This window comes from Somniosus microcephalus, chromosome 28 (genome assembly GCF_052327205.1).
Source record: "Somniosus microcephalus isolate GS21.2 chromosome 28, FLI_Smic_1.0, whole genome shotgun sequence".
Classification (NCBI taxonomy): domain Eukaryota; kingdom Metazoa; phylum Chordata; class Chondrichthyes; order Squaliformes; family Somniosidae; genus Somniosus; species Somniosus microcephalus.
Window position 1 is genome coordinate 24,849,064 of NC_141014.1, and position 72,089 is coordinate 24,921,152.

The 72,089-nt window shown below is 46.8% G+C and overlaps 1 protein-coding gene across 1 annotated transcript; it reads right to left on the reverse strand.

The window, feature by feature from the left end:
* Positions 1-9,587: 9,587 nt before the first annotated feature.
* LOC147099454 (cytochrome P450 2J2-like) lies at positions 9,588-43,073 on the reverse strand. The gene is made up of 9 exons (XM_085969624.1): positions 42,621-43,073; positions 35,386-35,548; positions 33,934-34,086; positions 28,157-28,317; positions 24,338-24,511; positions 21,685-21,826; positions 13,249-13,436; positions 10,934-11,075; positions 9,588-9,884 (listed from the first exon to the last, which is right to left on the reverse strand). The coding sequence occupies exons 1-9, from the start codon at positions 42,837-42,839 to the stop codon at positions 9,685-9,687; spliced, it is 1,542 nt and encodes a 513-aa protein (XP_085825750.1). The 5' UTR covers positions 42,840-43,073; the 3' UTR covers positions 9,588-9,684.
* Between the last annotated feature and the right edge of the window lie 29,016 nt (positions 43,074-72,089).

Sequence of the window (72,089 nt, forward strand, 5' to 3'; positions counted from 1 at the left end):
TGGTCCAGGAAACCATCCCGTATACACTCTAGGAATTCCTACTCCACAGTATTGTTACTAATTTGGTTAGCCCAATCTATATGTAGATTAAAGTCACCCATGATAACTGCAGTGCCCTTATTGCACGCATCTTTAATTTCCCATTTAATGCCATCCCCAACCTCAGCATTACTGATGGGGGTCTGTATACAACTCCCACTAACGTTTTCTGCCCCTTGGTATTTCTCAGCTCTGCCCATACAGATTCCACATCATCAGAGCTAATATCCTTCCTTACTATTGTGTTAATCTCCTCTTTAACCAGCAATGCTACCCCACCTCCTTTTCCTTTTTTCCTGTCCTTCCTGAATATTGAATACCCCTGGATGTTGATTTCCCAGACTTGGTCATCCTGGAGCCATGTCTCCGTAATCCCAATTATATCATATCCATTTACATCTATTTGCTCAGCTAATTCATCCACCTTATTGCAAATGCTCCTTGCATTAAGACACAAAGCTTCCAGGCTTGATTTTTTAACACTCATAGTCCTTTTAGAATTATTATTTACTGTGGCCCTGTTTGATTTACACCCTTGATTTCTCTGCCTTCCACTTTTGCTTTTCTCCTTCCTGTCTTTTGTTTCTATTCTTGCTTCCCTTTCCTCTGTCTCCCTGCACAGGTTCCCAACCCCTGCCATTTTAGTTTAAACCCTCCCCAACAGCACTAGCAAACACTCCCCCTAGGGCATCGGTTCCAGTCCCGCTCAGGTGCAAACCGTCCAGTTTCTACTGGTCCCACCTCCCCTAGAACCGGTTCCAATGTCCCAGGAATTTGAATCCCTCCCCCTTGCACCATTCCTCTAGCCACGTATTCATCTGAAATATCCTTCTATTTCTACTCTGACTAGCGCATGGCACTGGTAGCAATCCTGAGATTACTACCTTTGAGGTCCTATTTTTTAATTTACCTTGTATCTCCCTATATTCAGCTTTTAGGACCTCACCCCATTTTTTACCTATATCTTTGGTACCTATATACACCACGACAGCTGGCTGTTCACCCTCCCCTCCAGAATGCCCTGCAGCCGCTTCGAGACATCCTTGACCCTTGCACCAGGGAGGCAACATACCATCCTGGAGTCTCGTTTGCGGCCGCAGAAACGCCTATCTATTCCCCTTACAATAGAATCCCCTATCACTATAGCTCTTCTGCTTTTTTTCCTTCCGTCCTGTGCAGCAGGACCACCCATGGTGCCAGGAAGTTGGCCACTGCTGCCTCCCCCCGATAAGCCATCCCCCTCAACAATATCCAAAGTGGTATATCTGTTTGAAAGGGGGATGGCCACAGGGGACCCCTGCACTACCTGCCTGCGCCTACTACTCTGCCTGGTGGTCACCCATTCCCTTCTTGCCTGTGCAGCCTTTACCTGCGGTGTGACCAACTCCCTAAACTTGTTATCCACGATGTGCTCAGCATCGTGAATGAACATAAGAACATAAGAAATAGGAGCAGGAGTAGGCCAATCGGCCCCTCGAGCCTGCTCCACCATTCAATAAGATCATGGCTGATCTGATCCTAACCTCAAATCTTCTATCACTCTGCATCCACCCGAACCCATGTGATCTCCCGGGAGAGGCGAAAAACCAGATAAAGACCCAATGGCCAATTTGGGAGAAAAAAATCTGGGAAATTCCTCTCCGACCCATCTAGGCGATCGAAATTCTTCCAGGAGATCACTCTGTCCCTATATTATCTACAGTACTTACCTTCTGTAAAGGCGATCTCCACCCCAGCCAGGAACAGGAATAAAACCATCTCCTGAAATCTAACACAGAATTAGAACACAGTAGGAGCAGAACCAGGCTACACGGCCCCTGGGCCCACTCCACTACCCACAGGGCCATGACCATTCCGAACCTAGACTCATGTCCAATTTCCTGCCCGCTCCCCGTAACCCTTAATTCCCTTTACTTCTAGGAAACTATCTATTTCTGTTTTAAATTTATTTAATGATGTAGCTTCCACAGCTTTCTGGGGCAGCAAATTCCACAAACCTACCACCCTCTGAGTGAAGAAGTTTCTCCTCATCTCAGTTTTGAATGAGCAGCCCCTTATTTTAAGATTATGCCCCCTAGTTCTAGTTTCACCCATCATTGGGAACATCCTCACCGCATCCACCCGATCAAGCCCCTTCACAATCTTATATGTTTCAATAAGATCGCCTCTCATTCTTCTGAACTCCAATGAGTAGAGTCCCAATCTACTCAACCTCTCCTCATATGACCACCCCCTCATCCCCGGGATTAACCGAGTGAACCTTCTTTGTACTGACTCGAGAGCAAGTATGTCTTTTCTCAAGTATGGACACCAAAACTGTATGCAGTATTCCAGGTGTGGTCTCACCAATACCTTGTACAACTGCAGCAATACCTCCCTGTTTTTATATTCCATCCCCCTAGCAATAAAGCCAACATTCCATTGGCCTTCTTAATCACTTGCTGCACCTGCATACTAACTTTTTGAGTTTCGTGCACCAGGACCCCCAGATCCCTTTGTACTACAGTACTTTCCAGTTTCTTGCCATTAAGATAATAACTTGCTCTATGATTTTTCCTGCCAAAGTGCATAACCTCACACTTTCCAGTATTGTATTCCATCTGCCAAATCTCTGCCCACTTACTTAGCCTGTCTATGTCCCTTTGCAGGTTTTTTATGTCCTCCTCACTCACTACTTTCCGTCCCATCTTTGTATCATCTGCAAACTTTGATATGTTACACTCGGTCCCCTCCTCCAAATCATTAATATAGATTGTAAAGAGTTGGGGACCCAGCACTGACCCCTGCGGAACACCACTAGTTACTGGTTGCCAATCTGAGAACGAACCATTTATCCCAACTCTCTGCTTTCTGTTAGAGAGCCAATCCTCCACCCATGCCAGAATATTACCCCCAATCCCGTGATTTTTTATCTTGAGCAATAATCTTTTGTGTGGCACCTTGTCAAATGCCTTTTGGAAGTCTAAATACACTACGTCCACTGGTTCCCCTTTATCCACCCTGTATGTTACTTCCTCAAAAAACTCAAGCAAATTTGTCAAACATGACTTCCCCTTCATGAAACCATGCTGAGTTTGTCCTATTAAATTATGTTTATCCAAATGTCCCGTTACTGTCTCCTTAATAATGGACTCTAACATTTTACCAACCACAGATGTTAGGCTAACAGGTCTATAGTTTCCAGCCTTCTGCCTACTACCCTTTTTAAATCCTGTATGTATCCATTCGCAGCTCCAGTGCCGCAATGCGGTCTGTCAGTAGCTGCAGCTGGATACACTTCCCGCACACATGGTCGTCAGGGACACAGGAAGTGTCCCTGATTTCCCACATAGTGCAGGAGGAGCATGCCACGGGGCCGAGCTGTGCTGCCATGACTTCCGCCACCTGGTGGATGCCTCTGAACCGCGATAAATCTACGAACCTACATGATAGTCCTGGATCTATGGAGACTCGCGTTCCCGGGCCTCTAGGCGCAGGACAGCGAAGCGGCCCACGTATCCCAGGAGCGCATGCGGCTTGCAAGCGGCCCTGGGATCACGTGGGTCGGCCCAACCAATCAGAAAGGGGATTCCCATTGACGTACGGAATCCCCACAAGCATTAATAAGAATCACCTAAAAAATACATGTATACAACTTTGAAATGCACGTTTAAGATGAATGAAAATACAACTTCATTTAACATTTAAAACAAAAATTAAATTTTTTGAAAAATAAATTTGAACATTTGTTTAAGGGCAAAAAAATAACACAAACTAATTTCGAATGTTTAAAAAAAGTTATTTTAATATTTACTTTCACCCTTACACTGGTAAAAGAAGGCCCTTAAGCCTGCTTTTATCAGGAGCAAGAGTTTCATGGGCATTCGCTGGGCAAATAGCCCGACACTTCGCCAGCGGATGTCCATCTCCCGGGGATGCGGTGGTTCTGTCAAGGAGATTCTTGACAGATCGCAAGTTCCGGGTTTTCGTGCTTGCGCAACCCATGTGTAAACCCGGATCTCGCGGGGCACCTGCGGCCGCGCACGCACTGCGTATGTGGTCAGAGACCCCAGAAAATCCGGGCCATTGTGTGCACATCCACTGCAGAAAGTAGTAAATCACTATTCCCCCGCCCACCGCCCTCCCACCCAGACTGAGCAACCAGGGAATAGAGGCAACAAACAAAGTGAGAGATGTGCAACATTTACCCTTGCAGGCCACATGCTTGGGAATAAATGTTATTTCCTCAAAGCAGAAATCAAACAAAACAATCACAAATCGAGACTTAGGCTTCGTTCAAATAGCAGACGGAGAAAGATTGGGAGCGGGAGCAGCCATTACCTCAGTGAGACCAATATGGGGCGCCTGTCCCCTGCTGAAGAAGCTTCTAACAATGCATAACACGGCGGGTGGTCCTGGGGGTAGTCCGCTTGATCTCCTCACTTTCATCACAGACATCAGCGTTAAAAACACCGCCAGGAAGATCAGGAGGGTTTGTAGATCGAGATATCGCAGCCAACAAAGAGGTGCCCCCTCCAACAACTGCTGCACGATTGCCATTCTCAGCTTTTCAGAAGCGCCCAGCACCTAACGCTTTCACTTCAGTTTATGGTTTATAAATGAATGAAAGGTTTACAACTTTATAAACAACTGGTCCTTCGAAAGGCCGGAGCAGACTTGTTTTATTTCCAGATGCAGTTCCTGTCATCAGGAGAGTCTAGAGTCCAGTTTTTCAGCTTTTCTTGCTGACGGAGTTTTGCAGTTTTTCTTGTTGACGAAGTCCTCAGCGAGGAGTGGCTGATAAAGTCATTTCGCTGGCATTGTATTGATTGGTAGTCGGGTTGCTATAGTTTGCCAACAGCCTCTGGCAGAGTTCCCAGGCCGCAGCCTCTCTTTCATACCTCCTCTATATTTCGGAAAGTGCACCATTGCAGCCTTGGTCCAATCATGGACAAAAGAGTTGAATTCCCGAGGTGAGGCGAGACTATCCTTATTTTGTCTTAAAATACTCCTGTGCAGCGCCTTGGGACGTTTTACTATGTTAAAGGCGCTATATAAATACAAGTTGATGTTGGTGTAATGGAGTTGTTTGGAGTATACAGAGTTCATGGTGGAGCTAAAAGTTGATGTTCTTGGTCCTCCATGTTTATCTGGCGGAACTTGTGGCTTATCCCAGAATAAGGGAATAATCTTTACTCCTGGGTGGGAGTCTACCACAAACAGTTGCACCATCAACCGAATTCAAGACCACAACTTGTATGTCAAGCCTTTCATGTGCTCCGTCGAGAGAATTGTTGCCGTTTTTTACAGGTGTTCAGCTCTGAACTAAAAGCTCCTTCCACAAGGTTTCGATGACCCACAAACACAGCAGGCCTCCCATGACGCCTTGTTTGTTTGAAAGTTTAAAGGGGCCACGTCCTCTTTGCCCAATGTCATTGGGATAGCTTGGGGCTTTATTATCGGTCTGGCCGATAATGTGACTCCAGACCCACAGCAATGTGGTTGACTCTTAACTGTAAGAAGTCACACAACACCAGGTTATAGTCCAACAGCTTTATTTGAAATCACAAGCTTTCGGACCGCTGCTCCTTCGTCAGGTGAACATAAGAACATAAGAAATAGGAGCAGGAGTAGGCCAATCGGCCCCTCGAGCCTGCTCCGCCATTCAATAAGATCATGGCTGATCTGATCCTAACCGCCAATCCACTATCACAGAACCATCTCCTGAATCTAACAGAATTAGACACACGAAATAGGAGCAGGATCATGCTACACGGCCCCTCGGCCCGCTCCGCTACCCACAGGGCCATGACCGATCCGAACCTAGACTCATGTCCAAATTCCTGCCCGCTCCCCGTAACCCTTAATTCCCTTTACTTCTAGGAAACTGTCTATTTCTGTTTTAAATTTATGTAATGATGTAGCTTCTACAGCTTTTTGGGGCAGCATATTCCATGGACCTACCACCCTCTGAGTGAAGTAGTTCCTCCTCATCTCAGTTTTGAAAGAGCAGCCCCTTATTCTAAGACTATGCCCCCTAGTTCTAGTTTCACCCATCATCGGGAACATCTTCCCCACATCCACCCGATCCGACCCCTTCACAATCTTATATGTTTCAATAAGATCGCCTCTCATTCTTCTGAACTCCAATGAGTAGAGTCCCAATCTACTCAACCTCTCCTCATATGTCCATCCCCTCATCCCCGGGATTAACCGAGTGAATCTTCTTTGTACTGACTCGAGAGCAAGTATGTCCTTTCTTAAGTATGGACACCAAAACTGTACGCAGTATTCCAGGTGCGGCCTCACCAATACCTTGTACAACTGAAGCAATACCTCCCTATTTTTATATTCTATCCCCCTAGCAATGAAAGCCAACATTCCATTGGCCTTCTTAATCACTTGCTGCACCTGCATACTAACCTTATGAGTTTCGTGCACCAGGACCCCCAGATCCCTTTGTACTTCAGTACTTTCCAGTTTCTTGCCATTAAGATAATAACTTGCTCTACGATTTTTCCTGCCAAAGTGCATAACCTCACACTTTCCAGTATTGTATTCCATCTGCCAAATCTCTGCCCACTTACTTAGCCTGTCGATGTCCCCTTGCAGGTTTTTTATGTCCTCCTCACTCACTACTTTCCCTCCCATCTTAGTATCATCTGCAAACTTTGATATGTTACACTCGGTCCCCTCCTCCAAATCGTTAATATAGATTGTAAAGAGTTGGGGACCCAGCACTGACCCCTGCGGAACACCACTAGCTACTGATTGCCAGTCTGAGAATGAACCATTTATCCCAACTCTCTGCCTTCTGTTAGATAGCCAATCCTCTATCCATGCCAGAATATTACCCCCAATCCCGTGATTTTTTATCTTAAGCAATAATCTTTTGTGTGGCACTTTGTCAAATGCCTTTTGGAAGTCTAAATACACTACGTCCACTGGTTCCCCTTTATCCACCCTATATGTTACTTCCTCAAAGAACTCCAGCAAATTTGTCAAACATGACTTCCCCTTCATAAAACCATGCTGACTTTGTCCTATTAAATTATGGTTACCCAAATGTCCTGTTACTGTCTCCTTAATAATGGACTCCAAAATTTTACCTACCACAGATGTTAGGCTAACCGGTCTATAGTTTCCAGCCTTCTGTCTACTGCCCTTTTTAAATAAGGGTGTTACATTAGCAGTTTTCCAGTCTGCCGGGACCTTTGCCGAGTCCAGGGAGTTTTGGAAAGTGGAGAAATGCATAAAGACACAGCTTATATAGTCAGAGAATAATGTCAGATGTTTACAGGTAATCTTTCTAACTGCCATTTATCACACCTCGGCAGAGAGATAATCACAGCAATCAAAGGTGTGAATGGTGTCCAAACAGGCCAGTCAGGAATACATTACATCAAAGAACAATGAGGTGGGGTCACAAGGGGTCAAATATTGCAGATGCTGGGGTCTGTATGAAAAACAAAAAAAAAGACAAAAAACATTGTGATTTCAAATAAAGCTGTTGGACTATAACCTGGTGTTGTGTGACTTCTTACATTTGTCCACCCCAGTCCAACTCCGGCATCTCCACACCATGACTCTTAACTGCCCTCTGAGGTTCAAGAAGGTGGCTCACCACCACCACATTCTCGAGGGCACTTAGGGATGGGCAATAAATGCCGGCCTTGCCAGTGACGCCCACATCCCGTGAACAAATTTAAAAAAAATTATCTTGAAAGGGGAGTTGACAGCGTCTGTTCTGAGCAATATTTAATGAATGATATTGCTGGTCATATAATTCCAGAAAGAGCTTCATGATTTTTTGATATATGACTTTATTATCTGACTATGAAATGAAAAAGATGCCAGATGTGTTCCAATCATTTGCTTCGTAATATTAATGCTTTTTTCTCTGAAAGGTGCTGGGAGCTGCAGGAATGGGAGCCCCCAAAAACTAAGGCTGCACCCAGGTTCAATGAGGTCTTTCTCCATGCTCTTGCTGAGGGAGTTAGAGGACGTCAGGAGGTCCTCTTCTCTGGAAACGGAGGGAGGAGGGTCTCCTCAGCAAACCAAGGCAGCTTGGCTGCAAATGGCTGAGGAGGTGAGTTTGACGTCTGTGTGCAGACGCACATGGGTTTAGTGTCGAAAATGGTTTAATGATCTGCTGAGGTCACCTAAAGTGTGGCCTCTGAGTTCAGGGAAATGGAAGTTCAAGAGTGAGGGCTCGGGGCGATTTCCATGTAGAATGTTGGTGGTGACACTGAGCACAAACCACCGTTTATTGGAGAGATGATGCCTGGGGTTTGAGACTGTCGGACTTATATTCATCTCCATGTGCCGGCCACCTGTGGTTGAAGCGTAAGCTTACGTGAATTTACCATGGCTGAGTGCATCCCTTGCCTGACGGCCAGCAATGTGGTCGCCTGCTGCTGGATTGGCTACATCCGGCCCCGCAAGACATCATTCCCCGTCCTCCTCCTCATCCTCCTCCTCGTCCTCTTCACCTACCTCCAAGGAGGCTGTGTGCTGAGCCACCTGTTCATCCGGCAGCACTAAGCCGCGCTGCTCTTCCTCCGAATCAGACGACCAGGGTGGGAGGATATAAATGGTAGCACCCTCGCCTCTGAGTCAGAAGTTAGTGGGTTCAAGTCCCACTCCAGAGACTTGAGCACAAAAATCTAGGCTGACACTCCCAGTGCAGTACTGAGGGAGTGCTGCACTGTCTGAGGTGCTGTCTTTCAGATGAGATGTTAAACTGAGGCTCTGTCTGCCCCCTCAGCTGGATGTAAACGATCCCATGGCCACTATTTCAATAGAAGAGCAGGGGAGTTATCCCCGGTGTCCTGCCTGATATTTATTCCTCAATCAACATCACTGAAACAGATTATCTGGCCATTATCACATTGCTGCTCTGGGAGCTTGCTGTGTGTAAATTGGCTGCTGTGTTTCCCACATTACAACAGAGCGCTGCACTGCTGGTCGGTGCTGTCTTTCAGATGAGACGTTTAACTGAGGCCTTGTCTGCCCTCTCAGGTGGACATAAAAGATCTCACGGCAACTATCTCGAAGAAGAGCAGGGGAGTTATCCCCGGTGTCCTGGGGCCAATATTTATCCCTCAATCAACATCACTAAAACAGATTATCTGGTCATTATCCCATTGCTCTTTGTGGGAGCTTGCTGTGCGCAAATTGGCTGCCGCGTTTCCTACATTACAACAGTGACTACACTTCAAAAAGTACTTCATTGGCTGTGGGAGGTCGTGAAAGGCACTATACAAACGCAAGTCTTTCTTGACATAGCTGTCTCTGGGGCAGATGTTTCTCTTCTGCTCAGCACCAGGGGGCGCTCCAACAAGGGAGCTCTCATTCCCCGTGACCTTATAGGCACAATATCTGGGAAAGTGGGCTGCGGCCTGCCTCTGTCCGTGGGCTCACTCCCAGAGCAGCTCGCAGTCCAGGAGCTCAGTCAACTGGAGTCGGGGGGCCCGTCCACTCCAGCTTAGACACATTTAATTTGAAAAGGCCAAGACTGAGACAAGGATCTGCAACAGACCACCGAGTCACGTAAGACAGAAGACAGATTACTGTGTGAAGCGACAAGTATTTAATCAAGCAAATTCCATATTTCTCTGAAGCTAACTCTACCATCCACCACCATCACGTGGATTGACTCTGAGATCACAGTTCATCATCTGGAGCCTTTCTGCATCTTAACCCCATCTTGTATGGCTTCGGGGCTAGCAACGAATTGTATTCACCTTGCAGGCTTGGTGAAGAGGTCTTGTCGGGCCAGTAGAACTCAAATTTCTGGAGGAGAGAAGTGAAGAACAGAAAGAGCTCCATTCTGGCCAGTTTTTCTCCCGGGCACGCTCGCAGACCTAGAACATTCAACGCAACATTCAACGTGTTAATGAGTGGAGATGAAAAATAAACCTCGCTTGAAGCAATTCAGAGTGGTTCAAGTGTTCAGACTACATTGCAAATCATGTTGCCAGCAGATAGTAAAACACCATATGGTAGACGTTAGGCGTTACTCTATTGATGGTCCCAATCTTGGCATCCTACTTGATCCTGAGCTGAGCTTCATATCCCTTATCCTCTCCATCACCAAGTCCACCTTCTTCCAGCTCCGCAACATCGCCTTTCTCCGTCCCGTCTCAGCTCACCTGCGGCTGAAACCCTCATCTGTACCTCTGGACTCAACTCACCCAATGCTCTCCTGGTTATCCTCTAACAACAACAATGAATTGCATTTATATATTGCCTTTAACGAAGTCAAACATCCCCAAGGCGCTTCACAGGAGCGTTATCAGACAGAATTTGACACCGCGCTGCATAAGCAGATATTAGGACAGGTGACCAAAAGCAAGGTCAATGAGGCAGGTTTTAAGGAGCGTCTTAAAGGAGGAGAGAGAGGCGGAGATGTTTAGGGAGGGAATTCCAGAGCTTAGGGCCTAGACAGCTGAAGGCACGGCCACTAATGGTGGGGTGAAGGAAGTGAGGATGCGCTAGAGTTCAGAATTGGAGGAACGCGGAGATCTCGGAGGGTTATAGGGCTGGAGGAGGTCACAGAGATAGGGAGGGGTGAGGCTACGGAAGGATGAGAATTTTAAAATCGGGACGTTGCCGGACCGGGAGCCAGTGTAGGTCAGCGAGCACAGGGGTGATGGGCGAACGGGACTTGGTGCGAGTTAGGTCACGAGCAGCAGAGGTTTGGATGATTACAGAGATTTCCACAAAGAAAGGAGAAATAACGTCAGAGACTTGCAGTTAGCAGAGGTCTCCTCCCCACCCCCACCTCTATCTTCAGGAAGAATAAAGCATGAGTTGTGTTGGAAGGCGCTCCTGCTTGTTGTTAGGGTGAAGATTAAATTAATCTAGAACTGATTGTAAACAAGAATCTTGGCAGCCTGAAGTGCCGACTCACCCATTGAAAATGGAATGAATGCCTCTGGTTTAAAGAATTCCCCATTTTCATTCAGGAAGTTCTCTGGATTAAATTGTTTTGGGTCCTTCCATTGTGTCTCATCAGACAAAGCTGACAGCATGTTTATTAAGATAAACGTTCCCTGGAAATACAGAACAAAATACCTGCATTAAGTCACACAACGCAAAGGGTTACATCTCACCGTCTCTTACACATCATCATCGGTATTTAAGGAAAGGCAGAAAAGCTGGAATGGTAATTTGTTCCACTCCCGGCCTGGAGGAACAAGCACTTCTTAAGATAAAAATAAAAAAGTTGATGCATCTCGTGTTATCAAATGGAGCACAGGAGGGGGTCATGACGATGGTTTTGAAAGGGAGGGTACCTGAGGGGAAGAAACAATTACAGTATCAATAGCATGGGGACCAGAAAGGGAAATTGGGTGGTCAGCAGTTTAGTAGGAATGGGGGGGTCAAGGAATCCTAGGTTGCTCAGGGACGTACGGTTGGACATAGATCAAAAGCTTGTGGCTCTGGCCAGAATCTTTCAATCCTCCATCGTTATGGCCATAGTGCCAGAGGACTGGAAGATTGAAAATGTTGCAACCCTGTTCAAAAAAGGCGAGAGGGATAAAACCTGTAACTCTAGGCCAGTTGGCGCTGGGGAAACGTCCAGAGGCCATAATCCAGGACCAAAATGAACCGTCACTTAGAAGAACAAGGGTTAATAAATGACAGCGAACATGTTGTGTCTTTGAACTCGGGGTCCGTGCCGCGATCATGCCGCCTGGCGCTCCTCTTGTGTGCCGGGCTGCTGGCACGGCACCCCGCTCCCCGGTGGCCCAGGCAGGGCCCCGCTGCGTTGTGGGCTTGGGCCCTCCCCTTTAATGAGGGGAAGGGCCCTTCCGTGCGGCAGCGCTACGTGGCCCAGTGCGCAGCGCTGCAGAACGCACAGCCCCGATATTCAGGGTTAGCGCTCTAAGAAGGAAGTGGAGCGTTTGAATTAGCGCTCCACCTCCCTCTTGGGGCGCTAACACTGAAGTTAGCGATCGGCAGCACTATTTTTCGCAGGGCGTTAAATTTAGCACCCAGGCGATGATAGCGACCCATTATGCTCGCTGACGAAATTTTCCCTGCTGAGGTTTACATGCACAAAACTTTAAAGGTGGCAGGACAATTTGAAATGGCTGTTAAGGCTTTCTAAATATAGGCACAGAATGCAAATGCAACAAGCGTTATTCCAAACATTTTATAAATCATTGGTTAGGCCTCAGCTGGAGTGTTGTGTCCAATTCTGGGCACCACACTTTAGGAAGGATGTTAACGCTTTGGGAAGGGTGCAGAGGAGATTTACCAGAATGGTATCAGGGATGTGGGACTTCAGTTATGTGGAGAGACTAGAGAAGCTGGAATTGTTCTCCTTAGAGAAGAGAAGGTTAAGGGAAGATTTCATGGAGGTGTTGAAATTATGAGGGGCTTTGATAGAGCAGATAGGGAGAAAGTGTTTCCACTGGCAGGAGGGTCAGGAACCAGAGGACGCAGATTTAAGGTAATTAGGCGACGAACCAGAGGGAGATGAGAATTTTTTTTCCGCAGTGAGTTTTTGTGATCAGGAACGCACTGCCTGAAAGGGCGGTGGAAGCAGATTCAATAGTAACTTTCCAAAGGGAATTGGATAAATACTTGAAAAGGAAAAATGTGCAGGGCTATGGGGAAAGAGCGGGGAAGTGGGACTAATTGGATAGTCTGTCTTCTCAGTTAATGTTTGACCTGAGGAATGGAAGGAGCTGTTACCTAATGCGGTCCCCTGGCTGGGGAATCTTTTCCCCTGGCTGGAGAATCTAGAACACAGGGTCACAGTCACAGAATAATGGGTCGGCCATTTAGGACTGAGATGTGGAGAAATTTCTTCTCTCAAAGGGTTGTGAATCTTTGGAATTCTCCACCCGAGAGAGCTGTGGTTGCTCAGTCGTTGAGTATATTCAAGACAGAGATCGATAGATTTTGCGGAACGAAGGGAATTAAGGGATATGGGGAGTGTGCAGGAAGGTGGAATTGAGGTAAAAGATCAGCCATGATCTTATTGAATGGCGGAGCAGGCTTGAAGGGCCAAATGGCCTACTCCAGCTCCTATTTCTTATGTTCTTATGTTCTGTCTTTGTGTACTTTGGCCATTCACTGATTGCACTGGCAGATCCAAGAAGTCTATCAGTGTCAGTTTGCTCAGCTGAGGAATGGCTGAGGCTCTGAGAGGGACAGAGACAAATTGCAATTAGGAAAAATAGAAAAGCACTCCGATAACAAAGAATGAGTCACCTTTTTGATTGTGTATCCCCTAAAGCTTGTGTCTTGTATTGTTGCGTGGACTACTCCAAGAGGTGCTATGTTCCCAAATCTTTGAATTTCATGAACAACAGCTTTGACATACGGCATGTTGGTTCCATCCTCCATGGATGGGGCACGGGACCAGCCGATCACCTTGCCTATCTCCTTCTGACACTTTTCTGTAAAGCAAAACAGAAAAGAATAACAGTTGACGTCAGGTGCACAACCTGTCCCTCAAATTGATAATTACGTGTTCTCTGTGTCCATTGATGAATTTGTCAAGGCCAAATCCTTGGGAAAGTTGGGATTGTTAGAGCAGAGAAGGCCATGGGGAGATTTAATAGAGGTGTTCAAAATTGCGAGGGGTTTTGATAGGGTAGATAGGGAGAAACTGTTTCCACTGGCGGAGAGGTCGGTAACCAGCGGACACAGATTGAAGATAATTGACCAGAGAACCAGAGGAGATGAGGAGGATTCTTTTTACGCAATGAGTGGTGAGGATTTGGAATGCGCTGCCTGATAGGGCGGTGGAAGCAGATTCAACAGGAACCGTCAAAAGGGAATTGGAGAAATACTTGAAAAGTATAAATTTGTAGGGCCAAGGGGAAAGAGCAGGGAAGTGGGACTGATTGGATAGCTCTTTCAAAGAGCCGGCACAGACACGATGGGCCGAATGGTCTCCTTCAATCACTGCGTCTAAAAACATTCTGCTCATCTCCCCCTTATGTAGTCATTGTGTGCTCTGATATCGTCAATGGGAAATTGTACCCATAACTCATTATTTATGGGATGTCTGTGGCTGGAAAGATCTAATGTTGCTGCAGGGGATATTGTACAGGAAATGACTGCTCCCAAAGTATCTCCAAACAGCAGTTCCAAAGCATAAAACAGAGCAACTTGAGATGAGTGAGGCTCACTGAAAAGTGGAGAAATGCCTTCTTTTATTGCACTTATTGTTGTGGCTCCTTGTGTTGTTATTATACAATATATATTACAGACACTTTTAGTTCATTTTAGTTAGTGCTTTTACTTAGCTGTATTCTTGCTTTTGTTACAGTGCTGCCGCATGGTGCGGAGTGATACAAGATGTCCAAAGCTGCACTGTGCACTGCCTGTGCACAGTGTGCCACATAGCAATATAACAACACCATACCAAAGTAGTTCCATACCAAAGTAGTTCCATTTAACGATGTGATACTGTAACAATGTAACATCCCTCTTTCTCAAAAAAACTAAAACATGAAATTTAACAATTTAAATTAACAAATATTATATCTAAACTATTATTATCAACTACAAAGAATCGGGATTTTTTTTTTTATTCGCGATATCGCTCAGGTGGTTGGATGTTGTCCCTCCATCTTGTGGATTTGGTGGTGACCATTCCTCTCTGCGTTGTTTTGGTGTGTTCTGCTCTCGTTGTTGTTGTTGCTGTCGCCTTTGGAGTTGGAGTGTGCATGCTCGTGGTTGTTTGATTTGTAGCGCTTGTTTCTGGTGTTGTACTGCTTGTGGTAGCTGGTGTTGTCAATGTTGTTGATGTTGTCTGCTGCTTATCCAGTTCAGGTGAAGGTCTGATGTGGAGTCTGTTCCGCCTGTATTGGTTACCAGGTTCAATCTCTACGAAGTAGGATCTTGGAGTATCAGCTTTTCCAATGACCTTGGCTAAATTCCAGGTTTTCAACACCGGGTCTTGCACATGCACTGATTGTCCATTCAGCAATTCTGGTAGCGTCTTTGCATGATTATCGTAATGTTTGCTTCCTACGATTTGTGCTTCTGCCAGCTTTTGTCTGAAGTCCTCCTGGTCCTGGGGAGGATGTATTTTTGCTGGTAGTGTAGTCTTAAACTTCCTCCCATTCAGCAATTCCGCAGGTGATTTCATGTCTGCTTTCAGTGGTGTTGATCTGAGTGATAGGAGGGCAAGGTCTTGGTCTTCCCCCATCTCACTACTTTTGATGAGAGTTCTCTTGACAGTCTGGATCTGTCTTTCGATGAACCCGTGTCCCCTTGGGAAATGTGGGGATGAGGTTACTATTTTGAACCCATACTTTTCTGCCAGAGCTCTGAATTCACTCGATGTGAACTGGGTTCCATTGTCACAGATTACCTTTTCCGGGATTCCTTGTTCAGCAAACAAGCTCTTTGCAATCCTGGTGGTAGTTGTGGCTCTCAAGTCTTTCATCCTTCTCACAAAAGGAAACTTGGAATAGTAATCTGCCACTATGAGATACCATTCTTGATTGCACATGAAGAGATCTGCCCCAACAGTGTGCCATGGTCTTGACGGTATTTCACTAGGTATCATCTCCTCTTTCTGTTGTGCATTTCTGTATTTCTGGCATATACCACATGCAGAAACCATCTGTTCGATATTTTTGTACATGCCTATCCAGTATACAGCTGATCTGGCTCTCAGCTTGCATTTCTCCATTCCCATGTGGCCTTCATGTATGAGATGGAGAAGTTGTGTCTGCATCGTCTTTGGCACGATGATCCTCGCTCCAGCAAGGAGAATACCGTCTTCTACTGCAATATCATCTTTAATCGACCAGTATTGACGAATTGTCGCCTGTACCTGCTGGATTCTCTCCAGCCACCCCTGTATTACTTGTATTATGAGTAGTTGCAACTCCTCATCTTTGCTAGTCTCATCTCTGATTTGACTGAGCTTTGTAGGAGTAACATTCACTAGGTGGTGGATTTTTACTGTTAGGCCCTCCACCTCGTGTTTCTCATATGGTGACAATCGAGACAATGCATCTGCTAGCACCATTTCCTTTCCTGGCTTATATTTAAGCGTGAAGTCATAGCTTTGGATCCTTAGAAGTAGTCTTTGCAGTCTTGCAGGCGCTTTGCACAGATTCTTCTTATAGATCTGTTCTAGTGGACGATGGTCACTCTCTATTGTAAATCGCCTGCCATATAGGTATGTATGGAATTTCTCGCATCCGTACACTACTGCTAATAGTTCTCGTTCTATGTTGGCGTATCTCGTCTCGGCTGACGTCAAGGCCTTTGATGCGAAAGCTATCGGCTTTCCTTCCTGCACCAGAGCTGCCCCTAGTCCTCTGGTAGAAGTGTCTACTTGCAGAGTGACGCTTTCCTTCTGTCATAATATGACAGACTTGTTTCTTTGCACAACAGTTCTTTAAGTTGTTTGAAATTCCTTTCGTGTGATTCAGACCATTGGTATTTGGCGTCTTCTTTCAATAGCTCTCTGAGATTTGTTGTATGTTCCGACATGTGTGGGATGAAAGAACTCATGTATTGGACCAAGCCAAGGTAACTCCTCAGCGCTTTCTTATCTTTGGGTGGTTTCATTTCAGCAATCGCCGCAATCTTCTCTGGACTTGGCTTGACTCCCTCTGGTGTATAAATCATACCGAAGAATTGGCATTCCTTGACTTTAACTATGCACTTATCTGCATTTAACTTGATGCCAGCCTTCCTGGTACGCTCCATGGCCTCATGTAGGTGCATGTCATGGTCTCTTTCATCTGCTCCATAGATCTGAATATCATCAGCTATTCCTATAGTTCCTTCACAGCCTCTGTATGCCTCGTCTACTTTCTGTTGAAAGATATCTTGACTGACCTTTAGCCCGAATGGTAGCCTCAGGAATTTGTAATGCCCAAATGGTGTGTTGAATGTTGTCAGTGTTGTTGATTCCTCATCCAACTTCACGTTCCAAATCTATTTCTGGCATCTAGTTTTGAGAAAACCTTGGCTCCTGCCAGTGATGGCGTAATCTCCTCTAGCATTGGGGTGGGATAGTGGTCCCTCTTTATCGCCTGGTTTAGATCTTTGGGGTCCAAACATATTCTGAGACGCCCGTTTGGCTTTTCTCGTACCACAATTGAGTTTACCCAGTCTGTGGGTTCAGTGACCTTTACGATCACTCCCTTTTCTTCCATCTCCTTTAGCTCTCTTTCAAGCTTTGTCTTCAGCTCGATGGGTACTTTTCATGGAGCATGGATAACGGGCTTTACCTCTGGATCGATGGTGATGTGGTATTGGAAATCTCCGAAACATCCCACTGTATCATCGAAACATTCCGGATACATGTCTATCAAGTCTTTTTTACTCTTGATTTGTGGGCGGTTCTCCAGTGGGGTGTTGCTGTCTATCTTCGGTGACGTTTCCGTCAGCTCGTGATGCACTGAGATCAATCTCAACTTCTCGCAGCTGTTTAATCCCAGGATCGCTGGCCCCTCAGTGTCGGTGACATAGAACATGCAGTTGATGTTCTTTTATGTGTCCCTTTGATAAAGGTTATTCCGAGTTGTTTAATCTCACTCCCCCCGTATGCTGTCAGCGTGACATTACTTGCCTTTAAACAACCATTTTTTGGGTAGCCATCTTCTCTCAGGTTTTCGGGAAAGATCTGTTGGTACAGTCTCAATGGGAGAATGTTGCTCTGAGCCCCTGTGTCCAGCTTCAACTTTTAAGTTGATGGTTGTGGGCCGACCTTTGACCTTTTTTTTGATTTGGATGATGGTGTGCAATTCTCTCCTCGGAGTATTTTCCGCTCTGGACATCTCGTGTAGCTGTATCTTTATTGGTTTCGATGTTTAGTGCATTGTCGTAATCATCATCATCATCCTACTCATCCATGGCATGGATATTGTGTTTCTTTCTCTGGTTCTGCTGTCCGCCTTTGTTTTTGATGTATGTTCCTTCTTTCTTCGTTCTACACCTCTTTTCCCAGTGGTTTAGTTTGCCACATGCATTGCAGCTTGTTCCATATGCTGGACATTTCCTCTTGTCTGTGTAATCGTGCGGTCTTCCACAATTTCTGCACATGTTTCCCCCGTTGTCATGTGCATGTCTTTGTGTGTTGTACTTTTCTCTCACTGCATCCACTCTGTTGTCCGTCTCAGAAGCCGTCCGCATGTCAGCCGTTTGAGAAATCAGCGTTTTCATTTGCTGCTTCATGGCTTCATGAGCTCTCGCAGTATCTATAGCCTCTGTTATTCCGAGCTTTTCTTTTCCTATCAGGGCTTTTTGTACCTCTACATGCACTGACCCCCATATTAGCTGGTCCACAAGCTTTTCCTCCATTTCCTTAAATTTACACTTGCTGGATTCATTTCTCAGCCTTGTCAGGAAATTGTCAGCTGTTTCACTGGGTTCCTGTCTTAGACTCTGGAATTTGTATCTGTGTATACAGTGATTGGAATTAGGCTCTAGATGGTTGCTGAATTTATCAAAAATTGTCGCTGGGTTTTCCTTTTCCTCTTCAGTCAAACTCCAGCTATTATACAAATCTAGGCCTTTTTCTCCTGTCCACAACAGAATGTAACTAACCTTTTCCTCGTTGGTAGTACCCTTCAGGAAGCTTTTGAATGTAAGCTCACATTTCTGTTTGAACTTGCGGAATGCTTCTACTATATGTAAGAGGGTTTTCCTTGAGAGATTTCCCTGAGGTTTCTCTCTCTAGAGGCCTCTCTCTCTTGCACAGTAAAACCTTGAGTGGTTCGACCCACTCACCCCTTAGATTCTATACTCTGGACTTAGGCGCAGGAAATACAATGTAGAGAAGACTCTTGTAGACCAAGTTTGATGAATCAAAATGAAATTTTATTGCAAATGGAAAAATACCAAATCAAATGCAATACAGATAAGAGAGTACATGGGAGGGAAAAACAAACACAAACAAATCATAACGACATTATACTAACTAAGGCAAATACAGGCATATTATACTCTACAAAGATCATCGTGAAATAAGGAAACACACGGAACATCGAGGGACAACAACTCATGTTAATTGTACCCTTAAATCCACCCCCTTATTAAACCTATCTAGATCTGATTGTGAAGGGCCAGAAACATGCTCACCAATCCCACTAGGAAGTGCAAGGTTTTGAAATCGAGTCTGTGTTTGGTCCTTTCAGGCGTTTCGCCTCCACGTGGATCGTGGAGCCCCTGCGAGCTGCGCCACACCTCTCTCCTGAGGTGGGGGTCGGGGCGGCTGGACACCGGCGGGCCTGGATGTTGGCGGGGTCGAGGATCGTCGGCTCGACCCTGGCCAGGGGAGCCTTGGGCTGGTATGGCCCCCTTGCTTTCGGTTACGGCCCGGGGATGGTCGATGATTTCCCAATGGTTTTCCCCGGGGCGGGACGCTGGTTTCGAATGACTTTTTATACAGTCATAATTATCTTTCTCCTCCGACGGTGGAGAGGAGTCCGCTGATCTTTCCCCAAGCCAGCTCCTCTTTGCCCAGCTCAAAAGCTGGACCGGCTGCTGGGGCTGCAACGACTGTCCGACTGTAAACTGTCTTTTAGCTCGACTCTCCTTGTGACTGTTCAAGCTTGCATTGCCTGAAGCTCACCTCGTGTCTTCTCGTCCCTTCGTGTCCAGAAGCTACTGCCGTCTCCTCTAAGCTCGTCGAGTGCCTGCGTGTTGCTCCAATCTACTGCCGTATCAACTGCCGAAAGGTCTCGCCAGATATACCTTTCTTCCCGAGGCCTCCACTTCCCGCCCAAAATCAGGTTAGTCTTTGTTTTAACTTTGGCGGGCTGGGAGCACAGCGGGGCAGTTATATTTAAAATCATTTTAAGCGGCTGGTAACAGGCCCATCTCTGGTTTGAAATGGCTCTCATTGTTTTTAATGTCCTGCTGATCTTGTTACCGAGCCCTTGGTGTTGTTCTCATGAATATGAGATTGTCCCCTTTCGTCTGGGTCAACATTTAGATGGCCTCTGTTTCCAGGCCGATCTTAAGTGGATCTGCATCTAATCCATATGCATGCCTGTGGGTCTGGTTTCGTTCTCTCAGAAACGGCTTCCAGAACTTACTATGGGTTGAATCCACATAGCTGTCTGAGGTTGCGCAGGAACCATTTTAAAGTGTCCCAATAAGCTGGTCACATGGTACGGTGGCCATTTTGTATGCCTCTTTTCCTGGGCTTCTTTTAAAACAGTCTTTAAAATCATGGCCTCTTCTGCCTATTGACCCTTATTAATAAAAAATCCAATTTTGCGAATCCTACATATATCGTCGGCTTCCCAGTTCATGAGGGGTTGCATTTGCACAGTCAGTGCGGCGGCAGCCGTCATTTGAGTTTCCCGTACGATTCACTTTCAATCACCGCAGACACCGGCACTCACAATCAGCTCATAAAATCACTTTTTGTCTTATTCGTAGTTCGTATCGCAGAATTTGTACTCACTTATACCGCTGCCACCATGTTGTGTCTCCTTGTGTTGTTATACTATATATATTACAGACACTTTTAGTTCATTTTAGTTAGTGCTTTTACTTAGCTGTATTCTTGCTTTTGTTACAGTGCTGCCGCATGGTGCGGAGTGATACAAGATGTCCAACGCTGCACTGTGCACTGCCTGTGCACAGTGTGCCACATAGCAATATAACTACACCATACCAAAGTAGTTCCATACATAGAAACATAGAAGATAGGAGCAGGAGTAGGCCATTCGGCCCTTCGAGCCTGCTCCGCCATTCAATGAGATCATGGCTGATCATCCAAATTCAGTACCCTGTCCCTGCTTTCTCCCCATATCCCTTGATCCCTTTAGCCTCAAGAAATATATCCAACTCTTTCTTGAATATATTTAATGAACTGGCCTCCACCGCCCTCTGTGGCAGAGAATTCCACAGGTTCACCACTCTCTGGGTGAAGAAATTCCTCCTCATTTCAGTCCTAAATGGCTTACCCCTTATCCTTAGACTATGACCCCTGGTTCTGGACTCCCTGGCCATCAGAAACATCCTTCCTGCATCTAGTCTGTCCAGACCTGACAGAATTTTATAGGTTTCAATGAGATCCCCTCTCAGTCTTCTAAACTCCAGTGAGTATAAGCCCAATCGACACAATCTCTCCTCATACGTCATTCCTGCCATCCCAGGTATCAGCCTGGTGAATCTTCGCTGCACTTCCTCCATGGCAAGAGCGTCCTTCCTCAGGTAAGGTGACCAAAACTGCACACAATACTCAAGGTGCGGTCTCACGAAGGCCCTGTACAACTGTAGCAAGACATCCTTGTTCCTGTACTCGAACCCTCTTGCTACGAAGGCCAAAATACCATTTGCCTTCTTAACCGCCTGCTGCACCTGCATGCTTACCTTCAGCGACTGGCGCACAATAACACCCAGGTCTCTTTGCACTTCCCCTTCTCCCAATCTATTGCCATTCAAATAATAATCTGCCTTCCTGTTTTTGCCACCAAAGTGGATAACCTCACATTTATCCACATTATAGTGCATTTGCCATGTTTCTGCCCAATCACCCAACCTGTCCAAATCGTACTGGAGTTTCCCGACATCCTCCTCACAGCTTACCCTCCCACCCAGCTTTGTGTCGTAGTAGTTCCATTTAACGATTTGATACTGTAACAAAGTAACACTTATTATGGGCAATTTAGTAGAACGGCCACCCCCTTTAAGTCGGAGGCCTGGTTGTACCTTGTATATCTGGATAAAGCATCATGTATAGAATGCCCCATTGGAGAGTAGTTGCTGTGGTTACCGTTCCAGCACCAAAGAGATCGTTGACATTCTGGAGCAGGTTTCCCTCCGTCAAGCAAGAGTCAGGAGAGTTCTGTTCCTGCAAAATAAATGTTATTCTTCTTTCCAATTCTTAACAACACCAAAGTCTTCTACCAGCGAACCCTTGCTCCCTGCCGAGGTAACTGCGCACCAGAGGGAGAAAGTGACGCAAGGAAAAGTCCAGGATAATTCAGCCCATTGAAGCTTGTCCGACTGGTATGAGGATTTCAAACTCCCCTAATCATAGAATCATAGAATAATACAGCGCTGAAGGCGGCCATTCGGCCCATCGTGCCTGTGCCAGATCTTTGAGCGAGCTCTTCAATTAGTCCCACTCCGCCCTGCTCTTTCCCCATAGCCCTGCAAATTTTTCCTTTTCCAGTATTTGTCCAATTCCCTTTTGAAAGTTACTATTGAGTCTGCTTCCACCGTCCTTCCTGGCAGCGCATTCCAGGTCACAACAACTCGCTGCGTAAATTTTTTTTCCTCATGTCACCTCTGGCTCTTTCGCCAATGACCTGAAATCTGTGTCCTCTGGTTACCGACCCTTCTGCCATTGATGTCTTTGACTCCACTGCCTTGTCTGGTAAATTATTTTGTATCTCTACAAAATTATTGGTAAGTTCCAGCCTCTCTTTTACAATCAGGTGTAGCTCAACCTCTTTAATGGGAGCACTTTGTACTCGTCCAATAGCAGCCCTGTCGCCTCCAGCCCCCCTACCTCAGGTCCTCGAGAACTTCTGCCAACACAAACTTAAAGTAATTGGTGGAGGGTTTAGAGGGGATTTGAGGGGAAATTTCTTCACCCAGAGGGTTGTGGGGGTCTGGAACTCACTGCCTGAAAGGGTGGTAGAGGCAGGGACCCTAATCACATTTAAAAAGTACTTGGATGTGCACCTGGGATGCTCTAACCTGCAGGGCTACGGACCAAGAGCTGGGAAGTGGGATTAGGATGGATAGCTCTTTGTTGGCCGGTGCGGACACGATGGGCCAAAATGGCCTCCTTCCGAAGCTGTAACTTTCTATGATTCTATGATTTGCCGGCTTGTTGAGCTCCTCGTACGTTGCCAGGGGTGGGGGAGAGGGGGGGTGGGGGAGTGGGGCAGGGACAATATCTGACTTCTCCTTGCCCCATTCCGCATTGCCCGCCAGCGCCACGATCTCAGGCCGTCAGGTACGGCACTCTTATAGAATTGGCTTTACAATGGTTGCAGTCAGATCGTAGCTGGTGTGAACTTGAAGTGATTTGAGGCTATCTCCTGGCCGGAGCTGGGTCTCACGCCGCCTTGACGGAATATGATTCGGACACTTGCTCTGATGCTTTTCATACAGGCCAATGCCAAAAGAGTCTTTTCAGATGGCACCCCATCCACCACCTTAAACATTCACTCCCTCCACCACCAGCGCACCGTGGCTGCAGTGTGTACCATCCACAAGATGCACTGCAGCAACTCGCCAAGACTTCTTCGGCAGCACCTCCCAAACCCGCGACCTCTTCCACCTAGAAGGACAAGGGCAGCAGGCGCATGGGAACACCACCACCTCCAAGCTCCCCATCAAGTCACACACCATCCTGACTTGGAAATATATCGGCCGATCCTTCATCGTCGCTGGGTCAAAATCCCGGAACTCCCTCTCTAACAGCACCGTGGGAACACCTTCACCACATGGACTGCAGCGGTTCAAGAAGGCGGCTCACCACCACCTTCTCAAGGGCAATTAGCGATGGGCAATAAATGCTGGTCTTGCCAGCGATGCCCACATCCCATGAACAAATAAAAACATTTCTTGTTTACAGCGTCCAGCATGTGTAGCGGGCAAATTGCATTGACGCCAACGTGCCCGCTATAACTGGTAGGACTATTATTCTCTCTAAGATCAATACATTGAAGGGGAAGCTCATCAGAAATGCACAGTGGGCGGGCAACCAGTTGGGTTCGCAATACCAAGAGGGAGGCACCAATGGGGTCCATTAGGGGGGAGAAGCGTCCTGAAGGTCAGAGGCGAGCCCCCACTGAAAACCACAGCCAAGACCTTCAGCACGCACAGCAGGTAAGTGTTCAGGGCCAGAATGGAGGCGAAGGAGGCCACCACAAAGCCAGCTCCCTCCACGGAGGGAATCTCAGCGACATTCCTTGGGTTCATCGCCACCTTCCCCATGGGAAGCGGCAGTAATACAGGCAGACGGATGGAAATCAGCCAGGGAATGATGCCCTCCACCCCATCGCCATTTACATGCGGAGGTCTCAGCAGCAGAGGTAGAGGGAGCGAGACGGGTCAGGCGGTGAAGCCCCCCCTCGCTCGCATTCCCTTCATTCTCCACCGCTATCCCACTACTTTAAAGATGGCTTGCGCTGATTTTCTCACCTACTAGTAGCTGGGCCGAGGCTGCTGTTTCACTGAGGACACTGAGTGAGTTACTGAAGGGAGAAAAGCATTTTGGGCCGTTAGTCTGACCTGGGATCGAAGCAGACTTTCAGAGGTGAAAGGTCAAAGAACAAAGCTCTAGCCTATTGCAACGCACAGACCCACCAACAAAATGAAATACTTCATTAAATGCTGTGCTCACCTTTTCCATTTCCAGTAAATAGGCATCAATAAAATCCCGGATCTCTTCACCATTCAGAGTGTCTTTGTGCTGGTTTATGATGTCCTGAAGTATGGCTTCAACTAAGGCCTGGTTTTCAAATATCCTCCGAATAGGCCCCGGGAAGTAGCGAAGGAATCGAGCTATGGGATACACCTAGCAGCAAGCACAAGAGGATCACCATCAATGATCCCTGTAAGCTGCACATCGTTCTGCACAGTCTGCTTCTTTTAATTTGCGGTCCCTTTACATTATTGCGCATACGCGGTCATTAAATTGTAAAGGCGGCCTGCGCGGGTCCTTTGAGATTACTGCGCGGCCACGAACCTTCGGGGGAGCATTGATCACCATGTATAATTTTGGTGTTCCAATACACAGTGAGTCACAAGGCTTTCAACATTCCCATCCCCATCTGCCCTCTCAGTTGGATGTGAAAGATCTCAGGGCACTATTTGAAGAGGTGCCGGAGAGTTGTCCCCGGTGTCCTGACCAATATTCATCCCTCAACCAACATCACTAAAACAGATTATCTGGTCATTTATCTCATTGCTGTTTGTGGGACCTTGCTGTGCGCACATTGACTGCCATGTCTCATAAGAACATAAAAATTAGGAGCAGGAGTAGGCCATATGGCCCTTCGAGCCTGCTCCGCCATTCAATAAGATCATGGCTGATCATCGACCTCACTCCACTTTCCCGCAGATAGATAAAACATATTTGTTGAAATTCGCTGCCATTTCCTTATTCCACTTTATAATTTCATCTGTCTCAGCCTCTAAGGGACCAACGTGCACTTTGGCTACTTTCTTCCTTTTTACATATTGTAGAAGCTCTTACAATCTGTTTCCTACATTTTAACAGTGATTACACTTCACAAATACTTGTAGCATAGTGGTAATGTCACTGGGCTAGTAATCCCGAGGCCTGGACTAATGATCCAGAGACGTGAGCGCAAATCCCACCACGGCACCTGGGGAATTTATATTCAGTTAATTAAATAAATCTGGAATTATAAAGCTAATATCAGTAATGGTGACCATGAAACTATCGGATTGTTATAAAAACCCACCTGGTTCACTGATGTCCTTTAGGGAAGGAAATCTGCTGTCCTTACCCGACTCTTAACTGTCCTCTGAAATGGCCTAGCAAGCCACTCAGTTGTAACAATTCACTACGAAACAACCTGCAAAGTCCTGCTCACCAACATCTGGGGACATGTGCCAAAATTGGGAGAGCTGTCCCACAGACTAGTGAAGCAACAGCCTGACATAGCCATACTCACAGAATCATAACTTTCAGCCAATGCACAGTTGATGAATCAGTACTCCTTCATGTCGAACACCACTTGGAAGAAGCACTGAGAGTAGCAAGGGCACAGAATGTACTCTGGATGGGGTACTTCAATGTCCATCACCAAGAGTGGCTTGGTAGCACCATTACTGACTGAGCTGGCCGAGTCCTGAAGGACATAGCTGCCAGTCTGGGCCTGCGGCAGGTGGTGAGAGAACCAACACGAGGGAAGAACCTGTTTGACCTCGTCCTCACCAATCTACCTGTCGCAGATGCATCTGTCCATGACAGTATTGGTAGCAGTGACCTCTGCACAGTCATTGTGGAGACAAAGTCTTCACACTGAGGACACCCTCCATCGTGTTGTGTGGCACACCACCGTGCTAAATGGGATAGATTCAGAACAGATCTAGCAGCTCAAAACTGGGCATCCATGAGGCACTGTGGGCCATCAGCAGCAGCAGAATTGTATTCCACCACAATCTGTAACCTCATGGCCTGTCATATCCCTCACTCTACCATTAACATCAAGCCAGGCGACCAACCCTGGTTCAATAAGGAGTGTAGAACAACATGCCAGGTGCAGCACCAGGCATACCTAAACGGCTGAGTGCACTGGATACAGCAAAGTCTATGGGCCCTGACAACATCCCAGCTATCGTGCTGAAGACTTGTGCTCCAGAACTAGCCACGCCTCTAGCCAAGCTGTTCCAGTACAGCTACAATACTGGCATCTATCCGACAATGTGGAAAACTGCCCAGGTATGACCTGTCCACAAAAAGCAGGACAAATCCAACCCAGCCAATTACCACACAATCAGTCTACTCTCAATCATCAGCAAAGTAATGGAAGGTGTCATCGACAGTGCTATCAAGTGGCACTTACTCACCAATAACCTACTCACTAATGCCCAGAAAGACGGAGAAAATACTGCAGATGCTGGATATCTGAAATAAAAACAGAAAATGCTGGAGAAACTCAGCAGGTCAGGCAGCATCTGTGAAGAACGAAACAGAGTTAACGTTTCAGGTCGATGACCTTTCGCCAGCATTTTCTGTTTTTATTTCACTAATGCCCAGTTTGGGTTCCGCTAAGACCACTCGGCTCCTGACCTCATTACAGCCTTGGTCCAAACATGGACAAAGGAGCTGAATTCCAGAGGTGAGGTGAGAGTGACTGCCCTTGACATCAGGGCAGCATTTGACCGAGTGTGGCATCAAGGAGCCCGAGTGAAGAAGCAGCAACTCGCCAAGGCTTCTTCGGCAGCACCTCCCAAACCCGCAACATCTCCCACTTAGAAGGACAGGGGCAGCAGGCGCACGGGAACACCACCACCTCCAAGTTACCCTCCAAGTCACACACCATCCTGACTTGGAAATATATCGCTGATCCTTCATCGTCGCTGGGTCAAAATCCTGGAACTCCCTCCCTAACAGCACTGTGGGAGTACCTTCACCACACGGACTGCAGCGGTTCAAGAAGGCGGCTCACCACCACCTTCTCAAGGGGCAATTAGGGATGGGCAATATATGCTGGCCTTGCCAGCGATGCCCACATCCCATAAAAAACGAATTGAAAAAAAATTGGCTGTAAAGTGCTTAGGGACGTCCTGAGCTGGTGAAAGGCGCTATAGAAATGCAAGTCTTTCTTTCTCATCAATTTTGCATTTTGCTGCCTCAAGGAAGTCTGATGTTGGTCAGGCAAGATCCATCCCTGCTTGCGCCACATTGGCTGTCATTAATTAGGTTATTCCTATACAGGTCGTCTTCCAACTTGTTTCTTGATACTTTGCTCAGGCTAATGGGCCTGTTCTTGCCAACAAAAGCTCTATTGCCCTTCTTGAATATGGAACATCATGTCAATGAATCCCTGTGTGTTTGAAAATAAAACTGTAGATTGATTAATGTGCTTAACGCAGGAATTGGACTGTTGCGAGTCTTAGTGGAGTTTTTTTAAGTCTACTCATAATTGACTTAAAAAAAAAATATATCTTTCAAAGGCACAGGTATACAGAGACATTGGTTTGTGATTTGTTTCATTTCTGTGTACCAGAATGGGAATCACTCCGCACTCAAAAGTGTGCGTAGTGTTTGTAGCCATCGATTCCCCACTCCCTGGGGGGACAAAATCAGCTTGAGCCCTTAATAAACCTCTATTTCACACTCTTGCCTCCTACCCGGTCCAGACTACGGGCGATTATCACAGTGTCCCCTCTGAGCACTGATTTATTGGCAAGGTGCCAGGCTAGGTCAATTGAAAATTTCAAAACTGAGATTGGTAGATTTTTGTTAGCTAAAGGGTATTAACGGTTACGTAACCAAGGCGGCTGGATGGAGTTAAGATACGGATCAGCCATAATCTAATTGAATGGCGGAACAGGCTTGAGGGGCTGAATGGCCTCCTCCTGTTCCTATGGTCCATTTTCTATGAACCAAATTTTTGACATCTGTATCCCTATTTTAAGAAGGATGTTCTCTTGTTCCTAAGGAAAGGAAGTCCTTTTTTTTTACCTGTAGCCATTTTGATGTCTGAAGCTTCATGTTCTCATCCAGCAGTTCTGTCAGTCGCGTGAATGTCTTGTCTTCATAATGGAAACGCTTCCCCAAAACTACTGAGCAAATCACGTTGGACACAGCACTGGTGATTTTAGAATTGGGATTAAAGGGTTGATCTGCACAAAAGAAAAAGAAGTGGGTAGATGTGCAGGAGCAAAGGTAGACTCCGACATTGTGAAGAGATTGCCCGGGTGAGGTAGGGTTTTGACATTCATCGCTTCATTCTTATTGCATCTTGACCGAACAGTAATGAATAGAGGAGACGGAATGTACCTTTTACTATTTACGGAGTAATTGGGTGGACATTACAGCACATTGTCTGCATGGCAGAACCCGAAACTGAAAGTGAAAGACAAAGTAAAACCGAGCCCCCCAGCAGCCCCTTCAGGTAACACCTGGGAACTGGGACAAACTTAATTGAAGCAAAACTCAAAACACAAAACTCCTTTTCCTCAGATAAAACCCCTTAGTCCTCCAGGCGTCTGGGACGGAATCTAACCCGACTTGAGCGCCGCTGGACAGGCATTGTCGGGGTGCCACTGCTAGCCGCAGGAAAACCTTCCTCCGTGGCTGATGACGCCGTGACACCTTCTGTCGATGTGACTTCCGTCGTTGTTGCAGGAAGCAGGCCGTCACTGCCTGGCAGAGGTGGTGGAGACAATGGCCTAGCCTGTGACGTCTCTGTTACTCTCACCGGAGTACAACCCCGTAGCTGGTCTACGTGGCGTCTGTGTAGCTGGCCATCAGGTGTACGGATGCTGTACGACAGGGGACCCGTGGCCTGCTCCACCACGGCAGGCATCCATTTGTCTCCTCCTGCATAGCAACGGGCAAACACAGTCTCTGATGGCTCGAACTGCCTGGCGGTGCCCTGGTGCTTCTTAGCCAGCTCCTCTTGCTTTGTGTGCATCTCATCCCTGTAGTCCGGGTGTAGCCGGTCCAGTGCAGTCACCAGCCGGCGACCCATCAGCATCTCGGACGGACTCTTCCCCGTTGCTGCGTTTGGTGTGGTATGCTGTGATAACAGGAACCTGGCCAATCTGGTTTGTCAGTCCCCCACCGATATCCTCACCAGTGCCTCTTTTGTGGTTTGCACCATCCTCTCTGCCTGCCCGTTAGAGGAGGAGTGATAGGGCGCTGTGGTCGCGTGGCGGATCCAGTTTCTGCCTGCAAAAGCCTTGAACTCCGCTGACGTGAAGGCTCCTCCATTGTCCGAAACCAGCACGTCGGGGACCCCATGTGTGGCAAACAGCAAACGCAACGTTTTGATCACTGCACTGGATGTCATGGAGCTCATGATAGCCACCTCCAGCCATTTCGAATGAGAACCCACCACTATCAAAAAGACCTTCCCCTGAAATGGCCCTGCAAAGTCAATGTGGAGTCTTGACCATTTATGAGTGGTCCACTCCCAGGGGTGAAGGGGAGCCTTGGATGGGCTATGGCGAGTCAGCTGACATGTCTCACAGCTCTTTATCACCTCCTCCACGTCTCGGTCCAACCCCGGCCACCAGACGTAGCTTCTCGCCAATGCCTTCATGTGCACAATCCCAGGGTGTGAGTCATGTAGTATTTTCAGCACCTCCTCTCTTGCGGCGGCAGGAACCACCACACGGCTTCCCCAGAGCATGCAGTTCTTGTGTGCAGACATTTTATGGCGCCTCTGAACGAAGGGCTTGAAATGCTCCTCCTGGACCTCGGAGGGCCAGCCATGCAGCAGCCAGCGTAGCACCCGTGATAAGACTGGATCTTTCTGTGTGAGGCTGCTAATCTGCTGGGCATGGAGTGGGGCCTCCGGAACCTCCTCCAGTAGCAGCACCTCCAGGGGTGGTGGCATCTCAGCCATCGGCCGGTTCAAAGGCAAGCGACTCAGAGCATCAGCATTAGCCAGCATCTTCCCAGGCCTGTAGCAAAGTTCACAACTGTAGGCCCCCAACATCAGACTCCACCGAAGTATACGCGGTGATATGATCTGGGGCATGGGCTTGGAGTGATGCAGGAGCCCCAAGAGTGGCTTGTGGTCTGTGTAGATGACGAACTGTCTCCCTAACAGGTACTGGCTGAACTTCTTTACCCCAAATATGATGGCTAGGGCCTCCTTGTCAATCTGGGCGTAATTACGTTCTGTTGTTGAGAGTGTTCTTGAGGCAAAACTGATCGGCGCTTCCCGGCCATCTGGCTCTATGCGACCCAACAGAGCTCCCAGCCTGTATGGTGAGGCATCACACACCAACACTAATGGCTTGTTTTCATCATAGTGTGCCAGAACCTTATCTGCTTGTAGCAGTTCCTTTGCCTGTCTGTAGGCTGTTTCATGAGCTGAGGTCCAGTTCCACACTGTTGCTTGGTCTAACAGCCTGTGCAGTGGCTCTAAGATTGTGGCTTTGCCCTTGAGAAAACAACTGTAGAAGTTTAACAGTCCGAGGAATGCCTGCAGTTCGGTCTTGTTCTTGGGGGTGGGAGCGCTCCTGATAGCCTCCACCTTCTCCGTAGTCGGATGCACATCGTCTTTGTCCACTCGGAATCCCAAGAACTCCACCCCATTGGCAGCGAACACACATTTCTCCTGAAGGCGTAGTCCTACCTCAGCCAGCCAGCGTAGTACTTCCTGCAGCCGCTCATCATGGGCTTCCTGTGTCTTGCCTGTAATCAGTATGTCATCCAAGTAAGGCTGAACTCCCGGAACACCAGCCAACAGGGTGTCCATGAACCTCTGAAAGATTGCCACAGCTGTAGACACCCCAAACTGCAGCCTTGTGGCTCGGAAAAGTCCTCTGTGGGTGTTGATTGTCAACAGCTCGGCTGACTCTTCATCCAGGACCAGTTGCTGGTATGCTTGCTTGAAATCCAGCTTGGTGAACAGAGTGCCTCCAGCCAGTGTTGAAAACAGCTCTGTAACTGTTGGTAAGGGATACACATCTGGTAACACAGCAGTATTAACCATACATCTGTAATCTCCACAGATTCGCAGGCCCCCATCCTTCTTTGCAATGGGCACGATAGGGGTGGCCCAACGGGAGTTCTTCACTGGCAAGAGAACCCCTTGGTTCACCAGCTTATCCAGGGCCTCGTCCACCTTCTTGCGCAACGCAAAAGGAACTGGTCGCGCCTTGAAGAACTTAGGCGCTACCCCTGGGTCCACTTCGATTGAGACTGGCGGTCCCCAACAGGCCCCGAACTCACCAAAAACCTCTTCATAGTTCTCCAACATAGGCATTATGGGCTGTCGCTGTACCGTGTGTACTCCTGTCACTTCAATACCGAGGGGCTCAAACCAATCTCTGCCCAGCAGGCTTGTGCCCTGCCCCGCCACCACATAAAGTGGAAGTGTGTCCTTGACTGCCTGATACTTAACTTCCACATGAATCATACCCAGCACCTGGAGTTGAGCTTGGGACCACTGCCGTAGCACGCCACTGCCCTGAGCCATCGCCGGGGGTTCACTTGGCCACAGCCTATTGTAAGTCTCTTCACTTATCAACGAACACGCTGAGCCTGAATCCACCTCCATGCAGAGTGGTGCCCCATTCATGATCACATTTGCCGTGTATCCCCACCGTCTGTGGGGTACTGCTCAGCTTCCGTGGTATACACTGTCTACACATCGTTGTCCTCCAGTGTCAGGGTGTGTGTCTGCGATGCTTGTGTTGGCTCTGCTGCAGCAGCCTGAGCTTTCTTCATGCAGACACGAGCTATGTGTCCTCTTTTCTTACAGAAATGACATACCGCTGACACAAATTTGCATGTAGTGGAACCATGGAGAGCCCCACAGCGGAAACATTTTCTTCCTGTCTCTTTAATTGCCTCCATGTCTCTCGCAGCAGGAGCTGCGTGTGTGGTCTTGTGCACCTCCTCGGCGGCCTGAGATGGTGCTGCCTCTGTACGGAGCATACGTGTGTTCATCGATGCAGCCTCTGCTGCTAAAGCCTTCTCCTCGGCCAGTCGGAACGTCAGGGCCTTCTCCGCTAACAGCTGTCTCTGCAATGCCGAGTCCAGCACTCCACACACAATCCGAAATAGATTGTCCAGGCTGTTGTTTACAATTGTGAAAATGGAAACGCTGCACAATCTCAGAGGGTTTTGGGTTAAAATGTTTCTGCAGCTTCTCAATCAAATCAGCATAATCCACCTCACTAGGTTTACGAGGAGCCACCAATGAACGCAGGACGGAGTAAGTAGCAGCTCCGCATACACTTAGCCACACTGAGCGCTTCTCTTCTTTGTCAATATTATTGGCCTCAAAGAAACACCCCAGTCTTTCTGCGTGTTCCTCCCATGAACTGTCCTTATCCCCAGAGAACTCTTCAATACGTCCCAAAGTCGTCATAGTTTTAATCTGCACTGTCCCTTTAAGATCCACGGACTTTTTCCTTTTAAAAAAAATTATTTTTCTCCTCCGGCCAGAGTTACGGTAGCGACACTCACGGTAGTTGCCTGGCCCGCACAATACTCTGTCCGCCGTCTATGTCGCAGCTAGCCAACTATCAAAATGCCGTTGATGTTGCTAGCTGAGTGGTCCGCTCGTGGCAATTTCCAATATCACGGCTGTAGGTTCGCATGTCTATCTCTGCCCTTCTAGCGAGTTCAACAGCCGCCTCATCGCCAGTATTGCATCTTGACCGAACAGTAATGAATAGAGGAGACGGAATGTACCTTTTACTATTTACTGAGTAATTGGGTGGACATTACAGCACATTGTCTGCATGGCAGAACCCGAAACTGAAAGTGAAAGACAAAGTAAAACTGAGCCCCCCAGCACCCCCTTCAGGTAACACCCGGGAACTGGGACAAACTTAATTGAAGCAAAACTCAAAACACAACAATTCTCAAGGTCATTTAGGAGCAATGTGTCCTCTCATTTTTTCCCCGTCCCTTTAACTGGCTGCGCGGCCTATTCAAATTTTCGCACGTGCGCAGTTTATTCAGTGTAAAAGCCGGTGAGCCGCCTGTGCGGGACCTCCAGACCGCTGATCGGCCGCGCAGATTAGTGGGAACCTTGTTTATGAGCAGTTCTCGACTCGTGATAGCCAGCTGATGTTTCGAGTGGCACATGATCTGTTTCCAATTATTTTAAATCTATGACCTCTAGTTATTGACCCACTCGCTAGAGGGAATATTTTTTCCCCATTTACTCAAAACCTCTCACCATCTTGAAAACCTCTATTAGGTCACCTCTTGACCTTCTCTGTTCCAAGAAGAACAGTCCTAACTTATCCAACCTCTCCTCATAACTGAAGTCCCTCATCCTGGTAACATCCTGGTAAACCTCCTCTGTACCCTTTCTAAGGCCTTTACATCTTTCCTGAAGTGCGGTGCCCAGAATTATCCACAATACTCCAGCTGGGGCCAAACCAGTGATTTATAAAGTTCGAGCGTGATCTCTCGGTTTTTATATTTTATTCCTCTGTTTATAAACCCAAGTAAACCTTTTGCTTTTTTAACCACCTTATCAACTTGCCCTGCCTCCTTTAAGGATTTGTGTATATGGACACCAAGGTCTCTCTGCTCATCTACACTATTCAAACTCGTGCCATTTATAGTCTACTGTCTTTCCCTATTAGTCCTCCCAAAGTGTATCACTTCACACTTCTCCCCGTTGAACTCCATTTGCCCGCGGCAGCGTCCTGGAGATTAATCTTCGCTTACTGGAGACTCCAGGGCAATCCTGGAGGTTCGGCAACCTTATTGTGACCTTGTCATAATAAGTTAAGGAGATAAAACACAGAGTTTACCTTTTGATGCTTTAAAGACTTCAGTCAAATACCGGACTTCTTCCAGAATTTTCTCCTCAAAGGCAATTTTGCCTAAACCAAAGTTTCGCAAAACCGTCAGTGTAAATCTCCGTTGCTGCTTCCAGGACCTCCCGTAGGGGGCCATGATAATGCCTAGCAGGAAGGGGGAAAAGAGTGGATAAATAATAATAACCAGTTTCCTCTCCCTGTCTTTTGAGGACTAAGAGAAAGTTCACAGCACATCGGTGACCCAGTAGCGAAGCTGATCAATTTAAATAGTTCACTTACAATCTGATGCCTCGCGCTACAGCTAGAAAAAATAAATCCGTCCTGGTTGAGACTGGGCAGGAATAAAATAAATAAGGTGTCCTTGCCAAAACAGAGTCTCTCTAACCACCGTTTCCATCCCTGGCAACTGGCTGAAGATGAGCCACACCGTTTGCAACCTTGGTGTTGTGTTTTGACCCTGAGATGAGCTTCCGACCACATATCCGCTCCATCACCAAGACCGCCTACTTCCACCTCCGCAACATCGCCCGACTCCGCCCCTGCCTCAGCTGGCCTGCTGCCGAAGCCCTGATCCATGCCTTTGTTACCTCTAGACTGGACTATTCCAATGTTCTCCTGGCTGCCCTCCTATCTTCCAACCTACATTAGTTCCCTGTCCGACAACGCCTAAAATTTAAAATTCTCATCCTTGTTTTCAAATCCCACCATGGCCTTCCCCTCCTTATCTCTGTAATCTCCTCCAGCACCTACATCCCTCCGAGATCTCTGCGTTCCTCCAATTCTGGCCTCTTGCGCATCCCTGATTTTAATCACCGCACTATTGGCGGCCGTGCCTTCTGTTGCCTCGGCCCTAAGCTTTGGAATTCCCTGCCTAAACCTCTCCGCCTCTCTACCTCTCTCTCCTCCTTTAAGAAGCTCCTGAAAACATTCTTCTTTGATCAAGCTTTAGGGCACCTATCCTAATATCTCCTTACCATGAATCATATAGAATGGTTACAGCACAGAAGGAGGCCATTCGGCCAGTCGAGCCCGTGCCAGCTCTCTGCAAGAGCACTTCAGCGAGTCCCAGACCCCCCGCCCTTTCCCCGTAGCAATGCAAATTTCTTTCCTTCAGTTACTTATCCAACTCCCTTTTGAAAGCCGTGGTTGAATCTGCCTCCCCCATCCTTTCAGGCAGCGCATTCCAGATCATAACCACTTGCTGCCAAAAAAAAGTTTTTCCTCATGTCGCCTTTGGTTCTTCTGCCAATCTCCTTAAATCAGTGTCCTCTGGTTCTCACACCTTATGTGGCTCAGTGTCAAATTTTGTTTGATAACGCTCCTGTGAAGCGCCTTGGGACGTTTTACTACCTTAAAGACGCTATGTAAATGCTAGTTGTTGTTGTTACAGTAACTTTCCAGGGCGTTACAGGAAAATGAAACAAACTCATAAATGCTTAATACCTTGACCTTTTGTCAAATCATCAATAAGAGGAAAATGTGGCCGCCCTGCAAATTCTCTGCCATATTGGACGAGGGCCTCTTGAATGATCTGAAATCCATTGAGGAAAACGATAGACATCGCGAATGTGTCGACCATACAAATATTCCCGTACTTCTTGGAAAGCTGTTTTTGGGGGAAAGGGAAGGAAAGAAAAACAAAAAGACGATGGGCACTTTTGTACATCTCGCCGCAATTTACCTCAAAAAAAAGTTTGAAAACAAATCTCGTTACTTGATGATCTTTCATAGCAGACTGCTTTAAGAACTTCCTTATTCCAAAATTACAAAGAATTACACAGGCCAATTGGACCAACAGGTCCAGGCCAGTGTCTACGCTCCGCACCAGACTCCTCCCACTCTACTCCATCGAATCATGGAATCATAAAATAGGCCAGCACAGAAGGAGGCCATTGGGCCCATCGAGTCTGCGCCGGCTCTTTCGAAGAGCAATCCACTCAGTCCCACTCCCCTCGCTCTTTCCCCACATCCCTGCAATTGTTTCTCCTTCAAGTATTTATCCAATTCCCTTTTGAAAGCTACTGTTGAATCTGTATCCACCACCCTATCAGGCAGCGCATTCCAAATCCTCACCACTCGCTGCGTAAAAAAGTTTTTCCTCAAGTCGCCTTTGGTTCTTTTGCCAATCACCTTAAATCTGTGCCCTCTGGTTATCGACCCTTCAGTCATTGGTTACAGTTTCTCTTTATTTACTCTGTCTAAACTCGTGATGATTTTAAACACCTCTATCAACTCTCCTCTTAGCCTTCCCTGCTCCAAAGAGAACAACCCCAGCTTCTCCAGTCTATTTATATTTCCCCCGCGTTGCCTCCTGCACTGAAGCTGACGGGAATGACGAGAAAGGGGGCTGGGTGGGGCGGGGGATGAAATCAGGAGGGAGGGCCAGTTCTGCCACTGACCCAAGAAATGGTCACCCGGTGTAATGTTGGTCCTGGGAAGATGCGGGGGGTGGGGGGTGAGGGGTGGGGGAGTGGGGGTGAGGGGGAGGTCTATAAACAGCTGCCGGTGATGGGAGCGAATGGGAAAGGGCGGGTCTTGAACGGCAAATAAGGAGAAACTCTTTCCAGTGGCGGGTGGGTCGGTTAACCAGAGGACACAGATTGAAGGCGATGGCCAAAAGAACCAGAGGCGAGATGAGGTTAAAAAAAAATTATGGGACGAGTTCTTACGATCTGGAACGCGCTGCCTGAAAGTGCAGTGGAAGCAGATTCAATAATATCTTTTAAAAAGAAATTGGATGAATATGTGAAGGGGAAAAAATTGCAGGGCTATGGGGAAAGAGCAGGGGGCAGTGGGACTAATTGGAGAGCTCTTTCAAAGAGCCGGCACAGGCACGATGGGCCGAATGGCCTCCCTCTGTGCTATATCATTCTATGGTTCAATGACTTCTCCCTTTGCTCTGTGGTGATGATCTGAAATTTATGTTCTAGTGTGACCAGTAGAAATACTTTTCCCCAACAAAGTAGCCCGCTTGATTGGCACCACATCCACCACCTGAAACATTCACTCCCTCCACCACCGGCGCACCGTGACTGCAGTGTGCACCATCTACAAGATGCAGTGCAGCAACTCGCCAAGGCTTCTTCGACAGCACCTCCCAAACCCGCGACCTCTACCACCTAGAAGGACAATCTCAATACAGCAATAAATTCTCCTTGTAATACTCATGCCCAAATCTGAATGTTCTAACAATAGAATTCACACTAAATGCAGAAGCAGTCACACAGCAACACAAACCATGTAAAGTTGTTTTCACACGTCAAACACCTCCGAACCAAACTTAAACTCATACTTACCCAAAGCAACACAGATGGCAAAGGCAGCAGGCACATGGGAACACCACCACCTCCAAGGTACCCTCCAAGTCACACACCATCCTAACTTGGAAATATATCGGCCGATCCTTCATCGTGGCTCGGTCAAAATCCTGGAACTCCCTCCGTAACAGCACTGTGGGAGCACCTTCACCACACGGACTGCAGCAGTTGAAGAAGGCGACTCACCACCACCTTCTCAAGGGCAATTAGGGATGGGCAATAAATGCTGGGCCTTGCCAACGATGCCCACATCCCACGAATGAATTAAAAAAAAAATCACCTCTGTCGAATCCCCTCTTCGCCTACTTTGTTCTGATGCGAGGAAAAAGCCTCAGGTTCCCCAGTCTTTAGTCATAACTAAAGCCTTTCGTCCAATATAGGGCCTGAATCTGTCATCGGAGGCTTACATAGGAACATAGAAGATAGGAGCAGGAGTAGGCCATTCGGCCCCTCGAGCCTGTTCCACCATTTAATGAGATCATGGCTGATCATCCAAGTTCAGTACCCTGTCCCTGCTTTCTCCCCATATCCCTTGATCCCTTTAGCCTTAAGAAATATATCCAACTCCTTCTTGAATATATTTAATTAATTGGCCTCAACTGCCTTGTGTGGTAGAGAATTCCACAGGTTCACCACTCTCTGGGTGAAGAAATTCCTCCTCATCTCAGTCCTAAATGGATTACCCCTTATCCTTAGACTATGACCCCTGGTTCTGGACTCCCCGGCCATCGGGACAATCCTTCCTGCATCTAGTCTGTCTAGTCCTGTTAGAATTTTATCAGTTTCAATGAGATCCCCTCTCATTCTTCTAAGCTCTAGTGAATATAAGCCCAATCGACCCAATCTCTCCTCATACGACATTCCTGCCATCCCAGGTATCAGTCTGGTGAATCTTCGCTGCACTCTCTCCATGGCAAGAACATCCTTCCTCAGTTAAGGTGACCAAAACTGCATATAATACTCAAGGTGTGGTCTCACCAAGGCCCTGTACAACTGCAGCAAGACACCCTTGCTCCTGTACTCGAATCTTCTCGCTATGAAGGCCAACATACCATTTGCCTTCTTAACCGCCTGCTGCACCTGCATGCTTACCTTCAGCGACTGGTGCACAAGGACACCCAGGTCTCGTTGCAGTTCCCCTTTTCCCAATCTATTGCCGTTCAGACAATAATCTGTCTTCCTGTTTTTGCCACCAAAATGGGTAACCTCGCATTTATCCACATTATACTGCATTTGCCATGCATCTGGCCAATCACCCAACCTGTCCAAATCATACTTTAGTTTCTTTGCATCCTCCTCACAGCACACACGCCCACCCAGCTTTGTGTCGTCTGCAAACTTGGAGATATTACATCTAGTTCCCTCGTCTAGATCATTTATATATATTGTGAATAGCTGGGGTCCTAGCACCGATCCCTGCGCTACCCCACTAGTCACTGCCTGCCACTCGGAAAAAGACCCATTTAGTCCAACTCTTTGCTCCTCTCTGCCAACCAGTTCTCCATCCAAGACAGTACCTTACCCCCAATCCCGTGTGCTTTAACTTTGCACGCTAATCTCTTATACGGGACATTATCGGAAGCCTTCTGAAAGTCCAAATACACCACATCCACTGGTTCTCCCTTATCTATTCCACCAGTTACATCCTGAAAAAATTCCAGTAGATTAGTCAAGCATGATTTACCTTTAGTAAATCCATGTTGACTTTGTCCAATCCTGTCACTGCTTTCTAAGTGCTCTGCTATTACATCTTTTATCCCCACTACCGATGTCAGACTTACCGGTCTATAATTCCCCGTTTGCTCTCTACCACCTTTTTTAAATAGTGGGGTTATATTAGCTATCCTCCAATCCATGGGAACTGTTCCAGAGTCTATAGAATTTTGGAAGATGACCAGCAATGCATCTACTATTTCTAGGGCCACTTCCTTAAGTACCCTAGGATGTAGATTATCAGGCCCTGGGGATTTATCAGCCTTCAATCCCGTCAATTTCCCTAACACCATTTCCCTACCAATACTGATTTCATTCAATTCCGCCCTCTCATTAGACCCTATGTTCCCCGACATCTCTGGGAGGTTATTTGTGTCCTCCATTGTGAAGCCAGAACCAAAGTATGTATTTAATTGGCCTTCCATTTCTTTGTTCCCCCATTATAATTTCCCCTGATTCTGACTGCAACGGACCTACGCTTGACTTCACCAATCTGTTTCTCTTCACATGTCTATAGAAGCTTTTACAGTCAGTTTTTATGTTCCCTGCAAGCTTACTCTCATAATCTATTTTCCCCCTCTTAATTAACCCCTTTGTCCTCCTTTGCTGAATCCTAAACTGCTCCCAATCCTGAGGTTTGCTGCTTTGCCTGGCCAAATTATATGTCCTCTCCTTGGATCTTATGCTATCCCTAATTTCCCTTGATAGCCATGGTTAAGTAACCTTTTTGTTTTATTTTTATGCCAAACAGGGATGAACAAATTCTGTAGTTCATCCATGCGATCTTTAAATGTTTGCCATTGCCTCTCCAATGTCAACCTTTAAGTTATGTTCCCCAATCCATCCTAGCCAACTCATGCCTCATACCATCGTAGTTTCCTTTATTAAATTCAGGACCCTAGTCTCTGAGTCAACTACTTCACTCTCCATTTTAATGAAGAATTCTATCATATTATGATCGCTCCTCCCCAAGTGGCCTCGCACAACAAGGTTGCTAATTAATCCTTTCTCATTACATAATAACCAGTCTAAGATGGCCTGATCTCTAGTTGGTTCCTCGACATATTGGTCCAGGAAACCATCCCGTATACACTCTAAAAATTCCTCCTCCACAGTATTGTTACTAATTTGGTTAGCCCAATCTATATGTAGATTAAAGTCACCCATGATAACTGCTGTGTCCTTATTGCACGCATCTCTAATTTCCCATTTAATGCCATCCCCAACCTCAGCATTACTGATGGGGGTCTGTATACAACTCCCACTAACGTTTTCTGCCCCTTGGTATTTCTCAGCTCTGCCCATACAGATTCCACATCATCAGAGCTAATATCCTTCCTTACTATTGTGTTAATCTCCTCTTTAACCAGCAATGCTACCCCACCTCCTTTTCCTTTTTTCCTGTCCTTCCTGAATATTGAATAGCCCTGGATGTTGATTTCCCAGACTTGGTCGTCCTGGAGCCATGTCTCAGTAATCCTAATTATATCATATCCATTTACATCTATTCGCACAGCTAATTCATCCACCTTATTATGAATGCTCCTCGCATTTAAGACACAAAGCCTTCAGGCTTGATTATTAAACACTATTATTCCTTTTAGAATTATCATTTACTGTGGCCCTGTTTGATTAACACCCTTGATTTCTCTGCCTTCCACTTTTGCTTTTCTCCTTCCTGTCTTTTGTTTCTATCCTTGCTTCCCTTTCCTCTGTCTCCCTGCACAGGTTCCCAACCCCTGCCATTTTAGTTTAAACCCTCCCCAACAGCACTAGCAAACACTCCCCCTAGGACATCGGTTCCAGTCCCACCCAGGTGCAAACCGTCCAGTTTGTACTGGTCCCACCTCCCCCAGAACCGGTTCCAATGTCCCAGGAATTTGAATCCCTCCCCCTTGCACCATTCCTCTAGCCACGTATTCATCTGAAACATCCTTCTATTTCTACTCTGACTAGCACATGGCACTGGTAGCAATCCTGAGATTACTACCTTTGAGGTCCTATGTTTTTAATTTACCTCCTAACTCCCTATATTCAGCTTTTAGGACCTCATCCCATTTTTTACCTGTATCGTTGGTACCTATATACACAATGACAGCTGGCTGTTCACCCTCCCCCTCCAGAATGCCCTGCAGCCGCTCCAAGACATCCTTGACCCTTGCACCAGGGAGGCAACATACTATCCTGGAGTCTCGTTTGCGGCCGCAGAAAAGCCTATCTATTCTCCTTACAATAGAATCCCCTATCACTATAGCTCTCCCGCTTTTTTCCCTTCCGTCCTGTGCAGCAGGACCACCCATGGTGCCAGGAAGTTGGCTGCTGCTGCCTTCCCCCGATAAGCCATCCCCCTCAACAATATCCAAAGTGGTATGTCTGTTTGAAAGGGGGATGGCCACAGGGGACCCCTGCACTACCTGCCTGCACCTACTACTCTGCCTGGTGGTCACCCATTCCCTTCTTGCCTGTGCAACCTTTACCTGCGGTGTGACCAACTCCCTAAATGTGTTATCCACGATGTGCTCAGCATCGCGAATGCTCCAGTATGTATCCATTCGCAGCTCCAGTGCCGCAATGCGGTCTATCAGTAGCTGCAGCTGGATACACTTCCCGCACACATGGTCATCAGGGACACAGAAGTGTCCCTGATTTCCCACATAGTGCAGGAGGAGCATGCCACGGGGCCGAGCTGTGCTGCCATGACTTCCGCCCCCGGGTGGAAGCCTCTGAACCGTGATAAATCTACGAACCTACCTGATAGTCCTGGATCTACGGAGACTCGCGCTCCCGGGCCTCTAGACACAGGCCTGCATAGCGGCCCACGTATCCCAGGAGCGCAGGCGGCTTGCAAGCAGCCCTGGGATCACGTGGGTCGGCCCAACCAATCAGAAAGGGGATTCCCATTGACGTACGGAATCCCCACAAGCATTAATAGGAATCACCTAAAAAATACAACCTTGAAATAAAAAAAATCATTGCACGTTTAAGATGAATGAAAATACAACTTCATTTAACATTTGAAACAAAAATTAAATTTTTTGAAAAATAAATTGAACTTTTTTAAGGGGAAAAAATAACACAAACTAATTTCGAATGTTTAAAAAAATGTTATTTTAATATTTACTTTCACCCTTACACTGGTAAAAGGCGGCCTTTAAGCCTGCTTTTATCAGGCGTAAGAGTTTCATGGGCATTCGCTGGGCAAATAGCCCGACTCTTCGCCAGTGGATGTCCATCTCCCGGGGATGCGGCGGTTCTGTCAAGGAGGTTCTTGACAGATCGCAAGTTCTGGGTTTTCGTGCTTGCGCAGCCCATGTGTAAACCCGGATCTCGCGGGGCACCTGCGGCCACGCACGCACTGCGTATGTGGTCAGAGACCCCAGAAAATCCGGGCCATTGTGTGCACATCCACTGCAGAAAGTAGTAAATCACTATTCCCCCGCCCACCGCCCTCCCACCCAGACTGAGCAACCAGGGACTAGAGGCAACAAACAAAGTGAGAGATGTGCAACATTTACCCTTGCAGGCCACATGCTTGGGAATAAATTTTATTTCCTCAAAGCAGAAGTCAAACAAAACAATCACAACTCGAGACTTAGGCTTTGTTCAAATAGCAGACGGAGAAAGATTGGGAGCGGGAGCAGCCATTACCTCAGTGAGACCAATATGGGGCGCCTGTCCCCTCCAGAAGAAGCTTCCAACAATGCATAACACGGCGGGTGGTCCTGGGGGTAGTCCGCTAGATCTCCTCACTTTCATCACAGACATCAGCATTAAAAACACTGCCAGGAAGATCAGGAGGGTTTGTAGATCGAGATATCGAAGCCAACAAAGAGGTGCTCCCTCCAACAACTGATCCACGATTGCCATTCTCAACTTTTCAGAAGCGCCCAGCACCTAACGCTTTCGCTTCAGTTTATGGTTTATAAATAAATGAAAGGTTTACAACTTTATAAAGCAACTCGTCCTTCGAAAGGCCGGAGCAGACTTGTTTTATTTCCAGATGCTGTAATCAGGAGAGTCTAGAGTCCAGTTTTTCAGCTTTTCTTGTTGACGGAGTTTTGCAGTTTTTCTTGTTGACGAAGTCCTCAGCGAGGAGTGGCTGATAAAGTCATTTTGCTGGCATTGTATTGATTGGTAGTCGGGTTGCTATAGTTTGCCAACAGCCTCTGGCAGAGTTCCCAGGCCGCAGCCTCTCTTTCATACCTCCTCTATATGTAAGGAATGACCCAGATTCTGCCTCGCCTCGCCACCAGAGGGCTCTATGAACTCTCTTAATTGGGTCCTTTATTCATTATTGTATTCACCTGTGCATTGTTAGATACCTACTATTTAAGTGGTGTTCACCTTATGTTCATTGCTCAGTCTTGAGTTGCACTGCCTGGTGATACCGTTTGCTGGTCTGCTTGCTTGTATTCTGTACTGTTGTTATTTTGTTTATGTCAAGTAAAGTCTACCTTTGTTTTGCAACCTAACCTCTGCCTCAGTTTGCCTTACTGCAGTTGGGTCCACCGAGTTCCGGTCATTACACTATATTTCGGAAAGTGTACCATTACAGCCTTGGTCCAATCATGGACAAAAGAGTTGAATTCCCGAGGTGAGGCGAGACTATCCTTATTTTGTCTTAAAATACTCCTGTGCAGCGCCTTGGGACGTTTTACTATGTTAAAGGCGCTATATAAATACAAGTTGATGTTGGTGTAATGGAGTTGTTTGGAGTATACAGAGTTCATGGTGGAGCTACAAGTTGATGTTCTTGGTCCTCCATGTTTATCTGGCGGAACTTGTGGCTTATCCCAGAATAAGGGAATAATGTGTAAGATTCGCAAAATTTCCACATTTCCCCAAAAGGTTATTATTAATAAAAGGGACCCTGCGTGGACATTTTAAAAAGGGTACCCAAAGATGGTGTCCGCACCTCGTGGCCAAAAGCCCGCAAGATTTTAAAAGCTTATACTCTGTGGCACAAGCAGCTTTTGGGGAAATCAAAACCAATGCTGCAGTTTCTGTGAAGAAAAACTTTTGTATTTTGAAATGTAGACAGCAGGACTTTGAATTATGCATTAAGCCAAATCGCAGACAGACCAAAACCAGTTAGGTCTATACTTGAGGCCATCAAGTTGTTTGCATAAATAATCGGAAACAGCTTAAGGAAGCCATCGAAGCTGGGCAGGCCGAATAACAAAACAACTCGATAATCGGGCCAGTAGGCGCGATCACTGGCCATCCAGAAACAGTTAGTTTAGATTGCTACAATTATTTAAACTAGCCCGCCAAGATTGGAACAATGAACTAACCTGATTTGGCGCGCAGATAAGGGTTTTCGTAAGGAGTATAACTGAAGGTCCCGGGTAGCAATCTTTCTCTCTCTTGCCCTTGCCCTTGACTCTGCTCTCTGCTCTCGTGGCTCCGGCCTCTTGGGCTGCCGCTCGTACGCGTGCCCTGGCCTCGTGGCGGGTTCTCTCCCCGGAGCAGATTTTCAGTAGCCAGTTACACCATACCAACTGCTAGGAAGGGGAACGAGACCCAAGTCCATAGCCATCCAGGACGCCCAGGCCGCAGAAAGGGGCGAGACGAAGTTGAGCAGGTAGCCCAGGACTCGTATAGTAGTCCGACGAGACGAGACGAGTGGAGACGAAAAAGACGATAATAACTCGATAAGGGCAGAGCAGGGCAGCGAAGAAAATGTATTGATAAGTAAACCAAGCGCCTAGTTATAAGCTGGCGCTTGGGAAGAGAAGTATCTCGTTGAGCACTGCGAAAACGCAGGTGGCCACGCCACAATGAATAAACTGGCATTCTTAAGCTTGGGTAGGAAAATCTAGGCAGTTAAAACTGCCAACTGCCCTGTAGGCACAACGGTGCTGCCGACAACTGCCCGAGGGAGAAGAAGAGGAGAACCCATCGCAACGAGACGATGACAGCAGCGGAGGGGAGAAGGTGTGTCGCAGTAGCAGACCCAGCACCACGCCCCTGAAGACCACGGCGACGGAGTACCTAGAAGGACCAGAAACCAGACTTCAAAACTCGCACTCGTTAACAGCTGGCTTTTATTATGGATTGGTGAGCATGAATTCTGGCCCCTCATAGCTTAATCTAGTTAGGTATAGGGGTGGGATAAGGATAAGGGGATTGTTAAGATAGTTGTTTTCCCTCGATGTGCCGTGTGTTCCCCATTCCCTGTATAAGTATATAAGTTATTTTGTATTTGCCTGTAATTTTATACTAGTAATTTTTCATAAGATTGTGTTAATTTCTATTTTAATAAAATCTTGGTTTTCTCACATCCAAACCACTTGTCTACTCGAGTCTTTTCTGTATCGCCGCCTGTACCTAAGTCCGGTGTCTAGAACCCAGGGGCGTGGGAGCGATTCGAACCGCTCATAAACAGTCAGAGGCATAACTGACTGGGCGCACGCGCCACCCCGCACCACCCCCTAAAAAATCTTTACTCCTGGGTGGGAGTCTACCACAAACAGCTGCACCATCAACCGAATTCAAGACCACAGCCTGTATGTCAAGCCTTTTTGTTGCCGTTTTGTTGCCGTTTTGTACAAGTGTTCAGTTCTGAACTAAAAGCTTCTTCCACATGGTTTCAGCCATTGATTCGATGACCCACAAACACGGCAGGCCTCCCAGAAAACCGCCAGAAAATGTAATCCCAGCCCCAACACCCACCCCACCACTCCCCACCCACCACACCCCACCCCACCCCAACATATCGTGGCCAGTAACAGAGGGAAGGTAAGGTGTGGGACTAATGTTGAGAGGGGAATTGGGATTGCGGTCGATGGTAACGCAGACGGATGATTCCATCCCAGATATCCCAGCCAGAAAGGGGCTGTCTGGATTGCATCCTTCCTTCTGCTTCCTCCTCTCCGGCTTACTCACGATGCTGAAATAAAAGCCACCACAAAGTAAACTTTCCAATCCAACTTTATCCATATAGGCGTCTATTATACCAAAAAATCAACTAATCACCCTTGTGCATTCCCTTAGTGGCTGTCTTGTGTGTGCCTTTGCCTATCCTACTGATGCCACGCAGTGCTACCCCAGTGGCTGCAGCATGGCTGGTGGAAGGCTGCTGACTTTCAGTGGAATACTGTGTGCAGTTCTGGTCACCACACTATAGGAGGTATGTGATTGCATTGGAGAGGGTGCAGAGGAGATTCACCAGGATGTTACCTGGGCTGGAGCGTTTCAGCTATGAAGAGAGACTGGACAAGCTGGGGTTGTTTTCCTTAGAGCAGGGAAGGCTGAGGGGGGACCTGATTGAGGTATACAAAACTATGAGGGGCATAGATAGGGTAGATAGAAAGGAACTTTTCCCCGTAGTAGAGGGGTCAATAACCAGGGGACATAGATTTAAGGTAAGGCGCAGGAGGTTTAGAGGGGAGTTGAGGAAAAACTTTTTCACCCAGAGGGTGGTTGGAATCTGGAACTCACTGCCTGAAAGGGTGGTAGAGGCAGGAACCCTCACAACATTCAAGAAGCATTTAGATGAGCACTTGAAACGCCATAGCATACAAGGCTACGGACCAAGTGCTGGAAAATGGGATTAGAATAGATAGGGCTTGATGGCCGGCGTGGACATGATGGGCCGAAGGGCCTCTTTCTGTGCTGTACAACTCTATGACTATGACTCCTCTTCTGCATCTTCCTCTTCCCTCTGCGAGCGGATGCTGTAAATCTGAAATGACAGCATAAAATGCTGGAAAAACTCAGCAGGTCAGCCAGCATCTCGACCTGAGACACAAACTCTGTTTCTCTCTCCATGGATATGGTTGGAGTAATTGCAGCATTTTCTGTCTTCTCAGGGTCCTTCCTTTGCCATCCGAGCATCCAGCAGCACTCCCTACGCACTTAAAAAAAAAACTTTTAAGATGTATTGCAGCAAGCCACTACTTCAATAAAATCAACACAATAAATCCAGTCCAAAAAGCTTAAATGCCAAGTTACCTGAAAGATGTGTGTGTCCCTTTAAGAGGTGCTGACAGCGCCTCTGTGAGTCTGCTTGCACGCTGGGCTTACTTGGCAAGCTTAGGGCCCAGCGCTGAACTCAGCATGCAGGTCGAATTACGCCATGGTGCCATTAAGTTGACGTTACACGCCGGCTGATGTCACCACTCCACCAATTTCTTTTTGCAGGGCGCTACTATCAACTGGCAGTGGGACTTCAAAAGTGGAGGATGCCACCTGCTGGCCAAAGAGCAGCAGCTCTTGACATCACGCCGCGCTAACGGTTGGCGCTAAGGTAGGGTATTTCTCCCCTTCAGTCCCTTCATCTAAGTCATCAATATAGATTGTAGATAACTGAGGCCCCAGCACAGATCCTTACGGCACCCTATTAGTAACAGCCTGCCAACCTGAAAATTACCCGTTTATTCCTACTCTCTGCTTTCTGTCCTTTAACCAATCCTCTATCCATGCTAATAAATTACCCCTAACCCCATGAGCCCTTATCTTGTTTAACAACCTTTCGTGTGGCATCTTATCGAATGCCTTTTGGAAATCCAAATATGCTCCATCCACTGCTTCCCCCTTATCTACCCTGCCAGTTACATCCTCAAAAAAGACTAATTGCTAGTTGCATCCTCAAAAAACTCTTTGCTCCGTGGTTTTAAATGGAACCAATTTGGGACTGAAGTAACGAAATCCTGTTGTGGTACACATTCTGAAATATAGAGGAGGTATGAAAGAGAGGCTGCTGCCTGGGAACTCTGCCAGAGGCTGTTGGCAAACTATAGCCACCCGACTACCAATCAATACATTGCCAGCGAAATGATTCCCTCCGGGGGTTTATCAGCCACTCCTCACTGAGGACTTCGTCAACAAGAAAAACTGCAAAACTCCGACAACAAGAAAAGCTGAAAAACTGGACTCTAGACTCTCCTGATTACAGGAATTGCATCTGGAAATAAAACAAGTCTGCTCCGGTCTTTCGAAGGACGAGTTGCTTTATAAAGTTGTAAACCTTTCATTTATTTATAAACCATAAACTGAAGCGAAAGCGTTAGGTGCTGGGCGCTTCTGAAAAGTTGAGAATGGCAATCGTGGATCAGTTGTTGGAGGGAGCACCTCTTTGTTGGCTTCAATATCTCGATCTACAAACCCTCCTGATCTTCCTGGCAGTGTTTTTAATGCTGATGTCTGTGATGAAAGTGAGGAGATCTAGCGGACTACCCCCAGGACCACCCGCCGTGTTATGCATTGTTGGAAGCTTCTTCTGGAGGGGACAGGCGCCCCATATTGGTCTCACTGAGGTAATGGCTGCTCCCGCTCCCAATCTTTCTCCGTCTGCTATTTGAACAAAGCCTAAGTCTCGAGTTGTGATTGTTTTGTTTAACTTCTGCTTTGAGGAAATAAAATTTATTCCCAAGCATGTGGCCTGCAAGGGTAAATGTTGCACATCTCTCACTTTGTTTGTTGCCTCTAGTCCCTGGTTGCTCAGTCTGGGTGGGAGGGCGGTGGGCGGGGGAATAGTGATTTACTACTTTCTGCAGTGGATGTGCACACAATGGCCCGGATTTTCTGGGGTCTCTGACCACATACGCAGTGCGTGCGTGGCCGCAGGTGCCCCGCGAGATCCGGGTTTACACATGGGCTGCGCAAGCACGAAAACCCAGAACTTGCGATCTGTCAAGAACCTCCTTGACAGAACCGCCGCATCCCCGGGAGATGGACATCCACTGGCGAAGAGTCGGGCTATTTGCCCAGCGAATGCCCATGAAACTCTTACGCCTGATAAAAGCAGGCTTAAAGGCCGCCTTTTACCAGTGTAAGGGTGAAAGTAAATATTAAAATAACATTTTTTTAAACATTCGAAATTAGTTTGTGTTATTTTTTCCCCTTAAAAAAGTTCAAATTTATTTTTCAAAAAATTTAATTTTTGTTTCAAATGTTAAATGAAGTTGTATTTTCATTCATCTTAAACGTGCAATGATTTTTTTTATTTCAAGGTTGTATTTTTTAGGTGATTCCTATTAATGCTTGTGGGGATTCCGTACGTCAATGGGAATCCCCTTTCTGATTGGTTGGGCCGACCCACGTGATCCCAGGGCTGCTTGCAAGCCGCCTGCGCTCCTGGGATACGTGGGCCGCTATGCAGGCCTGTGTCTAGAGGCCCGGGAGCGCGAGTCTCCGTAGATCCAGGACTATCAGGTAGGTTCGTAGATTTATCACGGTTCAGAGGCTTCCACCCGGGGGCGGAAGTCATGGCAGCACAGCTCGGCCCCGTGGCATGCTCCTCCTGCACTATGTGGGAAATCAGGGACACTTCTGTGTCCCTGATGACCATGTGTGCGGGAAGTGTATCCAGCTGCAGCTACTGATAGACCGCATTGCGGCACTGGAGCTGCGAATGGATACATACTGGAGCATTCGCGATGCTGAGCACATCGTGGATAACACATTTAGGGAGTTGGTCACACCGCAGGTAAAGGTTGCACAGGCAAGAAGGGAATGGGTGACCACCAGGCAGAGTAGTAGGTGCAGGCAGGTAGTGCAGGGGTCCCCTGTGGCCATCCCCCTTTCAAACAGACATACCACTTTGGATATTGTTGAGGGGGATGGCTTATCGGGGGAAGGCAGCAGCAGCCAACTTCCTGGCACCATGGGTGGTCCTGCTGCACAGGACGGAAGGGAAAAAAGCGGGAGAGCTATAGTGATAGGGGATTCTATTGTAAGGAGAATAGATAGGCTTTTCTGCGGCCGCAAACGAGACTCCAGGATAGTATGTTGCCTCCCTGGTGCAAGGGTCAAGGATGTCTTGGAGCGGCTGCAGGGCATTCTGGAGGGGGAGGGTGAACAGCCAGCTGTCATTGTGTATATAGGTACCAACGATACAGGTAAAAAATGGGATGAGGTCCTAAAAGCTGAATATAGGGAGTTAGGAGGTAAATTAAAAACATAGGACCTCAAAGGTAGTAATCTCAGGATTGCTACCAGTGCCATGTGCTAGTCAGAGTAGAAATAGAAGGATGTTTCAGATGAATACGTGGCTAGAGGAATGGTGCAAGGGGGAGGGATTCAAATTCCTGGGACATTGGAACCGGTTCTGGGGGAGGTGGGACCAGTACAAACTGGACGGTTTGCACCTGGGTGGGACTGGAACCGATGTCCTAGGGGGAGTGTTTGCTAGTGCTGTTGGGGAGGGTTTAAACTAAAATGGCAGGGGTTGGGAACCTGTGCAGGGAGACAGAGGAAAGGGAAGCAAGGATAGAAACAAAAGACAGGAAGGAGAAAAGCAAAAGTGGAAGGCAGAGAAATCAAGGGTGTTAATCAAACAGGGCCACAGTAAATGATAATTCTAAAAGGAATAATAGTGTTTAATAATCAAGCCTGAAGGCTTTGTGTCTTAAATGCGAGGAGCATTCATAATAAGGTGGATGAATTAGCTGTGCGAATAGATGTAAATGGATATGATATAATTAGGATTACTGAGACATGGCTCCAGGACGACCAAGTCTGGGAAATCAACATCCAGGGCTATTCAATATTCAGGAAGGACAGGAAAAAAGGAAAAGGAGGTGGGGTAGCATTGCTGGTTAAAGAGGAGATTAACACAATAGTAAGGAAGGATATTAGCTCTGATGATGTGGAATCTGTATGGGCAGAGCTGAGAAATACCAAGGGGCAGAAAACGTTAGTGGGAGTTGTATACAGACCCCCATCAGTAATGCTGAGGTTGGGGATGACATTAACTGGGAAATTAGAGATGCGTGCAATAAGGACACAGCAGTTATCATGGGTGACTTTAATCTACATATAGATTGGGCTAACCAAATTAGTAACAATACTGTGGAGGAGGAATTTTTAGAGTGTATACGGGATGGTTTCCTGGACCAATATGTCGAGGAACCAACTAGAGATCAGGCCATCTTAGACTGGTTATTATGTAATGAGAAAGGATTAATTAGCAACCTTGTTGTGCGAGGCCACTTGGGGAGGAGCGATCATAATATGATAGAATTCTTCATTAAAATGGAGAGTGAAGTAGTTGACTCAGAGACTAGGGTCCTGAATTTAATAAAGGAAACTACGATGGTATGAGGCATGAGTTGGCTAGGATGGATTGGGGAACATAACTTAAAGGTTGACATTGGAGAGGCAATGGCAAACATTTAAAGATCGCATGGATGAACTATAGAATTTGTTCATCCCTATTTGGCATAAAAATAAAACAAAAAAGGTGACTCAACCGTGGCTAACAAGGGAAATTAGGGATAGCATAAGATCCAAGGAGAGGACATATAATTTGGCCAGGAAAAGCAGCAAACCTCAGGATTTGGAGCAGTTTAGGATTCAGCAAAGGAGGACAAAGGGATTAATTAAGAGGGGGAAATAGATTATGAGAGTAAGCTTTCAGGGAACATAAAAACTGACTGTAAAAGCTTCTATAGATATGTGAAGAGAAACAGATTGGTGAAGTCAAGCATAGGTCCCTTGCAGTCAGAATCAGGGGAAATTATAATGGGGGAACAAAGAAATGGCAGACCAGTTAAATCCATACTTTGATTCTGTCTTCACAATGGAGGACACAAATAACCTCCCAGAGATGTCGGGGAACATAGGGTCTAATGAGAGGGAGGAATTGAATGAAATCAGTATTTGCAGGGAAGTGCTGTTAGGGAAATTGACAGGATTGAAGGCTGATAAATCCCCAGGGCCTGATAATCTACATCCTAGGGTACTTAAGGAAGTGGCCCTAGAAATAGCAGATGCATTGCTGGTCATCTTCCAAAATTCTATAGACTCTGGAACAGTTCCCATGCATTGGAGGATGGCTAATATAACCCCACTATTTTATAAACGTGCTAGAGAGAAAACAGGGAATTATAGACCGGTAAGCCTAACATCGGTAGTGGGGAAAATGCTAGAGTCCATTATAAAAGATGTAATAGCAGGGCACTTGGGAAACAGTGACAGGATTGGACAAAGTCAACATGGATTTACAAAAGGTAAATCATGCTTGACTAATCTACTGGAATTTTTTGAGGATGTAACTGGTAGAATAGATAAGGGAGAACCAGTGGATGTGGTGTATTTGGACTTTCAGAAGGCTTTCGATAAGGTCCCACATAAGAGATTAGCGTGTAAAGTTAAGGCACATGGGATTGGGGGTAAGGTACTGTCTTGGATAGAGAACTGGTTGGCAGAGAGGAAGCAAAGAGTTGGAATAAATGGGTCTTTTTCCGAGTGCAGGCAGTGATTAGTGGGGTACCGCAGGGATCGGTGCTAGGACCCCAGCTATTCACAATATATATAAATGATCTGGACAAGGGATCTAGATGTAATATCTCCAAGTTTGCAGACGACACAAAGCTGGGTGGGCGTGTGTGCTATGAGGAGGATGCAAAGAAACTCCAGTATGATTTGGGCAGGTTGGGTGATTGGGCAGATGCATGGCAAATGCAGTATAATGTGGATAAATGCGAGGTTATCCACTTCCGTGGCAAAAACAGGAAGACAGATTATTGTCTGAATGGCAATAGATTGGGCAAAGGGGAAGTGCAATGAGACCTGGGTGTCCTTGTGCACCAGTCGCTGAAGGTAAGCATGCAGGTGCAGCAGGCGGTAAAGAAGGCAAATGGTATGTTGGCCTTCATAGCGAGAGGATTCGAGTACAGGAGCAAGGATGTCTTGCTGCAGTTGTACAGGGCCTTGGTGAGACCACACCTTGAGTATTATATGCAGTTTTGGTCACCTTAACTGAGGAAGGATGTTCTTGCCATGGAGAGAGTGCAGCGAAGATTCACCAGACTGATACCTGGGATGGCAGGAATGACGTATGAAGAGAGATTGGGTCGATTAGGATTATATTTGCTAGAGTTTAGAAGAATGAGAGGGGATCTCATTGAAAGTTATAAAATTTGAGGCCAATTCATTAAATATATTCAAGATAGAGTTGGATATATTTCTTAAGGCTAAAGGGATCAAGGGATATGGGGGGAAAGCAGGGATAGGGTACTAAATTTGGATGATCAGCCATGATCTCATTAAATGGCGGAACAGGCTCGAGGGGCCGAATGGCCTACTCCTGCTCCTATCTTCTATGTTTCTATGTAAGCCTCCGATGACAGATTCAGGCCCTGTATTGGATGAAAGGCTTTAATTATGAGTAAAGACTGGGGAACCTGAGGCTTGTTCCTCCCATCAGAACAAAGTAATCGAAGAGGGGATTCGACAGAGGTGATTTTTTTTAAATCATTCGTGGGATGTGGGCATCGCTGGCAAAGCCCAGCATTTATTGCCCATCCCTAATTGCCCTTGAGAAGGTGGTGGTGAGTCGCCTTCTTGAACCGCTGCAGTCCGTGTGGTGAAGGTGCTCCTACAGTGCTGTTAGGGAGGGAGTTCCAGGATTTTGACCCAGCCACGATGAAGGGTTGGCTGATATATTTCCAAGTTAGGATGGTGTGTGACTTGGAGGGTACCTTGGAGGTGGTGGTGTTCCCATGTGCCTGCTGCCTTAGTCCCTCTGTGTTGCTTTGGTTAAGTATGAGTTTCAGTTTGGTTCGGAGGTGTTTGATGTGTGAAAACAACTTTACATGGTTTGTGTTGCTGTGTGACTGCTCCTGCATTTAGTGTGAATTCTATTGTTAGAACATTCAGATTTGGGCATGAGTATTACAAGGAGAATTTATTGCTGTATTGAGATTGTCCTTCTAGGTGGTAGAGGTCGCGGGTTTGGGAGGTGCTGTCGAAGAAGCCTTGGCGAGTTGCTGCACTGCATCTTGTAGATGGTACACACTGCAGCCACGGTGCGCCAGTGGTGGAGCGAGTGAATGTTTAAGGTGGTGGATGTGGTGCCAATCAAGCGGGCTACTTTGTTGGGGAAAAGTATTTCTACTGGTCACACTAGAACATAAATTTCAGATCATCACCACAGAGCAAAGGGAGAAGTCATTGAACCATAGAATGATATAGCACAGAGGGAGGCCATTCGGCCCATCGTGCCTGTGCCAGCTCTTTGAAAGAGCTCTCCAATTAGTTCCACTGCCCCCTGCTCTTTCCCCATAGCCCTGCAATTTTTTCCCTTTCAAGTATTCATCCAATTTCTTTTTAAAAGATATTATTGAATCTGCTTCCACTGCCCTTTCAGGCAGCGCGTTCCAGATCATAAGAACTCGTCACACAATTTTTTTTTTAACCTCATGTCGCCTCTGGTTCTTTTGGCCATCGCCTTCAATCTGTGTCCTCTGGTTAACCGACCCACCCGCCACTGGAAAGAGTTTCTCCTTATTTGCCTTTCAAGACCCGCCCTTTCCCATTCGCTCCCATCACTGGCAGCTGTTTATAGGCCTCCCCCTCATCCCCACTCCCGCACCCATCACCCCCCACCCCCCACATCTTCCCAGGACCAACATTAAGCCTGGTGACCGTTTCTTGTGTCAGTGGCAGAACTGGCCCTCCCTCCTGATTTCATCCCCCGCCCCACCCAGCCCCCTTTCTCGTCATTCCCGTCAGCTTCGGGGCAGGAGGCAACGTGGGGGAAATATAAATAGACTGGAGAAGCTGGGGCTGTTCTCTTTGGAGCAGGGAAGGCTAAGAGGAGATTTGATAGAGGTGTTTAAAATCATCAGGGGTTTAGACAGAGTAAATAAAGAGAAACTGTAACCAATGACTGAAGGGTCGATAACCAGAGGGCACAGATTTAAGGTGATTGGCAAAAGAACCAGAGGTGACTTGAGGAAAAACTTTTTTACGCAGCGAGTGGTGAGGATTTGGAATGCGCTGCCTGATAGGGTGGTGGATACAGATTCAACAGTAGCTTTCAAAAGGGAATTGGATAAATACTTGAAGGAGAAACAATTGCAGGGATGTGGGGAAAGAGCGAGGGGAGTGGGACTGACTGGATTGCTCTTCGAAAGAGCCGGCGCAGACTCGATGTTCCCAATGGCCTCCTTCTGTGCTATACTATTCTATGATTCTATGATTCGATGGAGTAGACTGGGAGGAGGCTGGTCCGGAGCGTAGATGCTGGCCTGGACCTGTTGGTCCGATTGGCCTGTGTAATTCTATGTCATTTTGGAATAAGGAAGTTCCTAAAGCAGTCTGCTATGAAAGTTCATCAAGTAACGAGATTTATTTTCAAACTTTTTTGGGGGTAAATTGCGCGAGACGTACAAAAGTGCCCATCATCTTTTTGTTTTCCTTTCCTTCCCTTTCCCCCAAAAACAGCTTTCCAAGAAGTACGGGAATATTTGTATGGTCAATACATTTGGGATGTCTGTCGTTACCCTCAATGGATTTCAGATCATTCAAGAGGCCCTCGTCCAATATGGTAGAGAATTTGCAGGGCGGCCACATTTTCCTCTACTTGATGATTTGACAAAAGGTCAAGGTATTAAGCTTTTATGAGTTTGTTTCATTTTCCTGTAACGCCCTGGAAAGTTACTGTAACAACAACAACTTGCATTTACATAGCGTCTTTAAGGTAGCAAAACATCCCAAGGCGCTTCACAGGAGCGTTATCAAACAAAATTTGACCCCGAGCCTCATAAGGTGTGAGAACCAGAGGACACTGATTTAAGAAGATTGGCAGAAGAACGAACGGCGACATGAGGAAAAACCTTTTTTTGGCAGCAAGTGGTTATGATCTGGAATGCGCTGCCTGAAAGGATGGGGGAGGCAGATTCAACCACGGCTTTCAAAAGGGAGTTGGATAAGTAACTGAAGGAAAGAAATTTGCAGGGCTACGGGGAAAGGGCGGGGGGACTGGGACTCGCTGAAGTGCTCTTGCAGAGAGCTGGCATGGGCTCGACTGGCCGAATGGCCTCCTTCTGTGCTATAACCATTCTATATGATTCATGGTAAGGAGATATTAGGATAGGTGCCCTAAAGCTTGATCAAAGAAGAATGTTTTCAGGAGCTTCTTAAAGGAGGAGAGCGAGGTAGAGAGGCGGAGAGGTTTAGGCAGGGAATTCCAAAGCTTAGGGCCGAGGCAACAGAAGGCACGGCCGCCAATAGTGCGGCGATTAAAATCAGGAATGCGCAAGAGGCCAGAATTGGAGGAACGCAGAGATCTCGGAGGGATGTAGGTGCTGGAGGAGATTACAGAGATAAGGAGGGGAAAGGCCATGGTGGGATTTGAAAACAAGGATGAGAATTTTAAATTTTAGGCATTGTCGGACAGGGAACTAATGTAGGTTGGAAGATAGGAGGGCAGCCAGGAGAACATTGGAATAGTCCAGTCTAGAGGTAACAAAGGCATGGATCAGGGCTTCGGCAGCAGGTCAGCTGAGGCGGGGCGGAGTCGGGCGATGTTGCGGAGGTGGAAGTAGGCGGTCTTGGTGATGGAGCGGATATGTGGTCGGAAGCTCATCTCAGGGTCAAGCACAACACCAAGGTTGCAAACGGTGTGACTCATCTTCAGCCAGTTGCCAGGGATGGAAACGGTGGTTAGAGAGACTTTGTTTTGGCAAGGACACCTTATTTATTTTATTCCTGCCCAGTCTCAACCAGGACGGATTTATTTTTTCTAGCTGTAGCGCGAGGCATCAGATTGTAAGTGAACTATTTAAATTGATCAGCTTCGCTACTGGGTCACCGATGTGCTGTGAACTTTCTCTTAGTCCTCAAAAGACAGGGAGAGGAAACTGGTTATTATTATTTATCCACTCTTTTCCCCCTTCCTGCTAGGCATTTCCATGGCCCCCTACGGGAGGTCCTGGAAGCAGCAACGGAGATTTACACTGACTGTTTTGCGAAACTTTGGTTTCGGCAAAATTGCCTTTGAGGAGAAAATTCTGGAAGAAGTCCGGTATCTGACTGAAGTCTTTAAAGCATCAAAAGGTAAATTCTGTGTTTTATCTCCTTAACTTGTTATGACAAGGTCACAATAAGGTTCCCGAACCTCCAGGATTGCCCTGGAGTCTCCAGTAAGCGAAGATTAATCTCCAGGACGCTGCCGCGGGCAAATGGAGTTCAACGGGGAGAAGTGTGAAGTGACACACTTTGGGAGGACTAATAGGGAAAGACAGTAGACTATAAATGGCACGAGTTTGAATAGTGTAGATGAGCAGAGAGACCTTGGTGTCCATATACACAAATCCTTAAAGGAGGCAGGGCAAGTTGTTAAGGTGGTTAAAAAAGCAAAAGGTTTACTTGGGTTTATAAACAGGAATAAAATATAAAAGCCGAGAGATCACGCTCGAACTTTATAAATCACTGGTTTGGCCCCAGCTGGAGTATTGTGGATAATTCTGGGCACCGCACTTCAGGAAAGATGTAAAGGCCTTAGAAAGGGTGCAGAGGAGGTTTACCAGGATGTTACCAGGATGAGGGACTTCAGTTATGAGGAGAGGTTGGATAAGTTAGGACTGTTCTTCTTGGAACAGAGAAGGTCAAGAGGTGACCTAATAGAGGTTTTCAAGATGGTGAGAGGTTTTGAGTAAATGGGGAAAAAATATTCCCTCTAGCGAGTGGGTCAATAACTAGAGGTCATAGATTTAAAATCATTGGAAACAGATCATGTGGCACTCGAAACATCAGCTGGTTATCATGAGTTGAGAACTGCTCATAAACAAGGTTCCCACTAATCTGCGCGGCCGATCAGCGGTCTGGAGGTCCCGCATGTTATGTTCATTAATAACTGGTCGTTTTTATTAAGAACAACTAGCTTTTGCTAGACACTTTATTGAGCACATATGGACTAGATACAGTATCTGTAGAGGCCTCCATCTTGACTGCTGCCTTGTGGGTAGCCTAGTGCATCGTGGGTTGCCCACTCTTATATACATACAGCACCACCTAGTGTACCATTCCAGAATGACAGGTTACTGATCATTACATCCCCCTCTCTTTGAGGTTAAACAAAATCAGTATCAATCAATATCAATCAATAACAACATAAAACATCTTCAACAGTCAATACATTTTCAATGTAGTTTTTTTGTACTCAAAGATTAAGTCTAGCAGGCTTTTTTACTTCACGTGTGGATCGTCTCAGCACAGGTGAGTCTGATGTGTTTTCATGAGAGCCTGTATGTGTATTTGTGTTAGATTGTTCTGGTGGTGAATGACATGATTCAGTTGCGGCATTGTCATCGATTTGCTCTTCGATAGTCTCTTGTGTTTTTAGGAGGGAACGGCGGTTCCTCCTGAGAATCTGTCCTTCCTCAGTTCTAACAGTGTATGACCTTGGTCCTACTTCCTCAAGAACTGTAGCTTTCCTGTTCCATGCATCTGGATCCTCAATCCTGACAACATCATCCCTTGTCAATGGTTTCAGAGTTTTGGATGACTTGTCATAGTATGATTTCTGTTTCAGCTTTAACAGTTGAAGTCTCTGTCTCAGTTCCTTACTCTGCTTTTCTTTTGCACAGCATGGTACGCAACTTGCGACCCATTAGGAGTTCAGCAGGTGAAGAACCACAGTCTAAAGGGGAGGCTCGGTAGCTCAGCAGGGCGAGATAAGGATCAGACTTGCTTTCTGTCGCTTTCTTCAGTAACTGCTTGAGAACTTGAACACCTTTCTCTGCCTTACCATTCGACTGAGCATACAAAGGACTGGATGTGATTTGTTGAAAGTCATAATGTGCTACAAACTGTTGCCACTCCTTACAGTTGAAGCACGGACCATTGTCGCTAACGGCAATCCTGGGAATTCCATGTCTGGCGAAGATGGATTTCACATGCATTATGACACTGCTTGCTGTGGTGCTTGAGAGCAGCACCATCTCAGGATAGTTAGAATAGTAGTCAATCACTATTAGATAGTCTTTACCATTTAAATGAAAAAGGTCCATACCAACCTTTTGCCATGGTGCTGTTGGTATGTCAGCTACTATCATTGGTTCCTTTGCTTGTTTGTTTTGGTGTTTCTGACATGTCTCACATTTGCCTATCATGTTCTCAATGTCCTTATTTATGCCAGGCCAATAAACAGTGTCTCTTGCTCTTTTGCATTTTTCAATTCCGAGGTGTCCCTCATGAATCCTTTTGAGCATGTCTTGACGTAGAGCCTGTGGAATGACTATTCTGTTCTGTTTTAATAATAGTCCACTTGCGACACTCAATTCTGACCTTATGTGAAAATATTTTGGACAGGAACCTTTTGGCCAACCATGATGAATGTTCTCTATTATTGTTTGTAATACTGTATCTTTTACTGTTTCTTCTGCTATTTGCTTTGATTTTGTGTCTGACACGGGCAGCGCAGCAGTGACCATACTCACATGAACATCCACGTCTTCTTCAGTAGAGCTCACATGACTCATTGTGGGTGCTCGGGATAGTGCATCTGCTAACACTATGTATTTGCCTGGTGTGTAGATCAGTTCAAAGTCATAACTTTGCAGCTTCATCATGAGTCGTTGAATCCTTGGAGACATCTCATTCAGGTTCTTTTTTATGATGGCAACCAGTGGGCTGTGGTCTGTCTCAACTGTGAAGGTGGGAAGTCCATATATGTAGCCATGAAACTTTTCTAGTCCAACTACCAAGCCTAGACATTCCTTTTCAATCTGGGCGTATCGACACTCAGTATCAGTCATAGACCTGGAGGCATAGGCAACAGGCTTCCAATCTTCACCCTCTGCTTGTAGCAAGACCGCACCTAGGCCATCTTTTGATGCATCCGTTGACACTTTGATTCTTTTTGTTGGGTCAAAGAAGGTGAGTACAGGTGTGGTTGTCAGCACTGTTTTGAGGTTCATCCACTCTTGTTCATGTCTTTCTGTCCATGCAAACTCATTTGTTTTACGTAGCACGTCTCGCAGACAGGCTGTCTTGGCTGACAAGTTAGGAATGAACTTTCCAATGAAGTTTATCATCCCCATGATGCGTAGCACTCCTTTTTTGTCAGTGGGTCGGGGCATTTTGAGTATGGCGTTTACTTTTTCCATATCTGGCTCTATTCCTTTACCAGATAGATTATCTCCTAGGAAAGTGACTTCCTGGACGCCAAACTGACACTTGGCTTTGTTGAGCTTCAGTCCATTCCGGCGTACGCTCTGTAGCACTTTAGTCAGTCTCTCATTGTGTTCTTTCAGTGTGGAGCCCCAGATGATGATGTCATCAACATAGACCCGAACTTCTTCCAGACCTTCAATTATGTGTTCCATCACTCTATGAAAGATTTCAGATGCAGATATTATCCCGAAAGGTATTCTGAGGAAACAATACCTGCCAAATGGTGTGTTGAAGGTACAGTATTTGGTGCTCTCTTCGTTCAGTTTTAGTTGCCAAAATCCTTGTGAGGCATCGAACTTTGTAAAGTATCTGGCACCTGACATTTCACTGGTGATTTCTTCTCACTTGGGAATCTGGTAGTGTTCACGTTTTATGTTTGCATTTAAGTCCTTTGGATCCATGCATATTCTTAGATCATTGTTCTTTTTCTTTACACATACCATGGAGTTAACCCAGTCTGTTGGCTCTTCGACTTTCCTGATGACTCCTAGTGTGGTCATTCTGTCCAGTTCATTCTTGAGCCGGTCACGCAGGGGTGCTGGAACTCTTCGTGGAGCATGTACCACTGGCTGAGCATCCTCCTTTAGCTGGATCTTGTAAGTGAATGGTAGAACTCCAAATCCTTTGAACACATCCTGGAAATTATTCACTACAGAATCCACCGAGTCATCTGGTCTGCTTATGGCACAGTTTATACGGTAGACTCTCTTGACCAGTTCTAAGTCCTCACAAGCTTTGTCACCCAGTAGTGAATCAAGTCCTTCAGCCACAACAGAAAACATGAGATGATGCACTTTGTCTTTGACTGTCACTTTAGTTCTGCATACACCTAAGCTATCTATTTTCTGTCCATTATAGTCCTTCAGTAGTACTGACTTTTTCTGTATTTTGGGCTTTTCTTTCATATTGTTAATGTCACTCATACTGATTAAGTTTGCTTTTGCCCCAGTGTCTAGTTTCAATGTAACTAATGCTCCATTTACCTGCAGTGGGATCATCCATTTGTCCTCTTTTACTGCATTAACTTTATGTTCAGCATTGTTAATTCCTGAGGGCTGCACATTTTCTGTATCCTTTTTGATATTGTCACATGACACCATTCCTACAAAACATGTCTCACTTAAATCAGTGTCCTCAATTACATTAACTCGTTGCCCTTTCTTAGTTTTTACTTTTGAAAAGCATTGTTTGGCAAAGTGATTCTTTCCATGACATTTTGTGCACATTTTTCCAAACGCTGGACATTGTTTTAACTGGTGTTTGTAACCACAGCGTTTACAATTAAAAATTCCTTCCTCCGATTGCTTTTCACTTCTGTTCTGCCCATGTTTCTTCCCCTTGTAGGACACAGCACCGACAGCAGCACTTACTGCAATCGCATCATCATTGATTTCACTGAAAGTCTTGGCATGCTTTTGAGCTAGCTTGCTAGCTTGACATATTTTCACAGCAATTTCCAATGTTAGTTCGGCTTCTCTCAACAGACGGTCCCTGACTTTTTTATCATGAATACCAAACACAATCTGGTCATGAATCATGGATGATTTCAGCTCAGAGAAATTACATGTCTGTGCTTTCAGTTTCAGATCAGTCAAAAAGCTATCAAAAGTCTCATTTTGCTGCTGTGTCCGAGAACGGAAGATGTACCTCCCATAGGTTTCATTCTTTTTGGGAGAACAATGTGTATCAAACTTCTTTAGCACATCGTCTAATTTTTCTCTGTTCTCCTCTGGATTAAATACAAATGTATTAAATACCTCTATCGCCTGTGGGCCTGCAACCGTGAGCAGCAATGCTATTTTCCTTGCATCTGGCTTTGTGCCGTACCCGATGGCAGCAATGTAGAGTTCGAATTGTTGTTTAAAAGTCTGCCAATTGTAGTCGACATTTCCTGTGAGTTTCAAACGCTCTGGTGGCTTCAAATTCTCCATGTCGCATTGCACAATATTCAGCAGATCTTACCAATTCTGGTACCATGTTATGTTCATTAATAACTGGTCGTTTTTATTAAGAACAGCTAGCTTTTGCTTAACACTTTATTGAGCACATGTGGACTAGGTACAGTATCTGTAGAGGCCTCCATCTTGACTGCTGCCTTGTGGGTAGCCTAGTGCATCGTGGGTAGCCCACTCTTATATACATATAGCACCACCTAGTGTACCATTCCAGAATGACAGGTTACTGATCATTACACCGCACAGGCGGCTCAGCGGCTTCTACACTGAATAAACTGCGCTCGCGTGAAAATTTGAATAGGCCGTGCAGCCAGTTAAAGGGAGGGAAAAAAATGAGAGGACACGTTGCTCCTAAATGACCTTGAGAATGAAGCGATAAATGTCAAAACCCTACCTCACCCGGGCAACCTCTTCACAATGTCGGAGTCTACCTTTGCTCCTGCACATCTACCCACTTCTTTTTCTTTTGTACAGATCAACCCTTTAATCCCAATTCTAAAATCACCAGCGCTGTGTCCAACGTGATTCGCTCAGTAGTTTTGGGGAAGCGTTTCCATTATGAAGACAAGACATTCACGCAACTGATAGAACTGATGGATGAGAACATGAAGCTTCTGACATCAAAATGGCCACAGGTAACAAAAAAGGGACTTCCTTTCCTTAGGGACAAGAGAACATCCTTCTTAAAATAGGGATACAGATGTCAAAAATTTGGTTCATAGATAATGGACCATAGGAACAGGAGGAGGCCATTCAGCCCCTCGAGCCTGTTCCGCCATTCAATTAGATTATGGCTGATCTGTATCTTAACTCCATCCAGCCGCCTAGGTTACGTAACCGTTAATACCCTTTAGCTAACAAAAATCTACCAATCTCAGTTTTGAAATTTTCAATTGAACTAGCCTGGCACCTTGCCAATAAATCAGTGCTCAGAGGGGACACTGTGATACTCGCCCATAGTCTGGCCCGGGTAGGAGACAAGAGTGTGAAATAGAGGTTTATTAAGGACTCGAGCTGATTTTATCCCCCCCAGGGAGTGGGGAATCGATGGCTACGAACACTACGCACATTTTTGAGTGCGGAGTGATTCCCATTCTGGTACATGGAAATAAAACAAATCACAAACCAATGTCTCTGTATACCTGTGCCTTTGAAAGATGTATATATTTTTTAAGTCAGTTATGAGTAGACTTAAAAAACTCCGCTAAGACTGGCAACAGTCCAATTCCTGCGTTAAGCACATTAATCAATGTACAGTTTTATTTTCAAACACACAGAGATTCATTGACATGATGTTCCAAATTCAAGAAGGGCAATAGAGCTTTCGTTGGCAAGAACAGGCCCATTAGCCTGAGCAAAGTATCAAGAAACAAGTTGGAAGACGACCTGTATAGGAATAACCTAATTAATGACAGCCAATGTGGCGCAAGCAGGGATGGATCTTGCCTGGCCAGCATCAGACTTCCTTGAGGCAGCAAAATGCAAAATTGATGAGAAAGAAGGACTTGCATTTCTATAGCGCCTTTCACCACCTCAGGATGTCCCAAAGCACTTTACAGCCAATTTTTTAAAAATTCGTTTTTTATGGGATGTGGGCATCGCTGGCAAGGGCACCATTTATTGCCATCCCTAATTGCCCTTGAGAAGGTGGTGGTGAGCCGCCTTCTTGAACCGCTGCAGTCCGTGTGGTGAAGGTAATCCAACAGTGCTGTTATAGGCCAGACCGGGTAAGGGCAGAAGATTTTCTTCCCTAAAGGACATCAGTGAACCAGATGGGTTTTTACAACAATCCGATAGTTTCATGGTCACCATTACTGATATTAGCTTTATAATTCCAGATTCATTTAATTAACTGAATATAAATTCCCCAGCTGCCGTGGTGGGATTTGTGCTCACGTCTCTGGATCATTAGTCCAGGCCTCGGGATTACTAGCCCAGTGACATTACCACTATGCTACAAGTATTTTTGAAGTGTAATCACTGTTAAAATGTAGGAAACAGATTGTAAGAGCTTCTACAATATGTAAAAAGGAAGAGAGTAGCCAAAGTGCACGTTGGTCCCTTAGAGGCTGAGACAGATGAAATTATAAAGTGGAATAAGGAAATGGCAGCGAATTTCAACAAATATGTTTTATCTATCTGCGGGAAAGTGGAGTGAGGTCGATGATCAGCCATGATCTTATTGAATGGTGGAGCAGGCTCGAAGGGCCATATGGCCTACTCCTGCTCCTAATTTTTATGTTCTTATGAGACATGGCAGTCAATGTGCGCACAGCAAGGTCCCACAAACAGCAATGAGATAAATGACCAGATAATCTGTTTTAGTGATGTTGGTTGAGGGATGAATATTGGTCAGGACACCGGGGACAACTCTCCGGCACCTCTTCAAATAGTGCCCTGAGATCTTTCACATCCAACTGAGAGGGCAGATGGGGATGGGAATGTTGAAAGCCTTGTGACTCACTGTGTATTGGAACACCAAAATTATACATGGTGATCAATGCTCCCCCGAAGGTTCGTGGCCGCGCAGTAATCTCAAAGGACCCGCGCAGGCCGCCTTTACAATGTAATGACCGCGTATGTGCAATAATGTAAAGGGACCGCAAATTAAAAGAAGCAGACTGTGCAGAATGATGTGCAGCTTACAGGGATCATTGATGGTGATCCTCTTGTGCTTGCTGCTAGGTGTATCCCATCGTTCGATTCCTTCGCTACTTCCCGGGGCCTATTCGGAGGATATTTGAAAACCAGGCCTTAGTTGAAGCCATAATGCAGGACATCATAAACCAGCACAAAGACACTCTGAATGGTGAAGAGATCCGGGATTTTATTGATGCCTATTTACTGGAAATGGAAAAGGTGAGCACAGCATTTAATGAAGTATTTCATTTTGTTGGTGGGTCTGTGCGTTGCAATAGGCTAGAGCTTTGTTCTTTGACCTTTCAACTCTGAAAGTCTGCTTCAATCCCAGGTCAGACTAATGGCCCAAAATGCTTTTCTCCCTTCAGTAACTCACTCAGTGTCCTCAGTGAAACAGCAGCCTCGGCCCAGCTACCAGTAGGTGAGAAAATCAACGCAAGCCGTCTTTAAAGTAGTGGGATAGTGGTGGAGAATGAAGGGAATGCGAGCAAGGGGGGGCTTCGCCGCCTGACCCGCCTCGCTCCCTCTACCTCTGCTGCCGAGACCTCCGCATATAAATGGTGACGGGGTGGAGGGCATCATTCCCTGGCTGATTTCCATCCGTCTGCCTGTATTACTGCCGCTTCCCATGGGGAAGGTGGCGATGAACCTGAGGAATGTCGCTGAGATTCCCCCGTGGAGGGAGCTGGCTTTGTGGTGGCCTCCTTCGCCTCCATTCTGGCCCTGAACACTTACCTGCTGTAGGTGCTGAAGGTCTTGGCTGTGGTCTTCAGAGGGGGCTTGCCTCTGACTTTCAGGACGCTTCTCCCCCGTAATGGACCCCATTGGCGCCTCCCTCTTGGTATTGCAAACCCAACTGGTTGCCCGCCCATCGCGCAGTTCTGATGAGCTTCCCCTTCAATGTATTGATCTTAGAGAGAATAATAGCCCTACCACTTATAGCGGGCACGGTGGCGTCAATGCAATTTGCCCGCTACACACGCTGGACGCTGTAAACAAGAAATATTTTTATTCATTCATGGGATGTGGGCATCGCTGGCAAGACCAGCATTTATTGCCCGTCCCTAATTGCCCTTGGGAAGGTGGTGGTGAGCCGCCTTCTTGAACCACTGCAGTCCGTGTGGTGAAGGTGCTCCCACAGTGCTGTTAGGGAGGGAGTTCCGGGATTTTGACCCAGTGACGATGAAGGATCGGCCGATATATTTCCAAGTCAGGATGGTGTGTGACTTGATGGGGAACTTGGAGGTGGTGGTGTTCCCATGCGCCTGCTGCCCTTGTCCTTCTAGGTGGCAGAGGTCGCGGGTGTGGGAGGTACTGCCGAAGAAGTCTTGGCAAGTTGCTGCAGTGCATCTTGTGGGTGGTACACAATGCAGCCACGGTACGCCGGTGGTGGAGGGAGTGAATGTTTAAGGTGGTGGATGGGGTGCCATCTGAAAAGATTCTTTTGGCATTGGCCTGTATGAAAAGTGTCAGAGCAAGTGTCTGAATCATATTCCGTCAAGGCGGCGTGAGACCCAGCTCCGGCCAGGAGATAGCCTCAAATCACTTCAAGTTCACACCAGCTACGATCTGACTGCAACCATTGTAAAGCCAATTCTATAAGAGTGCCGTACCTGACGGCCTGAGATTGTGGCGCTGGTGGGCAATGCGGAATGGGGCAAGGAGAAGTCAGATATTGTCCCCACCCCACTCCCCCACCCCCAATCTCTCCCCCACCCCTGACAACGTACGAGGAGCTCAACAAGCCGGCAAATCATAGAATCATAGAAAGTTACAGCTTCGGAAGGAGGCCATTTTGGCCCATCGTGTCCGCGCCGGCCAACAAAGAGCTATCCATCCTAATCCCACTTCCCCAGCTCTTGGCCCGTAGCCCTGCAGGTTAGAGCATCCCAGGTGCACATCCAAGTACTTTTTAAATGTGATTAGGGTCCCTGCCTCTACCACCCTTTCAGGCAGTGAGTTCCAGACCCCCACAACCCTCTGGGTGAAGAAATTTCCCCTCAAATTCCCTCTAAACCCTCCACCAATTACTTTAAATCTGTGTTTGCAGAAGTTCTAGAGGACCTGAGGTAGGGGGGCTTGAGGCAACAGGGCTGCTATTGGACGAGTACAAAGTGCTCCCATTAAAGAGGTTGAGCTACACCTGATTGTAAAAGAGAGGCTGGAACTTACCAATAATTTTGTACAGCTACAAAATAATTTACCAGATAAGGCAGTGGAGTCAAAGACATCAATGGCAGAAGGGTTGGTAACCAGAGGACACAGATTTCAGGTCATTGGCAAAAGAGCCAGATGGGACATGAGGAAAAAAAAATTTACGCAGCGAGTTGTTGTGACCTGGAATGCGCTGCCAGGAAGGACGGTGGAAGCAGACTCAATAGTAACTTTCAAAAGGGAATTGGACAAATACTGGAAAAGGAAAAATTTGCAGGTCTATGGGGAAAGAGCAGGGCGGAGTGGGACTAATTGGAGAGCTCGCTCAAAGATCTGGCACAGGCACGATGGGCCGAATGGCCGCCTTCAGCGCTGTATTATTCTATGATTCTATGATTAGGGGAGTTTGAAATCCTCATACCAGTCGGACAAGCTTCAATGGGCTGAATTATCCTGGACTTTGTATGGAATTAACAGCGGGGTTGGGGTTATTTGTCTCTGGCCAGTCAGAAGCCTCTGAGCTGCTCCAGGGACCCCCTTGCGGTTTCGAAGCGCTCCCCTATTCCTGAGTTCTGACCCCTGGACTTATTCGGTGGCGATGTAGACAGAAAACAACGTGACTCGCGGTTTGGGTGCAAAACATAGCAGTATTCATTGAAAACAAAAGAAAGAAACAACTTAAAATAATCGATAAGGCTCTTATGCCTGGTACAGCACTTCTCTTAAATGCAGTACACTTAGTGTCCACTAGAGGGCTCCCTGTCCAGTTCAACACTACTTTATTTAGTACACGCAGTACACTCAGTGTCCACTAGAGCGCTCCTTGCTCAGTGCAACACTGCTCTTATTTTAAATCCAACACTTTTTACTTAAAACTCTTTTGCTCACTACATCAGCTTAGCTTTGTGGCTTTTACTTAAAAACAGCACTTTAATACAGTTACTTTGAAAACAGCTAACAGCCTTCACCACAGCACTTCAGCTCGATGCTACACTCCTTTAAATACAGTTTCAAATACAGTACTTTAAAACGGCTACTCCCTTTTAATACAGTTTTAAATACCGAATTCAGTGTTCACCATTGCACTTCTCTGCTAGGTGCAACACTGTCTTACTTAAATAGGGGAGGAAAAACGGACACAACGAGGGAAATCGACTAAAATACACAATTCTAACGAAATTCCCACTTTACTCCCACCCCTGTGCCTATCCTAAGTTGCCTTGTGGAAGGCCAGAAAAATATATGCTCACCACTGCAATGCCAGCTCCGTGCCCTGCGAACTGCCCCGAAGTTTAAAGAGCAGGACCTCAAAGGTTGTAATCTCTGGATTACTCCCGGTGCCACGTGCTAGTGAGTATAGGAATGGGAAGATAGAACAGATGAATGCGTGGCTAAAGGGATGGTGCAGGGGGGAGGGCTTTAGTTTCCTGGATCACTGGGTCTGCTTCTGGGAAAGGTGGGACTTGTACAAGTCGGACGGTTTACACCTGAACCAGAGGGGAACCAATATCCTTGCGGGGAGGTTTGCTAGCACTGCTGGGGGGGGTTTAAACTAACTTGGCAGGGGGATGGGGTACAGAGTGGAGCTATAGCAGGGGGTGATTTACAGCCAAATACAGAGGAAAAAACAAGGCAGAGCAAATATGTGAAGGCAAAAGGGAACATGGCAGGGCTGGAAGGCATTTATTTTAATGCAAGGAGTCTTGCAAATAAGGTGGATGAACTGAAGTTGTTGTTGAACACATGGGAGTACGATATTGTTGCTATCACGGAGACATGGTTGAGGGAGGGTCAGGACTGGCAGCTCAATATTCCGGGGTATAGAATCTTCAGGCGAGACAGAGGGGGGTGTAAAAGGGGAGGGGGTGTTGCAATATTAATTAAGGAATCAATTACTGCTGTAAGGAGGGATGATATATTAGCGGGTCCCTCTAATGAGGCCATATGGGTAGAACTTAAAAACAGAAAGGGGGCAAGCACTTTGCTGGGAGTGTACTATAGGCCCCCAAACAGTCAGGGGGAGATAGAGGAACAGATATGTAGGCAAATCTCAGAAAAGTGCGAAAATAATAGGGTAATAATAGTGGGGGATTTCAACTTCCCCAATATTAATTGGGATAGTCAGAGTGTGAAAGGTTTAGAGGGTGCAGAATTCTTAAAGTGCATCCAGGAGAGCTTTTTGAGCCAACATGTAGAAAGTCCTACAAGAGAGGGGGCGATACTGGACCTAATTCTGGGGAATGTAGCCGGGCAAGTGGTGGAAGTGTCAGTAGGAGAGCATTTTGGCGACAGTGACCATAATTCGGTGAGATTTAAGGTGGTCATGGAAAAAGACAAAGACGGCCCGGAAATAAGGGTTCTAAATTGGGGGAAGGCCGATTTTAATATGATAAGGCAGGATCTGGCCAAAGTGGACTGGGAGCAGCTACTTATAGGAAAATCCACATCAAAACAGTGGGAGACTTTCAGAAGGGAAATAGAGAGAGTACAACGCCAACATGTTCCTGTAAAGGTCAAGGGGGGGACCAACAAGCAAAGGGAACCTTGGATGACAAGGGATATACAAAAATGCATTAGAAATAAAAGGGGGGCTTTGGCAGTTACAAAAGACTAAAGACGGAAGAAGCCCTAGAGGAGTATAAAAAGTGCAGGGGCATACTTAAAAAAGAAATTAGGAGGGAGAGGAGGGGCCATGAAATAACACTGGCGAGCAAAATAAAGGAAAAACCTAAGATGTTTTATAAGTATATTAAGGGCAAGAGGATAACCAGGGAAAGGGTAGGGCCCATTAGGGACCAAAGAGGCAATCTGTGTGTAGAGCCAGATGATGTAGGCGGGGTTTTAAATGAATTTTTTGCATCTGTGTTCACTATGGAGAGAGACGATGCAGACATAGAAATCGGGCAAGGGGACTGTGACATACTTGAACATATTAGCATCGAGAGGGAGGAGGTGCTAGCGGTTTTAGCAGGCCAAAAAGTGGATAAATCCCCAGGCCTGGACGAGATGTATCCCAGGCTGCTGTGGGAGGCAAAGGAGGAGATTGCAGGGGCTCTGACACAAATTTTCAGAACCTCTCTGGCCACAGGGGATGTACCAGAGGACTGGAGAACAGCTAACGTAGTACCATTATTCAAGACGGGTAGCAGGGATAAGCCAGGGAATTACAGGCCAGTGAGCCTAACATCTGTGGTAGGGAAATTATTGGAAAAAATTCTGAGGGACAAAATTAGTCTCCACTTGGAGAGGCAAGGATTAATTGGGGATAGTCAGCATGGCTTTGTCAAGGGTAAATCATGTCTGACAAATCTGATTGAATTTTTCGAGGGGGTGACTAGGGGGGTGGATGAGGGAAATGCTGTGGATGTGGTTTACATGGACTTCAGTAAAGCTTTTGACAAAGTCCCGCATAGGAGACTGGTCAAGAAGGTAAGAGCCCATGGGATCCAGGGTGCCTTGGCGTGTTGGATCCTAAACTGGCTGAGTGGCAGGAGGCAGAGGGTGATGGTCGAAGGTTGCTTTTGTGACTGGAAGCCTGTGTCCAGTGGGGTACCTCAGGGATCGGTGCTGGGTCCCTTGTTGTTTGTGATCTACATAAATGATTTGGATGAGAATGTAAAAGGTATGATCAGTAAGTTCGCAGATGACACGAAAATTGGTGGGGTGGTAAATTGCGAGGAGGAAAGCCTTAGGCTACAGGACGATATAAACGGGTTGGTCAGATGGGCGGAAAAGTGGCAAATGGAATTTAACCCTGAAAAGTGCGAGGTGATGCATTTTGGATGGACAAATAAGGCAAGGGAATACACAATGAGTGGTAGGACCCTAGGAAGTACAGAGGGTCAGAGGGACCTTGGTGTACATGTACATAGATCCCTGAAGGCAGCGGAACAGGTAGATAAGGTGGTTAAAAAGGCATATGGGATACTTGCCTTCATTAGCCGAGGCATAGAATATAAGAGCAGGGAGGTTATGATGGAGCTGTACAAAACACTGGTGAGGCCACAGCTGGAGTACTGTGTGCAGTTCTGGTCGCCTCACTATAGGAAGGATGTGATTGCCTTGGAGAGGGTGCAGAGAAGATTCACCAGGATGTTACCTGGGATGGAGCGCCTCAGCTATGAAGAAAGACTAAACAGGCTGGGGTTGTTTTCCTTGGAGCAAAGAAGGCTGAGGGGGGACCTGATTGAGGTGTACAAAATGATGAGGGGCATAGATAGGGTAGATAAAGAGGAACTTTTCCCCTTAGTAGGGGGGTCAATAACAAGGGGGCATAGATTCAGGGTAAGGGGCAGGAGATTTAGAGGGGATTTGAGGAGGAACTTTTTCACCCAGAGGGTGGTTGGAATCTGGAACTCACTCCCTGAAAGGGTGGTAGAGGCAGGAACCCTCACAACATTCAAGAAGCATTTGGATGAGCACTTGAAATGCCATTGCATACAAGGCTATGGACCAAATGCTGGAAAATGGGATTAGACTGGACAGGGATGGATGGGCGGCGCAGACACGATGGGCCGAAGGGCCTCTTTCTGTGCTGTAAAACTCTATGGGCTAGATTTTCAGTTGCTTGCGCCAGCAGTTAGCGCCTTAAGAGAAGTGATTTTCGGGCGCTATGCGTGTAGCGCCCGGGCGCAGCGCAGTTTGCGCCCCGCCCCAAATTAAGTTGCCCGTTAGCGCCGGCGCAAAGTTTAGCGGCCGCCCGGATGCGCGCGCAGAAAATGACGTCACATCCTCGTGCAACACCCTTTGGCCGCCCCGAATCCAAACTTCAGTCGGACCGCCCGATTGTGCGGCTGGCGTCCAGTGCGTTTGTAAAATGGAACGCAACACACCCTGGGGAGCGCAAATTAAAGGGCCCTCCTCCTGCACTATAATGGAAGGAACCAGTGTGTTGTGAATGGTGTATTTTCCTCCTCCTCCTCCTCCTCCTCCTCCTCCTCCTCCTCCTCCTCCTCCTCCTCCTCCTCCTCCTTTCCCCCCCAGACTCTGCCTTTGCAAAAAAACACATGCACCCTTCCCCTTTAAGAGCTCACTGGCACCAGAGTGTCTGCCGTGCGCAGCGCTCTGCACCGCCGGCTTAGCGCCTAAAGATAGTAGTGGAACGCCTCTTTTAGCGCTCCACCAACCTCTTAGGGCGAAGCCACTGAATTTCCGGCAACGGGGCGCTACTTTGGGGCGGGCGCTAACTTCGGGCGGGCGCTAAGGTTAGCGCCCCAAAACTGTCTATACTGAAAATCTAGCCCTATGACTCTATGACTAAGTGAAAAACACCCCAGTGTTTTAAAAGTAAACTGCTGGTGTTTCGCTTCCACAGACAGACTCCCATGCTGTAGAGGCACACGGAGGCAAGGCCAGAGAGAGAGAGAGCTTCTGGGAAGCTATCTTTTATGCCCCCATTTGGGGCCCGCCCAGATCTGGATGTTTCTGGGCTAAAACAAAAGAGATCCAAACTGCCCCA

What these genes read in the sequence shown, in the direction of transcription:
- LOC147099454 (XM_085969624.1), bottom strand. Translation starts at nt 42,839, where the DNA reads ATGGCAATCGTGGATCAGTTGTTGGAGGGAGCACCTCTTTGTTGGCTT. An exon ending in ATTTACTGGAAATGGAAAAG is followed by an intron (nt 21,827 to 24,337) that starts GTGAGCACAGCA and finishes TTTATTTTGCAG; the next exon opens with GAACAGAACTCTCCTGACTC. An exon ending in GCTTTATCCAGATATACAAG is followed by an intron (nt 13,437 to 21,684) that starts GTACAACCAGGC and finishes TTTGCTTTACAG; the next exon opens with AAAAGTGTCAGAAGGAGATA.